Source organism: Nothobranchius furzeri, chromosome 4 (genome assembly GCF_043380555.1).
Source record: "Nothobranchius furzeri strain GRZ-AD chromosome 4, NfurGRZ-RIMD1, whole genome shotgun sequence".
NCBI lineage: Eukaryota > Metazoa > Chordata > Actinopteri > Cyprinodontiformes > Nothobranchiidae > Nothobranchius > Nothobranchius furzeri.
In genome coordinates, this window is record NC_091744.1 from 85478118 (window position 1) to 85539073 (window position 60956).

Below are 60956 nucleotides of genomic sequence, written 5' to 3' on the forward strand. Positions count from 1 at the left end.
TAGTGGGTCTGTTTGTGGAGGCTGGCAAAGTAAAAGCAGGTCAGCTTTGGTAGCTGGAGGTGTGAGAGCTGCAGCAGCCATGCTTGCTGGATTCCTAATTACAAGGTACTGGGATTAAATACAAAATAAAAGGCTGGATTTCCAGTAAAAAAAAATTGAGCTATTTGCTTTTTTTTCCAGACTATTGCTGGTTTGCTTGTTGAGTGATGTCAACTACAAGTCTGTTTTTGCATCAGGTGAGTTTGAATTGATCTTTCTAATCTGAAATCTCTAAATCTGACCTTTAAAAAGATCTACCTGAATCCCATCTTAAAAGTGAATGTTGTGGAAAAGGCTAATTAACATTTCTTAACATTCCCTAACCCTAATCTTGATAATTTTGTTGACAGCTCAACAGGTAGTGCATCCTCGGGTGTGGCAAGGTGCCCAGGCCCCGCATGACTACCTGATTCCTCACCATGTCCACCAGGTGCAGGCTCCTGAAGCTCAGGAGAACCCCTGGTTAAAGCTGGTGGAGAGTCTCGTGAAAGACCATCAGAGCCCAAAATCTCCGAATATAAAAAAGCAGCCAGCTAAATATCCAGCTGGGCTGGTGGCCTCACCAGCACAACCGGGTGTGGAGCCCAAGAAAATCGAACTCGACATAAACATACCTCTGCACTACATCTTCAAAGGATTTTCCCCGTTAAAAGATCTCAAACGGCTTCATGATGTAAAAGATTTTTATTTGTCTCAAAGCAGAGTTCCACATCTGGAAGACATAAGCATTCCCACCAGGTCTGACCAGAGGGGTTTAATCAACCCTTTGAAAAGAAAAAGCACCAGTGAAAACCCGGGTTTTCACATCAAACCGACCGCTCCCATCCAGAACCTTCGAGACAAGGGTTTGAATCTGCACAGACTGGGACAAATGTACCAAGACCAGCTGGAACTAGTCAAACGAGGCTTACCTGAGACTGTGCCCAATTGGCCAATCTTGCATCATGTTGTCAGACCCCATCATGGTAAAGTCCAAAACCTACAGACCCCAGAATCCTCGTGCTGCCACCAAGCCCAGCTTCAGCGTCATTGGACCCTCCTCCGTAATTTTCTCTTTCCTCAGACCCCCCGTGATCCTTCTGCAGGATCCCAGCAGGTCCTCGCAAGACCCAATCTTCCTCGGGTACTCTTCAGTCCTCCAGCTAACCCAAATCCTGCTCCAGCACAACGCTGGACAGAACGGGCTCCACCAGAGCTGCAAGGTTTTCAACAGTCTGCAGGCCTGCAGAGTCTAAACTATCAAAACAAACCGCAGATCGTGGTTCCAGATCGAAACCGGCCGCCTGACAACTCCATGGTGAATCCACAATTCAACCCCCGAGCATCTCTATGCTCTCAAAGGCAGAACAAGCCAATCCAGTGGTTAACGTGCCCGAGGTTCTACGAGAAGTAGTATCCTGCACCTTCAGAGCTCCAGCTGAAAATGGTCCACAGAGTAGACGGAGGAAATCTGGGCAAAGGACAGATGAACTTTTAAACTCATGTTTGCAATAATAAACTTCATCTCTGAATATTTCAAACCTGGCTCATTAATACAAGTTCTCAAGATCGCATCTTAAGTTGTAATAAATGGATTTTGGTTTAGAAGCTGTCTCCTGTACTTCTGTTGGACTGTTGCAACAAATGGTTTCCAAATGAAAGTTTAAGGACTTCAGATGCCAGTTGTAAGGATAAGAACTGGAAAATCAATAAAGTGGCTTGTTTTGGGGACATGGTTGACTGCAGAACGTATGAAATGGATGATTCAGAAGTGTGAACATTCCGCATGACCATGAATGTTTGGTCCTTGATGCATTCGTTGTGTTTCCATTCCTGGAACTACGGGAAACTGACCGGGACGTCTCAGCTGTCTCCATTCAAATTCAGCACTTAGCTCAGACGTTGGCATATGGCGACCACTTTGGCAGTGCCAAAGAGCATCTACTGCAACATTAAGAGCATTTATTCTATGGAAGAAACTCCTTTAATCCAGAGGATGAGAGCTGCTGTGATGTGAAATGTGGCATTGACCAGAACTGCAGTTTTTTTTTTTTACAGCGGTCAGTGAGGCAAAGCCCCATTAAATGGTTGTGGGGGAGTTTCCCTGTGTAAGGGTTTACAATGTGAGATTTGGGGTTTAATTATGATCAGTAAGGTTTGATGTCGTCTTCCTCCGCTTATCCGGGTCCGGGTCGCGACGGCAGCATCCCAACTAGGGAGCTCCATACCGTCCTCTCCCCGGCCAGCTCCTCCGGCAGGACCCCAAGGCGTTCCCGGACCAGATTGGAGATGTAACCTCTCCAACGTGTCCTGGGTCGACCCGGGGGCCTCCTGCCGGCAGGACATGCCCGAAACACCTCCCCAGGGAGGCGTCCAGGAGGCATCCTGACCAGATGCCCAAACCACCTCAACTGACTCCTTTCGATCCGGAGGAGCAGCGGTTCTACTCCGAGTCCCTCCCGAATGTCCGAGCTCCTCACCCTATCTCTAAGGCTGAGCCCGGCCACCCTACGGAGGAAACTCGTTTCGGCCGCTTGTATCCGCGATCTCGTTCTTTCGGTCATCACCCAAAGCTCATGACCATAGGTGAGGATTGGGACGTAGATCGACCGGTAAATCGAGAGCCTGGCTTTCTGGCTCAGCTCCCTCTTCACCACGACAGACCGGCTCAGCGTCCGCATCACTGCAGACGCCGAACCAATCCGCCTGTCGATCTCCCGATCCCTCCTACCCTCACTCGTGAACAAGACCCCGAGATACTTAAACTCCTCCACTTGAGGTAGGACCTCTCCCTCGACCCGGAGGTGGCAATGAGGTTTGATTCTATATAAATATAGGATATCACCCTGATTGATCTTTGTTTAGCCAGAAGAATTTAGGATTCTTTGCTTGTTCAGGGACCATAAACACACTTCGTATTAATTCAGAGTCAATTATATAATTAAAAATAAACTTTATTTTCTAGACTAATTATATACATGACAAGCTATCAACGACTTTCTGTGATGGATGGAATGTGATGTGTGTGATGTTTATCAGAACCTTGTATCTGGAAGAAACTGGTCTGCTATGAACTAGAAGTTGGTTATTAACAAAACGACATCAGACACCAGTATGCAGGTCTACCATATCCTTGTAGGAGTTGTTCCCGGCGGTCCGGAGGTTTGCGGTCAGAGTGGTGAGGTCACCGGACGTCGAGACCACGATCCTCAGAGATTAGTAGCTTCCTCTGAGTTCAAGCTTCCCTGGCCATGGGATACAACCCGGGTCTGCAGATTAGGTGTCCAAGATGGATGTCTGAGCGTTGCTGTGGCTCTGAAAACAGCTGTTGTGTGTAATCACTTGCAGCTTTGTGGCAAGGTTTTGACTGAAGGTCTAAGAGATGTTGTTTCAAAAAGGCTTCTCTCCTTTGGCCGAATGGAGGTGTCAGCTAGAAACTGAATAACTCGGGAAGTCCTCCTAGTTTTATTAATCTAGAGTTTATCATTCTTGCGAGTCAGAATTTGACGTGTTGTAGTCTCCTACCAACATCCCTCAGAAACCACGCCTTCATCACACACAAGAATGTTCTCGTTCTGTGGATAAAGGATCTTTATGTGCTTTAACCTTGTGTCCTGGGCGACGGTGGCACAGGAGTTAAGCACTCGCCCCGTAATCGGAAGGTTGCAGGTTCGAGCCCCGCTCAGTCTGTCGCTGTCGTTGTGTCCTTGGGCAAGACTTAACCCTCCTCCTTGCCTGCTGGTGGTGGTCGGAGGGACCGGTGGCGCCAGTGCTCGGCAGCCTCGCCTCTGTCAGCGCGCCCCAGGGCAGCTGTGGCTACATCGTAGCTCATCCCCACCAGTGTGTGAATGTGTGTGTGAATGGGTGAATAACTGACTGTGTTGTAAAGCGCCTTGGGGGGTTCCAGGACTCTAGAAGGCGCTGTATGAAATACAGACCATTTACCGTATGTGTGGGTGATTAACTTGTTAAATCAAACAGCACTGATCAAAATACGTAATCATTGTCAGAACAATATTCATTTAATCTTCACTGAATTAGGCACAGATTATTCAAACATATAACATCTGGTTCATTCAACCATACGATTATTTAAATTTGAAGTAGTTTTTATGTGAAGAGTGTGGACTCCTGTAGAAGCGATAAGGGGGAAAGCCGAGGCCTTGGAAAGAACAGTTTGTTGACGGTGTGTTATCTTGTGTGCCGAGCACTGTGGAGGTCTGGACTTTAGGAGACAGGAGAGAAAATCCACCCAGTTGGTGGGCTTATACATGCAGATGATGTCGGTCAACATGTAGATGAAATATGACCCTTTCTGGACGTTCCACCTGTGTTTTGGGTGAGATGCTTACTTTTGCTTCCATTCTGCTGCTTCACCAACAACTCTTCTAATCTTACTAATGCCGGTTGTTTTGGACAACCTCTGACGTCCTTCCTACTGGCTACTGACCAATCAGCGTGAGTTAACCAAAGCTTCTGCTCAGCTACTCCACCGGATCGTTTGGAGTACCTGTCCCTGAGCAGGTACTCAGAAGGTTCCTGGAAATGGCCGTTCAGCCAGCCTGGTCCAGTGGAGACACCCACATGTCAGGAGGTTCCTGCTGGTGGTGAAGGGAGAGACCGGTGGCGTCAGCGTGCCCCAGGGCCGCTGTGGTTACACCGTAGTAGCCTGGCCAGCCAGCCCCACCTGGGACCTCTTCTATTCAAATAACCCCACCCACGAGATTTTTTAGCTGAGCCAATCAGCGCCGAGCAGCTTACGTCACACACCGCCACGCTCGGTTTCTCATAAACAACGAAGACGGTGTCTGAAGCGGAGTTCGCGGCGGCTCTTTCCTCTCTTCTAAATGACTTGGACACGTCTTTAAAACAAGAAGCAGCGCTAAAAGCCTTTCTTCTAAAAACAGATGTTTACGCCGTCGCCATTTTTGACTGCAGCGTCTCGCGGTACAGTCAGGATTTCGCCCTTTTTTCTGATTGGTTATTTTTGAGCTGGCTAGTCCCGCCCCTCATGAGCCTCTCTGCCTGTGAGTAACCAGACTAGTTATCTGTGTAGAATTAAACAGAGGACGAGTCTGGAAGGCCAGGCTAACAATGTAGCTCATCACCGCCAGGGTGTGAATGGGTGAATGACTGTGTTGTAAAGCACCTTGGGGGGTTCCAAGATTAAAAGGCCCTATATCAAATACAGGCCATTTACCATTAAAATCTACCCTGAAGTTCTGGTACTGAAACACAGCTTTGTTTGCTCATCTTGGTGTGTTTGATCACCTCACTGAGAAAATATACTTTTCACCACCTGATATGAAGGATACGAGGCCTTCTGTGCTGATTCATGCAAATGTGCCAGATGTCTGAGATGTCTGGTCCAGAGCCGTGTCCAGGACTTTTAAAATGAGGTGGCCCATGTTGGGCACTTGTTTATTCATGGGTGGCACCAATGGTTATGCTTATTTATTTATTTATTTACACAAATCGTTTATTTATGTATTTATTTATTTACTTTCTAGTGAACTTTTGAGTTTCACATTGCACAATCACCATTTTTTTTTCCTCTTCATCTTCTATTCTTGTGGTGGTTAGCAAGTCACTTCTTGTTGCATTACTGCCACCAGCTGGAGTTGTGTGGGACTCTAAATACTATGTATGTGAATATGAAAAAATATTAAATAATACCAAGTGGTGCTCGCTGCAGAACCACAAAGGCGGAGCTGCACCAGAGTCAGCCCCGCCCATTCCAGAGTCAGCCCCGCCCATTCCATCAGAGTCAGTCCAATTCCTTCCAGTTGTCAGACTTGATAGCATTCTGGAACCAAAGAGGGTGTTGTAGCTAAAAAATGCAAGATTGAGGACGGAGTTGAGAAGCTAATGGAACAGTTTTTGTAAAAGTTCCATATAATTAAAAATCTAACTTTTAGAACTTTGTAGTGTTATGAATATGCCATTTCTGCCTTAACAGCTGCCCTTTGACACAGTGACAGTGTGCATGAATGCCAAGGTCGTGCCCTTGCTCTGGTGTTTACATTCCAGCAAAGAAGACAGAAGAAGGACGAAGAACGCTTTTCATTAGTTAATCAAAGAACTTTATTTCTAATAAAGCTAATCAAAACAAATGTTGGTCAATAATAATCAGGTGACTGATCTGTGAAATCGCAATGTTATGATGTATGTGTTTAATGAATAACAAATCTTTGGACTAACTGAGCTAGACATCCTGATCCACATAAGACAAACACATGACACGTTGTTCACTCATCCAATCAGAACTTCCTTTCTGATGCGTGGCAGAGCCCTGTGGTGTTTAGTTAATCTGTCCACTCCGATTGGCTAAGAATCAAAAACAACTAAGTTTAATAAAACAGAACAACGCCATTTTAAGTTAGTCCTCAACGTAGTTCCTACGGAGTTCTAACCGAGTACTCCACCAGCTCTCAAACCCATCTGATGGGTCAGTGCGGAGACACGCAACGTCCTTGCGGGCCTGCTGGAGAGCTCCGCAAGGACGGACGGAGTCGAGCTCTCTTTTCTAAACATCCGTCCGTCGAGACGGACAACGCAAGCTTATGATTGGTCAGGGCGCCGCTGTTGTGTACAGCGCCGCCATTGCGCCCTCAAAAACATAAAGAGAGCCGAGGATTTCAAGCGGCAGACATGGAGCAGCTTGAAGAATACCTCGCAAAAAAACTCTAAAAACATGAACGTTTAATTCCCCCGTGACTGGAGGAGTGAAAAGATACGCAGCAAGCGTTTTATTTGTGGACGGAAATGACAGGAAACGTGGGTTTAGAGGTGGCGAGCGCATGAAGAGGTGGAGGAGGATGATAGATGAATGTGTCCGTGTTAAATAGTCTCTTATATACAAAAAACACAATATAAACACACTATCTTGGACCGATACATGACACGATACCACAGAACAGCGCTACGCCCTCTGCTGTCCTGCCGGGAATTCCAGGAGACGGAGAAGCATGCATAAGGCTTAACTCTGACAAATTTGTCTCTCATTTCTCATTTCTGGAATTTCTAACTGCTTTGTTGTATGATTTTAATAATTCAGTGTATTTTTGTTCATTAATTGTGTTCTTATATTTCCTCCATTTTCTCTCTGCCGCCCTGCAAGATCTTTTCAACATTTTTAAGTTTTCATTGCTGCAAGGGGAGGCCGGTTTTGGCTGTAGCGTTTTAATTTTAGGTGGAGCGAGCAGATCCAGAGTAGATTTAAGTCTACCGTTAAAATCATTGAAGATAAAATCACAGGGGGCAGCAGGAGGGACCTTTTTAAAAGTTTCCAGGAAACTAGCAGCCACTTCAGGGGTTAGATGGCGTTTCATTACCGTTCTCACCGAGGTCGCCTGCTGAATTATGCTGGTGATGTTAAAAAACACACAGAAATGATCCGAGATCGCTAAATCCACCACAGAGGACACACCGGTGGACAGACCATACGTGATGACCAAGTCCAGGGTGTGTCCTCAGTCGTGGGTGGCCTGTGCAACATGTTGTGTAAAATCCATAAAACTCAAAATGTTTAAAAATTCAGTGATAAAAGGGTCTGCAGGGTCATCTATGTGTAAATTAAAATCACCAGCTAAAACAATACTATCAAAAGAGTAGTGCAGAATTGATAAAAACTCGGAAAATTCCTGCATACTGCTGCAGCTCCCTGTGACCCCTGAATACAAATACGTGGGTCAATACTGACGTATTTTCTGCGAACATAGATTATGACTAAAGTTTGCCTAAACCGACCACTAACACAAACCCAAAGGAGGAGATCATTGACCCCCCCCACTGTCTTCATGGGTGACCCCGTGAGGAAAGTTGACCATTTAGCAGGATTGATGGTTTATCCCTTGAGGTCCACGTGGCAGGGGTGAGGGTGAGGAGTGAGCACCACTCACACCCATAAGGGCCCTGTCCACACGTAGCCGGGGATCTGCCAAAACGTAGATATTTTCCTACGTTTTGGCCTGTCATCCACACGAAAACGGAGTTTTTTCACACGAAAACGGATCTTTTTAAAAACTCCGGCCAAAGTGAAGATCTGCGTTTTCTCCGTTTTGGGTGTCTGCGTGTGGACAGACAAAACCGGAGTTTTAAGGTCCGCAACGTCACTTTCCGCGACAAAAAATGCTGACATCACGTGTGCGACCTGTGTTTACACTAGCCGACATCATGGATGCCCTCAGAGCTGCGCTCTGTCACTACCCGATCCATCAATTGTCCAAGCGCTTTCTGCTTGTTTGTTTTTGCAAGCGGAATTACTGCTCCTTGAGGAAGACCACAGACGAAGGACGAGGTTAAGAACGGGGGAAGTGCTGCCGCCTACAGGTCTGGCATGTCCTTAACAACGTACTTATCCGGGTACGTGTGGACAGTTTGTTTTTAAAACACGGTGGTGTGGATGCAAGTTTTTGGAGGGGCGGATATTCGTTTTTAAAAAACCCCGGCTACGTGTGGACTAGGCCTGAGACAGTGGGAGGGTTAAGATAATAAAACAAATAGAAAATGTATTTTAAATTGTCTTTATAAACCTTAATTCATTCAAAAGACTATTGTGTTTTTTGTCCTATCTAGGATGCTTCATATTGACCAGGAATCTGCTGCCAAAGGGTTCTTTATATTAAGTGATTTATCATAAAGAAGACTGATGTTTTCTGAGGAAAAATAAAGAAAGATAAGTTGTTTTTATTCTCACTCTAGTTTGATCACAATAGTTATAAAAATAACAGAATGATAAAAATTTGGGGATCGTTTTAACAACAAATCAAACTGCATGAGCTCTGCTGTTCTGTCGTTTAACTGAGAAAAGTCAGCAGACCAGAACAATAAGCGGCCATCGTGTGTCACGTGTTTTTCTCACCTGTCTCCTGTCCAGAAGGGGAAGTTCAGCTGTGAGTAGAGCTAATTGGGTAATCACATGAAATGGCCTCACCTGTGTGAGGCAGAATTTTCTGGGTTTTTGGACTCATTTGTTATTTATCCACAACGTCTTGACTGGCTCAGCTGCACACTTGTTCTAGGCGGTGGGTGAGCTGGAAGGGAACACGGTTCATTTGGAGCTAAAACTGACAGGGCAGCATCACTTGTAGCTTAGAGTCTTCTGAGGACGTTTGCTGCATGCAGCTGCAACAGTCATGGCTGCTGGAGTCCTCATTTCAAGGTTCGTCTGATTTCAGCTACACAATATTTAATGAAAACGGCACAAAAACGATTTGCTTCCACCTGAGAGTTGACTTTGTGTTTCTAATTATTTTGCAGAATATTGCTGCTTTGCCTAATAAGTGATGTGAACCACTCTTTTGCTTTCCCAAGTGGTAAGTGTGACTTAGTCTTGCTAGCTGATACAACCTATACAGTAACAGAAATAACTAAAACTGGCTTCTACTTTATTTTGAAAGTCAGAATAAGTCTGTTTTCCCTGTTGCAGCTCAAAGATATGCTTCATGTAAAGTTAGGCCCATGAATCGGTTCCCTCGAGCAGTTCTTAAAACTGCTTTTAATGATTTCCTAAATCTGTGCCTTCCTGCTTTTTTGTTTTGCGGCTTTCATTATCAAAAATCACAATCTGTTCTGTTTGCTGCCTTGATTTTAGTAAAACGTTTAAACAGGTTTAATGTTTTCTTAAGTGCTCCTGATTTTATTGGACTCTCACCTGCTGTAGATGGCATCGTTTGGGAGTATAAATACTAAGACTTACTTAAATAGTTCTTAACTTTTGAAACTGGGTTTGAACCAGGTGTGAACAAATGAACGTTTTTAGATTTTTCTTTTTGGAACAACTTCTGTTTAGATAATTTGAGATCAGAACTAACTAGATATTCTAGATTAGGGATTTAGGGGCAGTTTTCTGAAGTACATTTCTGTCTCAGCAGTTGGTTTAAAGGTGTTCTACGGTTTGAACCTGGACTCTGCTGTAAATTTTACATCTAATTTGTTAAATTACTAGAATAACCCTGCAGGTTACAGCAGAGTACACATTTGACTTATAAAATTTTGATTATTTTTAAATGCAACAGGACTTTTTTTTTTTTTTTTTTACATGTGCTCAGCCTGAGCATTCTGATTTTATAAACTTATTTACAGGTAAGATTTTGACCCAGTTTTGTTTTTATTACTTGAGTCTGTCTGCATGAGCACCGCAGAACACGTTGTCATGATGCTTGCTCGACACTAACATTCCTGATCCCTGAGATGTTGGGTGTAGAGATGAACTTTGACCTTGTTTTAACAAGTTGCCATGTTTAAGCTCCATCTGCCGGTAGATGCTAAACAGTTCAAAACCACTCTGCTTGATTTTGTTGGCTAAATAAAGCTCGGCAATTGAGTCTTGAGACATCTTGTTATGGAAAAATGTTTAACTTTAAGGTTTCTGAAACTTGAATCATCTGCAGGTTTGTAAGAAATTATTTGATGACTCAAACTGAACTAAATTTGTTCCAAATGTATTTATAGATCTACCTTTCATCACTTCATAAGTTTATGGGATGTCTAACAGACGCAAAGCATAGCAGCTGGCATTATCTCATGAAGTTGAACTGTAACAAATGGATTTTACCATCTATTGGCAACGCGACTCGCTGTATGCATAAAAATGTAAATTTCTACATGTTTTGTAGCTTTATTCTGCAGTGATAGACGGTTCTTAGAATGACCCGAGTTTAAAGAAATGTTCTGACCAGATTAAGCAGGATTAACAAAATACACCACATCATTGTTGTGGCACTAAGGATTGAAATTGGCATCTCTATAAATCCATAGTATTTATGAAGTCTGTTCATTAATATCCACTATCCCATTCAAAGAAATAAACCAAATAAAATCTTTAAAGCTGTCATAGACTTACAAATGCTAAGAAATCTCTCGCTGTAGGTGTTGTGGGTAAGCTTTTCATACACTCTGACTGATTTTAATAAATTAAAAAAATAATAATAATAATAAAAAAACTGTCGGATGATGTCAGTTGCCACTTTAATGCCTGGACTGGGTCAACAAATTTCAGCTGGGTTTTAAAATATCCTGTAAATCTGCATCTATGTTGGCCAAATTAAAATACTTTGTTTGTAGCTATGTTCATCTGAAGTCAAATTAACTATTTAAAACATTTTTACTGAATGTTGACTTGTCATTTTGTGACTACTACAGGTGGGCACAAGAAAGGAAGGAAACAAATACTGAATTATGGGAACCGTCGCCCTCTAGACTATATCCGTCATCTGAGGCAGCCCAGTGTAAATCTGCACTCTTATGGTCTGGTCAGAACAAGGCAACCCTCCAAAAATCTGTTGAGGGATCTGAGCCCTCCAAGCCTTCCGTTGATGAAAACTCGGTTCCAGAGGCCCCATGGACCAAAGGTAATGTTCCCATTTCAACCTGGACCACTGAGAAACCATCCTTCGGCCCAGCCAAGAAGCCTTCAGATCAATGTAGATATTCCTTTTCTCAACCTCGGTAAACAAAATGAAAATGATTATATCCCTGGCTTTGACACAGAACCCGTACACAGTACTGATCAGATGCAAAGTGGCTCCAGCACTCCTAAATATGCCCCTGAAAAAACTGTTTATGTGAAGGACCCATACCAAAAGAAGACTAGTGAAGTCTCTAAATCAACAATCCTGTTCAACTTATCTATTCCATTGTCTACATCTTTGAAGCCTCTGAAAAGCCACATTCCTGTTGAGAAATCTCAAACTCTATTAAGTATGTATGTACCAAACCAGTATGCAGAGCCGGCAAAACAAGACCACAGTACAACACAGACTGGATCCACATGGTCCACTTTCAATCAGGCAACACGGGAGCCAATGCAGACCGGATCCAAAAGGCCAACCTACAATAAGGTGACACAGGAACAATTTCAGACTGGGTCTGAAAGGCCTATTGCCTATCTAGAGACACTGCAACCATCACAGACCGGATCCCAATGGCCTGCCTTCAATCAGGCAACACAGGAGCCAGTACAGCCCGGATCCCAATGGCCTGCCTTCAATCAGGCACCACAGGAGCCAGTACAGCCCGGATCCCAATGGCCTGCCTTCAATCAGGCAACACAGGAGCCAGTACAGACCGGATCCCAATGGCCTGCCTTCAATCAGGCAACACAGGAGCCAGTACAGATCGGATCCAAAAAGCTAACCTACAATAAGGCGACACAGGAGCCAGTACAGACCGGATCCCAATGGCCTGCCTTCAATCAGGCAACACAGGAGCCAATGCAGACCGGATCCAAAAAGCCAACCTACAATAAGGCACCACAGGAGCCAGTACAGACCGGATCCCAATGGCCTGCCTACAATCAGGCACCACAGGAGCCAGTACAGACCGGAACCCAATGGCCTGCCTACAATCAGGCACCACAGGAGCCAGTACAGCCCGGATCCCAATGGCCTGCCTTCAATCAGGCACCACAGGAGCCAGTACAGACCGGATCCCAATGGCCTGCCTTCAATCAGGCAACACAGGAGCCAGTGCAGCCCGGATCCCAATGGCCTGCCTTCAATCAGGCAACACAGGAGCCAGTGCAGACCGGATCCCAATGGCCTGCCTTCAATCAGGCACCACAGGAGCCAATGCAGACCGGATCCCAATGGCCTGCCTTCAATCAGGCACCACAGGAGCCAGTACAGACCGGATCCCAATGGCCTGCCTTCAATCAGGCACCACAGGAGCCAGTACAGACCGGATCCCAATGGCCTGCCTTCAATCAGGCGACACAGGAGCCAGTACAGACCGGATCCCAATGGCCTGCCTTCAATCAGGCAACACAAGAGCCAATGCAGACCGGATCCAAAAAGCCAACCTACAATAAGGCGACACAGGAGCCAGTACAGACCGGATCCCAATGGCCTGCCTTCAATCAGGCGACACAGGAGCCAGTACAGACCGGATCCCAATGGCCTGCCTTCAATCAGGCGACACAGGAGCCAGTACAGACCGGATCCCAATGGCCTGCCTTCAATCAGGCAACACAAGAGCCAATGCAGACCGGATCCAAAAAGCCAACCTACAATAAGGCGACACAGGAGCCAGTACAGACCGGATCCCAATGGCCTGCCTTCAATCAGGCGACACAGGAGCCAGTACAGACCGGATCCCAATGGCCTGCCTTCAATCAGGCGACACAGGAGCCAGTACAGACCGGATCCCAATGGCCTGCCTTCAATCAGGCAACACAAGAGCCAATGCAGACCGGATCCAAAAAGCCAACCTACAATAAGGTGACACAGGAGCCAGTACAGACCGGATCCCAATGGCCTGCCTTTAATCAGGCGACACAGGAGCCAGTACAGACTGGATCCCAATGGCCTGCCTTCAATCAGGCAACACAGGAGCCAGTACAGATCGGATCCAAAAAGCTAACCTACAATAAGGCGACACAGGAGCCAGTACAGACCGGATCCCAATGGCCTGCCTTCAATCAGGCAATACAGGAGCCAATGCAGACTGGATCCAAAAAGCCAACCTACAATAAGGCGACACAGGAGCCAGTACAGACCGGATCCCAATGGCCTGCTGTCAATCAGGCAACACAGGAGCCAAAGCAGACCGGATCCCAACGGCCTGCCTACAATCGGGCAACACTGGAACAATCTCAGACCGGATCTGAATGGCCCTCTGTCAATCGGGTGGTGACACAACACCCGTCACAGACCAGATCCAAATGGCCCACCTACAACCAGGAAAAACGGCAACCATCGCAGATTGGATCTCAATGGTCCACTTACAGTAAGACAACACAGGAACAATCACGTCCTAATCCTGTACGTACTTGGCAAACTAAAGAGCATAAAAACACTGGGAATGGTAATCTGGAAAAACCTGCAAGACAGCCTTGGGGACTTCAGATGCAAAGTACTAGAAAACCATCCCTGCCTATTCTAAAATATTTTAAGAATTCAGACATTTATAGACCTCAAACAAGTCTTGGAGAAAAAGATTTTGTCATTAAACCTGACTTATCTAAACTTAAGCTCTCATCCCCAATGCAGTTTGGTTCCAATCCAAGCAATGCTGAGATTCAAGGCGGTTTTGGAAATTCTGGTGCTGATGTTAAAGAGGAGTTAATGGAACAAGAGCAAGAACAAAAATTTTCCAGTCCAACTATTAAACTGGGCTTTACATTCCCAGTTGTGGGCAAACTACAAAACATAACTCAAAGTAATGGTGGATATGTGTTTAACATCAACCCTGAAAATACTGGTTCCTTTTCAGAAGTTGCTAAGTCCCTGCAGACTGGATCAAAATGGCCCATTTTAAGTTTTGAGGCAGTGCAACAAAAACCAAATGAACAAACTGAAAAGAAAAGGCCTCACTTAAATTTTGATACCATTCTTCAACAAAATAAGCAGCCTGAGCCTGTTGGCACACCACCTACTAGTGGCAAACCTTCCTGGAACTCGTACCAGCAGGTTAACCAAGATAACACCCCTTCAGGACCGAGTTGGGGGGTTCAAACATCTGAAATGAACAAACTTCAATCTCCAGTCCTCCCGGTCTCAAAATACCAAGAACTTATTGATCCAGAGCACGCACACAAAGGCCCAACTGTCCAACCTAACCCGTCGCAACCTGAAGCGGTTCAAAGTCAACATCACAACACTTGGGTCAAACTTGGTAGTGATGACAATCAAAGTCAAATTAGACCTTCAGGTAGTCTGACATTTACTATTGAACATGACGGTCTGTTTAAAACACCCATTGAACCTTGGCAGACTGCAGTTGACTTCTCAAAGCTGGATGCTTCCCCTGCCATTTATGAAGCAAAACCACCACACAAGTGGCAGAAACCTCTGTTCCCAAAATTTTATCCTTACAACAGTGGTCAAGAAACATCGCAAAGTCCAACTAAATCACCTGGACAGGACACGGAACGCAACCTGGAGGGAAGTGGCAAATCTGTCAAACTCTCAATCACCGCGGATGGCGCAGCTGATGCCGTTGATGGGCAAACTATTTTTCCATCTCATTCCTCTCATCTTGAATTCCCAAGCAAATGGGATGCAGCAGGAACTGCCTTAAATTTGCCGTCCTCTTCATCCTCCAACAGTGAACAGGATTCATTCAACCTGAACCCACCTTACCAAAGTAAACCCCAGTCCGAAACGATTGATGTTGCTAGGAAACCTCAAAAGTTAGAACAGTCCTACAATTTTCAGGTTAACTATTATCCAAGTTCAGAGAAGACTGTTTCCTTTCCCTCTAATGCTTTCCAGCATGTTTTGTCTGGCGCAGTCCCCCATTCCATTCAGAGTCTCTTTCAAACCAAGCACAATAACGATCAAAGGCAACAGTCGGCAAAATACAACCAACCCCAGAATCATGTTCCTGTGAGGTCTTCATGGTAATTCCCATTCAGATGACGGTTGGGTTTAGCTCATCGACTGCTTTCCTGGAAAACTTGATCTGGCTAACGTGCTGCTTTTTAGACTTTTAGCCAAAATGCTTGCATTTCTTTAAACTGTGGCTTCCTTCTACCAGCTCAGTGTCAGCTGATCAGCTCTCCAGTTGGACCCCTTAATTCAGTGGCCGTAGTCCCTTAAACAGATTCCTGCAAGGCTAATTCACAATTTCATATTTCAAACTTCCCAGTCTTGTTTGGCTGGGGTTTAAACAGCCCTATCAACCATTTTGTTCAGGAATGGTCTTGAAACTTAAAGGATTGTTGAGCCTACCCTTGTGCAAGGCAGTTTTATGATCCAGGATGTTCATTTTTGAGATGGAGATGTTGGATTTTTTTTCTTTTTTCTGCATACTAGCGGCTTTTGCTAGCTTGAAGGCGAAGCGGTAAAACCAGAAGAGGGTAACGGGTGAGCATTTTTTGTTTTTCTTAACTCAAATTTAAACTTTTCACTAACAATCTGAACTTTCTTTCTCGCAGGCTCAACGGTGCAGGAAACCATGAAACTATTCTCCATGTCCAACACATTGATTCTGGGTGCTCACATCTTTCAAAGTTCAATATTTGTTCAAATAAAAATTATATTAAAAGCTATGAATGGTTTCTTGAAATTGTCAAGTCTCGAATCTTAAAGGGTTACAACCAGGTCATGCTTTTAACTGCACTTTTTCTCTATGGAGAAATTAACTGGAGTTGACTTTGAAGTAACCCAAAGGTTTAGAGGTTCAAACTTGGTAAAAATCTGAACCAAACTTAGTTTTTGTTTTTGAAAACTTATTTGTCAACTTTTTACACAAGTCTAACTTTCCTCTTAATTTTTTTTTTTGCTATTTTGCCATCTGTTCCTGCAGAACTGCAATGTGAAAGACATCTCTGTGATTTGATTGGTTTAAAACAGTAAGAAATACTTGGAAAGTATTAGTTCCATTGCTGCTTCTGTGGAAATAAGATGCTTGAAAGATATCTAACTAAACTGCTTCCATATTAAAGATCTGAGTTCTCATATTAAAAGTACAATGGTGCATGTTCCTAGAAGTTGTGATGGTTAAGATGGATCTTAAGAGGTGAAAAGTTATGATTCTTGTAAGTAAATTGCATATTTTAGGTTAAAGGTCAAAACAGCTGTGCCAAGGTTGGTGAACTTTGTACATCAGAGTCCAGCACAAGGTTTATTTGTTTTCCTGCAACTGTAAAACTTGACTTAATCTAAAATTGGAGCAACTAATTCCATTTTTCAGAGCTTTATAACTATAAAACAAGAACAATCTGTCTAAAATCTAAATTGGTTTCCTTCAGAAATCAACTTGCCTAAAAAACGAGAATTAAAAAAAAACCTGTAACTCTTAAAACTGATGTGATATAGAATCCTGAACTGGGTTTTTCTGTTTCCTGCTCTTAAATCCACCTAATTAGGGGTTTTCCGCGACACCTTACAGCTGAGGTATTGCAGCATGTTTACATTTTGAATAGACTTTCTAATAAAGCAACATATCTGAGAGATAACAGCTGACCTTGTTTCTCTTTTCCTTGAACGTGATGTGAAGTCTGTGTAAATGTCTCCATAAAAGGGTTTGTGGGTTTACGGAACGCTTTCATCAGGAAGTTTAATTCTAACAATGAACATGGGTGTGTGGTGAGACATTGTTGTAAAGGACCAAACTGAAGTCTTGCGTAGCATTACAACAGAGCAGAAAACGGCAAACTCGTAATACGAATTCAGTTTGATGCAGTTTCAAACAAAAACGGGAAAGTACACAAGTCATTTTATTTGTGCTTTTAGTCTCAAGTTTGTCCCAAATTTGAAATGAGAGGTTTGACCCAGCTGCAGGAAAACTCGGATTAATCATTCTACAACATGTCAGAACTGGAAATGCAGTTCAGGGGAGCCAGTCCCAACCTTTTACTGGAAACTGGTTTTTATCGTAATGAACAATGCCGTTTATACATGAAATGGATTGGTCCTCTTCAAATTAAACCCATCAAGGGAGTTCACTGGTCTCAAGGTGCCTGGTGTGCACGTAGTATTGCGTTAAGAATAAAAAGCACCTTTCATAATAAGTTTTATGTACTTGTAAGAAGTCAAATCAGACCTCCACATGGCCATAAACGGCTAAAGTCAGCCTCGTAAAAACATCAAAACGTGATATTACAGTGTTGTCTGTGAAAGATGAAGCACTTATTTCTCATTAGAAAGAGAAATTCTGTTGTTTTAACTCCGTTTCAAGAACACAACTTCCGAACTTTAAAGAAAAAGCTTTTTGTTCCACTTCAGTCTTTTAAACTTGTGCACGAACTATAGATGTTTTCAGGGTTAAAAATGTTTCTCTCAGGCTGAAACCAGTTTTTTTTACAAGCATTCTGATACACATTTACAGCAAACCCAAAAGCTAGTACTCAGAACCCGTTTTACAAAGAAATGCTGAAATTTATGACAGTAAAATAAGAAAATAGTCGCCACGAGGGAGTTTCCATTCTTTTGATGTCACGTCTCGGTTCAGATTTGTTGTTATTTGTGAGCAGATCCCGAGTCGTCTGGGATTCTACCCTTCAGTAGGAAGAGATCAGAGGAGATGACCTAAAGCACAATTTGTGCAACAGTCGTTAAAAAAGCTCTTCTGTCAGATCATTCATCAGTTTTATACCCATTTAAACTTTTCAAGGTTTGTGGGGAGCTGGTTCTGATCAGTCGGACAATCTGGACCCATTACTATCTGATACAGAATCCTGAATAAACCTCTAAACGGTAAAATGTGTTTTGATGTAACGCGGTAGTTTCCTGCTCCTCCGCCCTACTGGTTGAAAGTGGATTTACAACAGCCCTGCAGCAGCCTGCTGTAGCTAGCGCTAACAGTGAGCTACCAGATGAGCCGAATGATACTAAAACAAATCCCAAAGTAAAAAGATCCACATTGTTGGAAATAAACATTACGAGTCCGGTAGCAACAAAGCTAAGTCACCATCAGTCTGTGATTTTGTAGCCTCCTTTAGCTCCCTCAAACTAGCATGTTGATGTTCACTCTGGTTTTAGCTCTTTGCTTCATCTCCAAAGAATTTACTCTTACTTTTACTTCCAGGCTCCGCCAAGACGCCACTAGAAAAAGCAAACTTCTTTTTTCTTCTTGTACTTTTCATTGATCAGCAAACTGAAAAGGCTAACTGCTAGCGTAACAGCTGTGAAGCAGGTAAAGAGCTTCCCCTGTTGAACACCTACACCGGGGGTCAGCAACCCGCAGCTCTGGAGCCGCATGCGGCTCTTCCATCCATCTGATGCGGCTCTCTGTGCTTGTAAAATAATGAATGGATATTTAAATAAAATGCTTTATATTTTACTGCATTAATTTTACATCTGTATGCCAATTCTAAATGTAAAGATTGTCTGCGTAAACCTGAACAGTTCCAACCCGGTCTTACTGTGAGACCGGGTTGACGCGTCACGCTTGTGCGTAATCATAGGCGCTTTCTGAGCTGAAGAGGATGTGAGATTCTGGGATTCTCCTCAGACGGCTCCTGGATGTGTCGCCACATTGGAGACAGGAACAAGCGCTATTCAGCCAAAGTTTCATAATCAGGGAACATTTTCTAAGTGACAAGTCTCGCTTCAGTCGGAGGAATCTTCCTGCATGCGCTCTGGTTCTGCGACGTGCTCCAAGCCCCTCTCCACATCTTCAGCTCGCTGTGCACCGTATGTACGCGCTGACAGTGAGCTGCGCTGAGCAATGTCCAGCTCAGATGTTCAGATGGGAATCTTTTCTTGAGTGATTTAGCTACATCTGCGATGTGCGTAGAATAAAATGTCAGTTCGTCTGCATGCATCGGGGTAATTCTTTCTATTCTTTCTCCGTCAAAATAAACGGTCAAATACGGGAACTGTCCGGTCAACACAAGCCCTGCTTTTAACTTTCTGTTTTCTGGTGAAAATTGTTGCAAAGAGATAAAATAAAACTTGATTAACACCAGAGCCAGGCGCACTGCACCGTTATCTCCGTCACTGTAAATGAGGGAAAAACAAATTGATCGGATCCTTTTCTGACCTTCCCCACCTACAAAGTTTAATTACAACAATCAAACGTGACAGAGCCTGGATTTGTGTTCTGAACAGTCTAAACATGTTTTAAAAAGAAACATATGACAAAAGTGGCACCTGCTCAGTAAAACCACCAACAGGGTGAAAAATATCAACATATTGTAGCAGAGACGGGCTACAACTTCTGGATCCACTTTATATAAATCGATTTATTGATTATCGTCTTATGAAAGATAACTTTGACGTACACGAGCGACCGGTACCGGCTGCTGTCACCTGTTGTGATTGGTTAAAGCAGCTCTCTGCTGTCTAAGGGTAGGCCCCGCCCACAACGCCACGGCTGCTGTGGCTCCCAGTGTTTTCTTTACTGTGGGAAACGGGTAATAATGGCTCTTTGATGGGAACAGGTTGCCGACCCCTGACCTACCCGCTCCACAAAACGTAAGTGCAGTATCTGGCCAGTAGAGGGAGGCAGAGTGGTGTCACGTGTGAAACTGGTCAAGTTTCTAACTAAATCACTGAGATCGATGTTAAAGCTCAAGCTTAATGGGGCATTATGGAAGTTTGACAGCCAAAACATGTATAGAAATAATAAATGTCTTCTTCATACATTCTCCTGCAACGCCCTGGTCCTGTAGAATGAGCCCTGGCATTTTTACTGTGATTGCCTGTTTTTCTGTAAAATCACAGAAAAAGAGAGATGCTCGGGTCGAGCAGGCTGCTTCATGCGCGTTCACGCTCAGGCATCGCCCGTAGCATTTGCTATCCGTAGCTTTAGCAGCAGAGAGAGAGGCAGTGCCACTTTGTCGCTGTTCCTAACGCCTAGTGACAAAGCTAGCTACATTTCTGAGGACCCTTAGCTACTTTCTGTAGAACTTTCTTCTAGATATTTCCTGCTAATTAGCAACAAAATAGCCATTTTCACTCCGAACCGTTCTTTGGTTTGACGTTGTTTCAGCTGTCATCAAGGATATAAAAGTTACAGATACGATAGATGTCACTGGTGCTTTAGCTCACCTAGTAAGATGTCTGACTCTCATGTAGGAGACCTGGGTTCCATTCTGGGTGTGAATAAAGTTTGTTATTTGGAGTTTCTTTTTTACAATGATTTTTTTAATGATGATTTTTTTTACAGTAAGACGCCCAAATTTTTATTTGAGACTCGCCGAACGGCATTGAATTCACAGATAAAAAAGATGTGGGTTCAACTTTCATTTTGGAACAATTTTTCAAGCAAGGGAAGGGAATGATCTGAGCATGCAGGAGGACTGACCCATCATAAACCTTTGTCGGCTGTGCTGAAGAGAAAGGTACAGAACCAAATTATTTAATTAATTAGCTGCGCGGTCTCCTGTCCTCTGTCCTCCAGGCCACACACACACACACACACACACACGGGACTGTCTCAGCTGTTATTTTCGTTAAGGAGTGTGCACGTACAGCATGCGCGCCTCGTGCACGAGCCTACTATTGAAGCTGCCGTTACGCTTTTGGCCTGAGGGGGCAATCGCGAGCATAAAAATTCAAAACTCCGTAAAGTCCCTTTAAAGTTTAGAAAACTATTTAGTGCTACTATTTGTGTTTATTGTTTATAGTTGTTGACTTTCATCTTGAAAAAATATCTCATTTTATGGGAACACCATAGAATAGTAAGGACGTTAAAAGGTGTTGCTCTTTCTTAAAGATGGTGGCAGAGGAGTTAAGCGTTGCAGGTTCAAGCCCCATCTATTGCAATCATTGTGTCCTTGGGCAAGACACTTCACCCACCTTACCTGCTGGTGGTGGTCGGAGGGGCTGGTGGCACCTCTGCTGCAGCCTCACCTTTGTCAGTGTGCCCCAAGGCAGCTGTGGCTACACTGTAGCTCATCACCACCATGATGTTAATGTGTGTGTGTGTGTGTGTGTGTGTGAGTGGGTGGGTGGATGACTGTTTGTGTTGTAGAGTGCCTTGGGGGGCTGTATAACCCTACAAGGTGATATATCAAACACAGGCTCTTTATTGTTTAATTCTTAGATTTTTTACCCCGTAGTAAAGGTGACTAATCCGGCTTTCCAATAATAGATTATAATCTCTATAAAAGCAATGTGGCAACAGAAAATCCTCAAACACACATTTGCTTACTTTTGGTGTTGCATTATTGCTGTTTAGGTTGATTTTCAGATGGCAATGAATTTAGTTTTATGAAAAATCATGTTTTGCAGTAAAAGAAAAAAAAATATATATATATATATTTTTTTTTTAAATTATGACTGCCTCAGACTCTCAACATAAAGAAACCAGAACCTCCTTCATGCCGCGCTGATTCTTTTGTTTGGTCTCAGTCAAGGTTATTCTCTGAGTCGGTTCATGCTCTCAGAGTGTAATGATGCTGTTCACATCTTATTCTAACCGAAAACATGCCCACTGGAGATTAATCATTAATAACAGTGGTGATATAACCACAAACTGATGCATTTCAGGTCCATTTAAAGGCTATTTTTCAGATGTTTGACCATTTTGTGTGAAATCAAACCAGAAACCGTTAGAATTTCTTACATGTGGCTCCTTTTCTAAACAGAACAGTGTCATTCCTAGCATAGCTCGGTCCTAAAGAGTTTCCTGACTGACCTCTGCAATGTGAAATTGCCCATTTCTGGCTTAATAATTCCTGTAATGAGTCTTGTTTGAGTGTTCTCTGAACAAGAGAACATCTTATATGGCTCCGGGCTCTTCCTGCATCGTCGAGGTCAAATTTAAACCCAGCCCTCATCATAAAACCTCCCTCGTTCAGCTTAAACTCCAGCTCGGCTCCATCACCTCCACACACTCACTGGCGCCGCGCTGGTGATCAAAGTTAGCTTGGATCATTGTGGTGTTTAAAATGGAGACACCAGTAGCCAGCGACGGCGTTCCCCTGGCTGCCTTTAGGCCGAACCTTCCGACGCCCGTGCCCAATGGGAAGACGCCGTCGTCGGGGTTTGATGAGTCCGGCTATTATCAGTGTTACGGTGATGGCGGCAGCTTGGCGTCGCGTCCGTCTGTGGCCCTGACCGGCTATGAGACCTTGGACGCCCCCCCACACTACGACTTCTACGCCAACACTCAGGCGTGGGGTCGGCGACGACGCTTCAGACCGTCCCTGTACGAGCTGCACGGCAACCCTGAGGTGAGGAATGATGACCTTAGCACCCCCCACCCCCCCACCCCCCATTAAGTTAAACATCAAGTGAAGATTTGCTGTTAAATCTGCTAAATCGTCACCAAACCTCGTTTATGTTCCAGGTTATAATCAGCGGTTCAGAAAGCTTTTTATTAAACTTCGAGTCGTCTTGCAGAGTGTCTCGATGCCGGTGTTTCTGAAACTCGTTTGTTTGTGGCTTTGATTTGATTTTATTTGTGACTGACCTCCAGGATAACACCAGACCTCCCTTGTATGAGGAGATGACAGCAGGGCGGATGGAAGGAGACACCTCTGAGGATGAGGTGGACGAAGAAAAGGAGCCTCCATCTGAGCCCACTCGCTTCGGCTGGATCCAGGGGGTGATGGTAGGGACCGGCGCTATACTCACAAAGGAAAGGTGCTGTCATGATGTTGCTGCTTTGTTAAAGAAAGCCGCACCGTTGAAGGTCATTTGAAGGTGACCGTTGCGTGGTTGTTTTTATGACTCGTAGAAACGATGCAGACTGTAAACTGATTATCAGGGTTTAATTGCGGTTAAAGGTCTCAGTCGCTCTGTTGCCAGTAAAAACGTGGGTTTCTCAGTAACTCCCGTACAAAATGTCTCAAACGTTACATCTAATTTTTGTGTAACTTGTATTTCAGAGCATTTAAACCTCTGCTTTAAAATAACAATATTCACATTTACTACTGATTAAATCTGCATGAAGCTGACGTTGTAATGAATGTAGTTTTTCTTATTTCTTGGTGCTGCATGCTGAGATTCACAAAAACATCTGGGATTTCCTAATCTCAATCCCACCTGCATGCAACTTTGTTTGCTTCTAACTTTTTTTTCTGGCTGTTTCATTTTTATTTTTTTCATGCAAATAAATAAATAAATAAATAAAATAGAAGAGATCAGATCTATTATCTAAAATTTGGCACGAAAGTGAGCCGTATTTTCTTCCAAATCCCACAAATCTGATGAATGGTTGAAATTCCTTCAGTCGTTTTCCAAATAAATGAAATTAAATAAGCGTTTACTGTTTAAAGTATCTCGTTTCTAACTGCTAACATTTCATTCACATCTTTGAAAACCAGAAAACTTACATTGGAAAAATAAAACGTGACATTTTCTGCTACTTTTGTCTCCTGATCACTCAGTTAAACTTTGAATTGGAGCTAAAATATTATTTGTTTTTTTTTTAATTCTCATTAAAAACACAAATTAATGCACGCCCGCTTCTGTAACGTCACATCATTTCGCTGTTTTGAGACATGAAAACCTAAAAGTGACAAGAAGCTGCCATAATTCACTTGAGGATGTTTGAACCCAAGACCCACAAAAAGATTTGGAAACATGACTTTAATCGATAAATCTGATCGCTGGTAAAGCCTGAAACCTAAGTCACCTGACTTTTTTTTAAAGTTAATGCACGATTCAGAAAAAACTGCCAAACTGATTTAATTACAGGTAGAAAATTTCCACTGAGACATTTCTGAAGCTCCGTTAAACTCTGCGCCTTCAGGCGGTCCTAATAAAATCACGGGTGACTGAGCAGACGACACTAAAGGTCTTATAAAGTTACTGATTAGTTCAAATACTTCTGTTTCATCATTGGCGGACTGGCAGTCTAAGCGGCAGCAGCTTATTGACATTGTTGAGTAGAAAACATCTGAAGTTCACCGTTGCATCCATGGACGTCATTTTCGCTTTAGAAGTGGGGGGGACACGGGGAGGGGGGGGGGGGGGCGTTATCTTTACAGTATGTTCTGATGGGAAACAGGCTTCAACACGAACGGTTGATTTCCACTTGGTCCTAGAGCTCAACCAGTGTCAGTTTCATATAGCGTAATATTGTTTTTGGATGGTAAAAAGTGCAGGGGTCAAAACTTGACTTTGGAAAAAGTGGGGGAGACATGTCCCCCCTGTCCACCCCACCCCCATCCCCCCAAAAATTACGTCCATGTTACATCATTGCGTCTTTTCCACCTACGACTTTTGTGTTGCTCGCTAAAAACGAGTTGTTTGTTTCACCTGTGCATCAGAAATGTTGATTTCCTGTCTGCTTGCAGATTCGCTGCATGTTAAACATCTGGGGCGTGATCTTGTACCTGAGGCTGCCTTGGATCACAGCTCAGGCTGGCATCGGTACGTCAGACTCAATCATCCTGCGTTTCTCTGCCACGGTCAGCTTTCGCAAATCTCACTCCAACGTTTTTCCATCTGTCAGGTATGACCTGGGTTATTATTCTGCTGTCTGCTTCCATAACTGGGATCACTGGTCTTTCCACTTCAGCCATAGCCACCAACGGCAAAGTCAAAGGAGGTTTGTTCTCTCCGTTTCCAAAGCAACAACCTGTCTGGTTTGTTTGGTTCTCTGTTCACAACCAGCAGGTCCCAAATCTGATTCTTCATCTCGTACCCTCAGGTGGGACGTACTTCCTGATAAGCCGTAGTCTTGGTCCAGAGCTGGGCGGGTCCATCGGTTTGATCTTTGCCTTTGCGAATGCCGTGGCTGTGGCCATGCACACCGTGGGCTTTGCTGAGACCGTCACAGACCTGATGAGCGTGAGAAAATGCTCATTTCCCTAAAATAGCTTCAGCTGTGATTCTGTGAGTGTCGCTGATGAACGTCTTCCTCAGGAAAACGGAGCTGTCATGGTGGACAAAACCAACGACATCCGCATCATTGGGGTCATCACCGTGACGTGTCTGCTGGGCATCTCGATGGCCGGCATGGCGTGGGAGTCAAAGGTTAACACCTGTTTGTCTGGAACAGCTGGTTGGAACATCTGTACGTCCGTATGCTTACAGTATTCTTTCCACAGGCTCAGGTCATGTTCTTCCTGCTCATCATGGTGTCGTTTGCCAGTTACATTGTCGGAACGATCATGCCGGCTTCGATAGAGAAACAAGCTAAAGGTTTCTTCGGCTACAGAGGTAAACCATCAGGTTTAACCGAGACAATCAGACAAGTTCTCCTGATCAACTCTGACTAAATTTCAGTCAGAGCCGTGTCCAGGACTTTTAAAATGGGGTGGCCCATGTGGGGCACTTGTTTATGCATGGGTGGCACCAATGGTTATGCTTATTTATTTATTTACACAAATTGTATATTTATTTTTTTACTTTCTAGTGAATTTTGGAGTTTCACATTGCACAATCACCATTTTTTTCTATTCATCTTCTAGTTTTGTGGTGGTTAGCAAGTCACTTGTTGTTGCATTACTGCCACCAACTGGAGTTGAGTGGGACTCTAAATACTATTTATGTGAATATGAAAAAATAATAAATAATATTAATACTACAGAAATGTTCTGTAGGCCTGGGCTAGAAGACAATGTTAAAGGTGCATGCTACCACACTATTTTTGGAGTTTTCAACCCAAGCCTTTTGTCGACAATTTAAAGTCAGTTTAAACTGGAAATGGAACAGGTGGCACCTGGGGTGGCCAATCAGATTATAAGGGTGGCATGTGCTACCCCAGGCCACTCCCTGGACACGCCCCTGATTTCAGTCAAAGACTTTTGTTTAAGTTTTGATGAAAGGATGAACCTCGAGTTGCCACAGTTATTGTCTCACCTTTCGCAGCGGATATCTTTGCTACCAATTTCGTGCCAAACTGGCGGGGGCCTGAGGGCAGCTTTTTCGGCATGTTCTCCATTTTCTTCCCATCTGCCACAGGAATCCTGGCAGGAGCCAACATCTCCGGAGATCTGAAGGTATATTTGTTCTTTTCAGCTCTTCGTGTCTTTCTCCAGCCTTGTGCGACAACAGTATTTAGATGTTTGCCCCCTGTCCTCTCCATCCCAGAATCCCACTGTGGCGATTCCTCGAGGGACGCTGATGGCGATCTTCTGGACAACTATCTCCTACATCATTATCTCCGCAACCATCGGTGAAAACCCAGATCACAGTTAAAAAGCAGGATTTTTTTATTTTGCTGAAGCATTGCAACATGAAACAATCAATCAATCAATCAATCAATACTTTATTAATCCCAGAGGGAAATTAGAGTTTCAGTACACACAATTCAGAGCAAGACACATGACAAGAATTGGTGACTGTGGTCATCCGCAACCCGAGTCGCGCTACCTTGATAGAGATAAGAGGGCTACATGAGGATTTGTTCAGGTGGAGGGAAAAAAGGCACTTCAGAGTTACCCGCCACCGGGAGGGCAGCGTTGCTCTGCAAAAAAAAAAAAAAACACCTCAACAGATATGCAACAGACTTCAGACAACACAACATAACATGAGACTCCAATAGGAAGGCGGGGGGGGGGGGAGTCCTGTTTCCCCCAGAGAGAGCAGCCATCGTCAGCGCTCATCTGCTGTACAGTCACAGGTGGGAGGGAGATCTTGGGAGAAGCAAAGAGTACATTGACTCCTACAGTTGATGACCTCGCCAGGCTGAAGTCCACCAATCTGACGGGGGGGGGGGGGGGGGGGGGTCGGGTTCGGGTTGTCACAGCATCTGTCTGCATTCCTTCGTGGGGGTTTTAGTTGCTTGCAGCTCAAGGCTACCAGGGCGTCAGATTCAGATAACAAATCCGCTGAAACAGGAATGCATTTAAACAAAACCAATCAATATTTTTGTTCTTTTGTTTTCACTTTTTTTACTAAAATCTGCTTTAAATTTATTTTAATAAAAAAAACTCACTAAACATAAGTGAAACATTTCTTTTGACTCAATTTGGTTCTGTTTCCATCACTGATCAAATTAAAATGAAAGCTTCAACATATATTTGTACACATAAACTTTGAGTTGCTACAAAAACTACTGAGATTTATGAACTGAGTCATTTTGTGAAGTACGCCTGGTAATGGGTGTAACTTTGTGACGTGTGTGTCTTATTTTTGTCCTCCTGAAGGCTCCTGCGTTGTCAGGGATGCATCTGGCTCCATCAACGACACCCTGGCTGCATCCTCGTCCGCGGACGCCTGCACCGGCATTTCCTGTGACTATGGGTGGGACTTCTCGGAGTGTATCAACAATAATACCTGCGCCTACGGCATCAGTAACTACTATCAGGTCGGCACAAACTCTGAGCATGCACAGACCAAACACTGTAGCTTTTAATGAATGCAGATGTGTTTTTTACATTTTGAACTGTTATTTACAACCATTTGTACGGTCTTAAAGTGAAATGTGCATCGTGCAGACCCTAAACAGGAAACGGACAGATTAGGAATGGGGGAAAAGAGAAGACAAAAACAATAGCTAGCTGCAGGAAATGATGATTTTTCTGAGACATCTACAGCTGGAAAATGCTGCCAGTTTCACCCAGAAGTTCTTCTAGCTGCCACACGGTGAAGCCGAGGCTCAAGCCTGACTTTTCTTTCACTTCTCACAAACAGATTACCAGTGAACATAAATAATCTCAATCTGCAGAAACCGTTTAGCTTTAGCTTCTCTCTCCTCGTGGAGTCTAACGAGTGGAAACGTTCCCCCGACAGTCGCTGAGCATGGTGTCGGCCTTCGCCCCGCTCATCACTGCTGGCATCTTTGGAGCGACTCTGTCTTCTGCTTTGGCCTGCTTGGTGTCGGCTCCTAAAGTCTTCCAGGTACAAACTCACCTGTTTATGTCGAAGCGAGATTTCAAACGGCGTATTTTTCTAACGTGTGTTTTTATTCCTAGTGTCTCTGTCAGGACCATTTGTACCCTCTCATCGGATTCTTCGGCAAAGGTTACGGCAAAAACAACGAGCCGCTCAGAGGCTTCCTGCTGACGTACATCATAGCAGCCTGCTTCATCCTCATTGGTCAGTCTTTGCAAAGCGTCTTTGACCTCTGACCTGCGTGAAAAACTCATAGTTGAACTTATTGGGCATCCATAAATTACACAGTTGATCTTTTTTTTTCATTTTTTTGATGAAATGCTGAACATCCTCATCAGAGATGTAAATAACGAACATTATTTGTTGTTTTTGTCACCTCCTGCCAGCTGAGTTGAACACCATCGCTCCCATCATCTCCAACTTCTACCTCTGCTCCTATTCCTTAATCAACTTCAGCTGTTTCCACGCATCAATCACCAACTCACCAGGTAAATGTGTCAGTGAGCCCCAGGGCAGCTGTGGCTACCTCGTAGCTCATCAGCGTGTGTGAATGGATGAACGGTACACTGTCGTGTAAAGCACTTTGGAGTCTTCTGACCCTGAAAGGTGATGCAGAAGTACGTCACACGTGTTTTTAAGGTCTCATTAAACTGTGAATCCACTGGGAAGTGTGACCTTGCTTCTCGTTAGGTGTGCGCTAGTGGTTGTTTAGAAATAAAATCTGATGTTTTTACTCATCAGACACTAAAAACAGGCACTTTTGTATGAAAATGTATTTTTTTATTTTTTGAGATCCTTAAAAAAGCAAAAAAACAAAAAAATGTAGCTTCATACTTCAGATCGCAAAATAGTTGTAAATATCGATACTTCAATGAACCACCAGGGGGCAGTGAGGATGTTCGCTCATTTGCAAATAACGCTCTGTCCGTTTAGTCTTGCTTTTAGCGCCCCCAGTGTGTGTTAGTAAAGACGAAAGTGAAACTCATCTCCTCGATGTGCGTTCGTCTTTTTAACACCTTGATCTAACAGCCGAAGCGTCTCCTCGGCCTTCAGTCGTGTCTACAGGAGCGATTCACCACTAAATCAATCAAATCAGCTGTGTTCATGCAGGAAACGGGCTGGCATGTCAGCTCCACTTTACTAAGTCGCACAGGGACTTGACTGGCACTCAGAAGTTGCAAGTGCGCTATTCTATCCACAACAGGCGGCGAGGTCTGAGTGACATCACTAACCCTGTAAAGGGTCATTTTAGCACACACTGGCTCAAGAAATGATTTAGAAATGTGAAAAGCTGTACAGTATGGCTTTAAATCAAATCTTTGGAAGTGAAATTGTACTTGTGAAAATTTAAATGTAATTGTTAAATTAGACATATTGAAGTACGTTTGTAATTTCTACTCCTGTTAAGACCGGTGGGAATGAATCAATCAATCAATACTTTGTTAATCCCAGAGGGAAATTAGAGTTTCAGTACACACAATTCAGAGATCAGACATACATGGGCAAGACACATGACAAGAATTGGTGACTGTGGTCATTCGCAACCCTGAGTCGCACTACCTTAATAGAGATCAGAGGGTTACATGAGGATTGGTTCAGGTGGAGGGAAAAAAAGGCACTTCAGAGTTACCCTCCACCAGGAGGGCAGCTTTGCTCTGCAAAAAACACCTCAGACAGATATGCAACAGACTTCAGACAACACAACATAACATGAGACTCCAATAGGAAGGCTGGGGGCGGGGGGTGGGGGGGCTGGGATCCTGTTTCCCCGCAGCGAGAGCAGCCATCTACGGCGCTCATCTGCTGTACAGTCACAGGTGGGAGGGAGATCTCTGGAAAAGCGCATCGCACATTGACTCCTGCAGGTTGATGACCTCGCCAGGCTGAAGTCCACCATTCTGAAGGGGGGGGGGGGGGGAGGAGGATAGATCGGGTGTTCACAGCATCTGTCTGCATTCCTTCGTGGGGGTTTTAGTTGCTTGCAGCTCAAGGCTACCAGGGCGTCAGATTCAGATAACAAATCCGCTGAAACAGGAATGCATTAATCACACTGTGGCTGTAAGATCGATATGCTTTTGCATAAAAGCAGAACTCTCTTGTTGTCGTGGTTACACTCGTTAAATCATCTCGTTTCTTCACGCAAAATGCTGAAAGGGCGGAAATGTGAAAACTTGGAATAAAGTTTTTGACTTCGTGCAGCAGGTAGTGAAATCACGCATAAATTATAATAAGTGTGTGTGTGTGTGTGTGTGTGTGTGTGTGTGTGTGTGTGTGTGTGTGTGTGTGTGTGTGTGTGTGTGTGTGTGTGTGTGTGTGTGTGTGTGTGTAGGCTGGCGTCCTTCCTTCAGGTTCTACAGTAAGTGGCTGTCTCTGCTGATCTCTGTGGTTTGTGTGATCATCATGTTTCTGCTGACTTGGTGGGCGGCGCTCATCGCCATCGGTGTCGTTGCGTTCTTTTTGGGGTACACACTCTACAAAAAGCCAGGTAACCTCACACACACTCCAGTGTGACACAGGTAGTGTCGTGTCGCTGCTTCACTCAGATCCTTTACTGTGTCCAGATGTGAACTGGGGTTCTTCCGTCCAGGCTAACTTGTACAACATGGCCTTGAACCACTGCGTCGGCCTAAACGTTGTGGAGGACCACGTCAAGAACTACAGGTCAGTCGTGAGCAGTGGTGGAACTTTTTTTTTACATAAATCAAAGCTGAGGACTAAGCTTCTGTCTGCTCCTGCACTTTCAGACCCCAGTGTCTGGTGCTGACGGGTTCTCCTGACAGCCGTCCAGCTCTTGTGGATCTGGTCAACTGTTTCACCAAAAATCTCAGCCTGATGATGTGTGGAAATGTGGTCACTGTGTGTGCAGCTTCTAAACAAACGGATCCGTTTTTATTTGAGCAAAAACAAGACGTTTAATTATCTTCTGTGTTTTGCCTGCTTTCCAGGCCGACTCCTCTCCATCCGTGTTGGAGAAAGCCAGCAGCAACAGTCACACCTCCTGGTTGAACAAAAGGAAGGTCAAGTCGTTTTACAGAGGAGTTGTAGCTCCAGATCTACGATCCGGGGTTAACATGCTGCTGCAGGTCAGAGCAACAACCCGGAGAGCCCGTTTCTGCAGCTTTTCCACTGCAGCCTGACCCTGCTCAGGCACGGTTAGCTCCAGTTAGTAGTGAGTTTAATCGCCAGCAAACTAAACCTGGACGTGACCGGGAGGACGAGCTGCGAGGGGAAATAAGAAAAGGAAGAAAAATATTATTAAATGTAAAAAAAAGAGGAAAATAAGCCTTCAGTTGAGCAAGACGGCACCGAGTTATTGTGTCTCTACTTCAGTTTATGTGGGATTAACGTATTTTAAAGCGCTTCAAAGTGCTGTCAGAACTCATCATATCTGAAAACGGCTAAATAATGCCTTTCTTCATTTAAAAAAAGTGCATATTTGACAGTTGAATAACGTGATCTGATCCTAATAAATTCTGTTTCTCTTCTCACTTTTGTGACTTCAGGGTTCCGGTTTGGGCCGGATCAAGCCAAACGTTCTGGTGATGGGCTTCAAGAAAGACTGGCAAAGTGACTCGCCTCAGGCCGCACACAACTACATCGAAATCCTGCAGTGAGTGCAACGAGAACGTGATTACGAGACGCGTTTGGAAAATCCAGAAAAAGTAGCAACAAGCCTGCATGAAAACACGAAGAGCTCAGCTTCCCTCACGTTTGTGTTTCAGTGACGCATTTGACCTCCAGTATGGAGTGTGTGTGCTGAGAATGAAGGAGGGCTTAGACGCCTCTCGTTCGTCTCAATCGCACGGTGAGAGCATTCACTGATTTTAAACAGGACGCACCATCTAAACGAGTTTAGTAGCACCATTAAACTACTGCCCGCTGCATCTCAGATTATTTGGTACCAACTGGTGGAATGGTGGGAAATTCATCATCATTTCAGCAACTGTTTTTATCCCAGTTAATCAAGGTTTTGAAGGAGGACCGGACCGGATAAGCACCATCTCTGCTCCTTCCTGCATTCAAACCAGTGTTTCATGTATGCACAGTTCTGAGTTTTAAAATCACATTCAGGCAGATTTTAAAGTAAATTTGTTCCGTGAACATGCTTTCTGCTGCTTGTTGAATTATTTGCAGCCTCCATCACCGTTGAGCCCGAGACTCAGTCCAGCACCGTGTTTCAGAAGAAACAAGGAAAGAAGACCATCGATGTGTACTGGCTGTATGATGATGGAGGTGTGATGATATCTCCTGTCTATAGTCCACCATCTCCATAAATTAGATTAAAAATTTTCTCATGGATGCCCATTGGTCCTCCAGGTCTGACCCTGCTGCTGCCCTACCTGCTGACCCGTAGGAAACGCTGGGCCCGGTGTAAGGTCCGAGTATTTGTGGGAGGAGAAAAAGACAAAAAGGATGAGCAGAAGGAGGAGTGAGTACATTTATTCAAATACAGAAGCCATTGCTTGAGTCATTCTTGGATGAAAAGCAAAAAAAAACCCAACAACCTTACATATATATAAATAAATAAATAAATATATTTATATATAGTAGCAATATTGAAGTAGGAAGGGGTGAGAGATCATAAGATTTTTTATTCATCTCACTCCTGTTGCATTGTCATGGAAAGTATTATTGCTATGTTAAATTGTTGTGGCATTTTTTTAGATTGCCATATATATATATATATATATATATATATATATATATATATATATATATATATATATATATATATATATATAATGTATTTATACTCTTACAAAGTTTGTCAGACCTCTATCTTTATTAAAAGATCTCCAGGTTACTCAAAACACTGTTGCTTTGACTCAAATGCCGGCATGTTGCCCTCTGGTGGACAATCTGAGTACTTCAGGTCTCAAGAGAAATTTTTAATTTGTTTAATCGGTGTTTTATAATAATTTCAGTACATAATTAAATATAGAGATATTTAATTTGAAATTAACATCTTATAGAAATAAATTTGATTCATGCAGAAAACAATTTTGATTGATATTTATTGTTTATTTTATTTTATTTTATTTTATTTTATTTTATTTTATTTTGAGTTGTCTTAATGTACATCATTGAACATCACTGAAAATTTACTATGGCTTAAATTACCGTTAAGGTTGGGTAACAGGGAATTCAGAACGTATTCGCGTACATAAACCACTTAACTCCCTTAAACTCAACAAATCTATTTTTATTTGTGTTAAACGAGATTAAATCAACAAGCTAAAGCAGCTAGCTATCAGAAGCTAGCTACCACGCTACAAACACGTCAGATCATACACCCTCTGCTGGACAGAGGTCGAAACTACATCTACTCAAGATTTAGAGGGATTTTTTCTGTTTATAAATCAAATTAAGTAATTAAAAGGTAATATCAAATTATTATATTTAGTTACAACATTTTAATCTACATAATTTTGTCACTTCTAATCAAACATGTCGAAAATAAACTATTAGTTATTAGTTCAAGAGTAAAAAAAATACCAGCTACAGCTCGTAAACAGACACAGATTTTCACACAGATGCAATTTTTTTAAAGGAACAATTTTTTGTTTTCAACTAGAGAACATGAATTTACAATGAATAAAAAAACTACTAAAATAAATCAAATAAAATCCCAAAACAACAAAAATAATCAACAACAGAATAGAAACGCTATTTTCGTTTGCTGTTTGTTTTTGTCTAAATACATTTTAATTATTTTAATCTGCCATTTGATTTGACTGATGCCCTTATTCTCCATCCATAAGGAATTTATATATTCATTTTGTTGTTTTTTATTTATTGTTTGTTTGTTTGTTGTTCATGTTTGCTGTCTGTGTTTTCTGTTGGCCCTATTTTGCTTATTGACTGTATCTTGTTCTTTATTTGTTATATGGTAAAAATGAGATGGTTCATCTCAAGTACACAAGTCAATAAAACTTTAAAGTTTGTTTTTCTTTCACAACCTGTCACAAATTAAAACAGTTTTCTTAAATGTGAAATATTAAATGATATAATTATATTTTTAAAAATAAAATGCATCGCTGCATCTTCAAATGTTATAAAAGTATTTATGAGTATCCATCTTTTGTGGTTGTCCTTTTCATTCATTTTCCTAACACAACATTAAAGCATCTAAGTGTTTATTTACAGAACTGCGTGTACCTTTCTCACCCAGGGTTTTGTCACTCATAAAGAAGTTTCGTCTGGGTTTTCATGACGTAGAAGTTCTCCCTGACATCTACGAAAACCCCGAGGCTGTGAAGTAAGACTTCTGAAGTTTGGGTGCTAACTGGTGCTAACTACGTTAAACATTATTGATGCATCACAGTTTTGTTTTAAATGAACTCCAAGAGGTAAAAATGACATTTTTGTCTTTTGAGAATATTAGTTTGGGGCACCAAACATAAAGTAATTTATATGATAATGTTAAGGTTATGTAGGATTTTATAAGGTGATGAAGTTTAACATTCAAACATCCTCATATTTGTTTGTTTGTTTTATTTTTGTCTTGTTTTTGACTAAATTTTCGTTGACCTCTAGTCATAAAGGTTAAACCTCCTTAAATGACTCAGGAGCCTCTCCTCTTCCTGTTGTTCACCAGCATCCATCACTTTGAGAACATGATCAGGCGCTTCAAGCTGGATTCAAACCCCAAACACGAGATGGACTCTGAGCCTCCGAGTCCACAGGATGCTCCCTGGATGATCACTGAGCAGGATCTGGAGAGGAACATGGCCAAGGTGGGACACGAGCTGACCACTCTGGGTCCTGCTTCCTCCCCTCCGCTTTATGTAACACTTTGTTTGGGTGTCAGTCTCTCCGTCAGGTCCGTCTGAACGAGGTTCTGCTGGATTACTCCAGGGACGCAGCTCTTGTTTTGATGTGAGTGCAACATTTCTTCATTTTGCTGCTTCTCTCTTTAAAACATAGACGAGTAAACAAACAAACGTGTCCGCTGACAGCACCGTGCCAGTTGGGAGGAGAGGAGTGTGTCCCAGTTCGCTCTACCTGGCGTGGCTGGACATCTTGTCCAGGAATCTCAGAGCTCCAGTCCTGATGGTTCGAGGGAACCAGGAAAGCGTTCTTACCTTCTACTGCCAGTAAAAAGTCTCCATGTCTCTGTTAGAACCATTAATCATCTTGTATATTGGCTTTTTGCTGTTTAATCCTTTATTTTAATGCTTGGAAAGATATTTTCTGATTACTTTACTCCAATATATTTGCTGTTGTTTGGCCGTTATGGCTTTATTTATTTATCAACTTTGTGTTAATATATTTTAAGAAACGTCCTGCGGCAAAGAGATTATGAATTAAAATCCAGACTTTTTTACTTTGATGGTTAATCTTCATGCTGATTAGGTGCAGCTCTATCGGTTGCTTATTGCATTTCACTCATTGTGTATAAAGTCATCCTGCAAATCTAATCCTGTAACAGCGGAGCAAATTGATTGTTGTTGTAGTAATGAGATCACTTTTTATGCTCAGTTCAATAAAATATTATTTTTAAATTATATCTGTCGTGATTTTGACAAATTGCAAATGTGAAATGTGTCATTAATGAGTAAATCAAAAGGTTCACTTTAGCTAGCTGCTATTTTACTTTGGGTACATGAATTTATTGTGACTTATTTTGTACTTAGGCATGCTTGTCTGAAAATCCCATATTTGCCAGTCAACTTCAGGGTTAATTTCAAGATCCTGGTTCTGGTCTATAGGGCCTTACATGGACAAGCACCATCTTACATTGGTGATCTTCTTAGTCCCTACACCCCCAGCAGGTCCCTGAGGTCCAGTGACCAAAGCCTACTGGTTGTGCAGCACCAGGCTAAAGGTCAAAGGTGACAGATCATTTGCTGCTGTGACCCCCAGACTCTGGACCTCTCTCCCCCTGAGCCTGAGATCAGTGGACTCAGGGTCTCCTTTAAAAAGCAGCTGAAGACTCACTTGTTCAGGCTTTGGTGTGACCTTCATCTTCATCTTCACCCTCTCCTTATTCTGCTCTTTCTACCAACTCCACCTTTCTCTGGATCCACTGGTTTCCCTTTCACTTTCCTAAATTTTTAATCACAATTTTTTTCTCATTTTAACCATATTGTAATGATTTAATTTACATGTTATTTAATGAGCCATAAGACGTAAGATTCCATAGCAAATATGAAATTACCCTCATGGATCTGTGGGTACTTTTAACCAGAAGATTGGAACTTTTTATTGCAAGGATTATGTAACAGCCTCGTATTCACTCAGAGTCAACAGAAGAGAGAGTCAGGTTTAAAAGTTTAAAGATTTATTACTAAACAAATTAAAACTAGACTAACTTTAACACTAAATGTATGGTGTAACTAAGGTGAATGAGACGGAGAATGGTGTGATGTGGAATGTTGTTCAGAACCAGCAAATCCGGAGAAACGATTAGTTCTGGTGGGAAATGAAGGTGATGTCTTCGCGTTAAGCTTTGGTTAGGAGATTCATAAACACATTCAACGTCGTTCTGTCAGTCTACGTACCCTTAGCGGAAGTCCCCGTTAGATCAGGAGGTGTAGAGGTCCAGCTTGACCTTTATGGAGCCGAAGCCTGTAGAAGCGGCCACGGCAGCTAACCACCCGTCTTGAGATACTTCCAGGTCACGACAGTTTTGTTGGCATCTAGCGAGACCCAAACCTGGGTTGTGATGGTTCAGCTTTTATTCTGAAAGGAACCGTTGCAGCAGGTGGAACAGCAACAGGTTTTATCCAGCTTGTCGTTGGTTCTTTCGGCTGAAGAGGAAAGTTACGGATTGGCCACTCCGACAACTTCTCTAGAACGCTTTGAACTGGCGTTAGAGATGACGTGGGCATAGTTTTATACTTCGGATGTTTTGGTTTATGGTCGAATGAAAAGATGACAGATTTACCAAGCACCACCAAAACCACGCCTCCGTCAGATCTGGCAGATTCTGATTGGATCAGTAAAGCAATGTGTCGTCTTTTAACGCTACGTGAGATCAGTCCTAGTGGAAACATTTAAAGTCATATTACTTATTATATTCTAGAGGATTATAATAAAGTAATTAATATTTGGATTTCACAGATTGGTCACATCTTATTATTGACTAACACTTTGTTTGATTAGCTAATAGCTTTATTAAAATAGAGTTCTTTGATTTATTAAAAGGAGAGAGTCCGTTCTTCATTCTTCTCTTGAGCTGGAAAGAAGCAGTTTATAGCAAATGCATGAGACCTTGAGGCCGTATCTCATGCAGACTAGTTCTGTGTCAGAGGAGAGGGGGAAATGACTTTTGGTGGAAAACAGTCATTTCATTCCGTTACGATATTTTTTTTATCTTTTTTTCAATAAGTTTTAAATTATATTTTCTTGTGAAGCGCTTTGTCATTTTTATCTTGTGAGGCACAATATAAAAGATTTTATTTCTTTGTTTTAATTCACATATTTTCAAAATGTAAAACAGTGCAAATGTCAGCAGCCTTTCCTTATTTACAACAATTTTAATTTGATATCAAACAGAAAGTCATGGTGATGCATCTTTCAGGTTCTGTATTTGCGACTTTTCTATTTTGAATGTTTGTCTTTTTCATGCTGGAGATTATTAGGCTGACAAATCTTTTATCCTCCACTTTCCTGTGTTTTAAGCATGTTGGCCTTCAGCACAACATGCTATTGAGCTCAAATTAGTCACAAAGGTACCAAAATCCCAAATATCCAAGGTTTACAAAATTATTTTTACTTCAAGCATAAAGTTGTTAATGGTAAACATTACTGCACAGACCCAGTTGTATCTTAACCGCCTCGTGATTTTTATCTTGAGGTGCTATATAAATGATCGTTTTCTTTCTTTTACCTAATTTGGTCATAATAAAATGTAAAAACCTGAATGAAAATACCTCAATTTCAAAAACTTTAATTTGTCTTTAGCAGTCAATGGCTTGACTTGCTGATGCAACATTTGTTATGTAATTTCACTGAAATGATCTTTTCTGATCAGGGAGTAAAAAAAAGAAAGATGTCTTACTCTCTTTCCAAGCAACAAAACTGGTAATTGTATGTCTCGTAGAAAAACAGTTAAAAATTATAACTTAATGTATATAACAAAAAATGTATTTAATTTACCTAATTTATCCATCTTTCTTTTAGATTTTATTGTGTCTTTTGGTTGTTTTTATTATTATTATTCAGAATATTTCATTAAATTTAAATCCGAGTGTACATCTCAGACAAAAATTAACGATCTATGAAACTACTTTCTTTTGCGCATGCTCACAGGGGCTGATTTTTCCACCAGACTCCACGTCAGAGCGCGAGCAGCCTGTAACCAATCAGAAGCGGCCACCGTGTGTTTGGAAACACGACCTTCCTCTTCTAAAGTCCCGTATGACGAGCTGCAGAGACATTTCTAGAATAAACACTGACCGAACTTTCACTGTTTGTTAGTGGTTTAGCGCTGATTTTATTCCCGTCTTTCCACACGTTGTTTCAGTCAGAACAGTTTTATTCGTTTCTGAAGAACATTATTGTGAATAGCATCAGCTTTAGCCCGAGTCTACATCGAGTGAGAAGAAGAGTGGAAATGGACGTGGGAGATTCGCAACAAAAGACGACCAGTCTGCTCATCAAAACGCCCAACGAGGCTCAGGAGGACCAGATAATAGAAGGGGTCCACTTGAGGTGGACCGTGAAGGACCTGAAGACGTATTTGTCGACTGTCTACAAAACCAAACCGGTGAGTTTAAAGTTAGCCGACAACTGTTAGCGGAACTTGGCTAAAGGGTGTGTTGTGGAATGTTTGGACCCCAGACCAGCTGCGAATTTAACAGCTGTCAGCCATTCCTCTGTCTTTATGGGCCAGTAGATGTTTGTTTTTATTTAATTTCCTCAGAAATGATCTGTTCAGGGATCTCACTTAGGTTAAATTTAGCTCAACATGTATTTTTAGAGATTCACGGCAGCAAAATTAGGTTTCTATTTTTTACTAATTAAGCTCTTATAGCACAAGGTATGGTATGAAAAATAATCTTCCATCCATTTATCCATTTTCATCCGCTAATCCGGAGTCGGGTCGCGGAGGCAGTAGCCTAAGTCGAGAGGCCCAGACTTCCCTCTCCCCAGCCACTTGGGCCAGCTCCTCCGGGGGAATCCCAAGGTGTTCCCTGGCCAGGTGAGAGACATAGTCCCTCCAGCGTGTCCTGGGTCTTCCTTTAGGTCTCCTCCTGGTTGGACGTGCCCACAAAACCTCACCAGGGAGGCTTCCAGGAGATATCCTGACCAGATACCCGAGCCACCTCAACTGGCTCCTCTCGACGTGGAGGAGCAGCGAGTCTACTCCGAGCCCCTCCCGAATGGCCGAGCTTCTCTCCCTATCTCTAATGGGCCATTCCCATCTGTACCGGGTCGGCCCGGGCCGGGTAGCCCCAGTCGGCCCCAGCCTGGCCCAGTTGATTCCACACATCCTTGCCTTAAGCCCATGTGGGCTGATTCTACCCACCAATCAGAGGCTTGCTCTAATGGAAGGTGTGAATTTGCTGTCAGCAGTGGGTGTGTTGGCCCTGGTCGGCCTGAAGCAGACCCCCTCGAGAAGAGGGCTGAGAATGAGCCTTGGTTGGCCCGGAAAAGTACCAGGCCACCCAGATATGTAAACAACCTACGCTACCCGGCCCGGGCCGACCCGGTACAGATGGGAATGGCCCATATGAGAGAGCCCAGCCACTCTTCATAGAAGACTTATTTTGGCCGCTTGTATCCGCGATCTTGTCCTTTCGGTCACTACCATGACCGCTCATGACCATAGGTGAGGGTAGGAACGTAGATCGACCGGTAAATCGAGAGCTTCTCCTTCTGACTCAGCTCTCTACCCTCTCATTCACTGGGGTAAACCCCAACGTACAGGCACCAAGATGGGGGGCAACTAGTATGCCCACCCCTGCTCGGCGCCTCTCAGTGGGAGCAACTCCAGACTGGTAGAAAGTCCAACCCCTCTCAAGGAAACTGGTTCTAGAGCCAGAGCCATGCGTTGAGGAGAGTCTGACTATATCTAGTCGGAACCTCTCAGCCTCACACACCAACTCAGGCTCCTTCCCCACCAGAGAGGTGACACTCCATGTGCCAAGAGCCAGCTTCTGTAGCCGAGGATCAGACCACCAAGGTCCCCGCCCTCGACTACCACCCGACACACACTGCACCCGACCCCTTTGGCCCCTCCCACGAGTGGTGAGCCCATGGGAAGAATATTCTTATTGGTTTATTGAGCCTCTGTTGTTAATCTGTTGTTTTTGTATTGTAAGTAGCAAATTCACAAGGTGTGATGTTCCTTCAGACTCCCAGAAGATGAAGGGATGATCAGAGAGATGAAAGGGTGCAGTTAGCTGATAAGACCTGTCCAACCATCAGGTGCTGTGAGATAAATGCTTAGTTTCCATGTAAAGTTAATGATTACTGATCAAGACCGTGTAACCTCTGGGTAATTCGCCATGTGTGTTTATATTTGTGAGCTGGCTCGGGCTGTGTTAAAGAACATGAACCTCATAAACTAACTTGTTTGTGTTTTTTAAAGGCCGTGTGCGATCAGAGGCTGATCTTCGCTGGCAAACTGCTCCCAGATCATCTACTCATCAAAGAGCTCTTCAGACAGGTCTGTATTCAGATTTTATTTTATTATTATTTTTTTTTTTATCCAAGTTCGTCTAGATCAGTGGGGTTCAATTCTGGTCCTGGTGCGCTGCATGTTGCAGCCATCCCCCATCTCCAGCACACCTGAATTACCTGTTCTGTTTGTTAATCACGCATGTAAATCAAACCAGGTGTGTTGGTGAAGCTAAACATAGAAAACAAACAGGTAGTAGCCCTCAGGGACCAGAACTGAAAAGCCCTTGTCTAGATTCATCTTAACACCCACCTGAATATCAGGTTGAACATATTTACATCAAACCGTTCACCATCACAAATGAACAGTTTTCAAACATTGCAATTATTTAATGTCTCTAGAATACGTTTATAAATCAACCTCTTCTGATAAACAGCCTCTAATTCCCAAATCCTCAGATTCCCGTTAGTTTAATAAATGTGGGACAGGATAATATTTCATGGATTGATTGTTATGGAGGTTTTCCGGGTCAGACTCTACTGTTCCATTTGGATCGGCTGTAAAACGACACCAGCGAGCTGACGAAAATGGGACAAATGGGTTCCTCTCATGTCTTTGGGTCAGCTACAGAGACCAACCACGTTTTTAGCACCGAGTAGTTAAGCAGATGAACCCGGGTTTACATTCGCAGGCTAAACCAGCGCCTGTTAAAGCTGTAGCCCAGCTTAGAGGAGACAACACGGACACTCGGCATCAGCAGAAGCCGCCAAACTACATACAAATAGAAGTAAACGCCTGAAAGCCGGCGTGGTGGTTTAATGAAATTCTCCATTTGGTTTGTAAATTTTCTTTCAGGAAACGAAACGAGCGCCTGTGCTGAGGTTGTTTGTGTTGTTGTTTCCTGCAGTAATCCGATAGATCCGGTATTTGTTAAATAATTCATAATATATCTGAACGAAACAATATTTGTTTGTTTTTAACAACCGAAGCAGCAAAAATGCAGACTTTAGGTTTTGCTATAACTTTTTTTATTGGGAAAAAAATAGATTTGGTGTCATGTACTGCGATTTTTCAACTAGGTTTTATTTTAAGGTGACCCTGTCCTGACTGTTGGACTCATGTGACCCGTAGCCAACATGGCTGACGGTCAAACTGTGTGTTGTGTTTACACTGTTCTGTCCTGTAGCTGCGGTTCAGCTGAACCTCTGTTAGCTCAACTGAACCTTTTCTGTTCATCTTGATGTTTAGCAGACTGGCGTCATTCACACGCTGCACCTGGTGTGTGCGATGAGGAACCCACCTGAAGGAGCGCTGAGAGCTGGCGCCAAGGTGAGCCTTGAAAAGCCCGAGTGGAGTTTTTTATTTTTTAAGTGATGCGGCTGAGTTTGGTGACGGATCACCATGTTTCTTAAAACTCAGAAGTTTAATGAACCTTCCGCCGCTTCTTTATGACACATTAAAGAGCAAGTCACCCCCTACCAGAGTATTACTCCGCTCCCACTTCCTGTTTGAAAAATGCAACAAATGCTGTTGCCTAGCAGACCGAGAGGGCGGAGCCGCTAACAAACACACACAGGCTCACAATGACATTGTGACATCATGTGTGTAATGATTTAATTTACATGTTATTTAATGAGCCATAAGACACAAGATTCCATAGCAAATATGAAATCAACCTCATGGATCTGTGGGTGCTGTTTAACCAGAAGATTGGAACTTTTTATTGCAGGGATTATGTAACAGCCTCGTATTAATTCAGAGACAACAGAAGAGAGAGTCAAGTTTAAAAGTTTAAAGATTTATTACTAAACAAATTAAACTAGACTAATTTTAACACTAAATGTATGGTGTAACTAAGGTGAATGAGACGGAGCATGGTGTAATGTGGAATGTTGCTCAGAACCAGCAAATCCAAAGAAACGATTAGTTCTGATGGGAACTGAAGGTGATGTCTTCACGTTAAGCTTTGGTTAGGAGATTCATAAACACATTCAACGCCGTTCTGTCGGTCTACATACCCTTAGCGGAAGTCCCCGTTAGATCAGGAGGTGTAGAGGTCCAGCTTGACCTTTATGGAGCCGAAGCCTGTAGAAACAGCTGCGGCAGCTAACCACCAGTCTTTAGATACTTCCAGGTCACGACAATTTGTTGGCATCTAGCGAGACCCAAACCTGGGTCGTGATGGTTCAGCTTTTATTCTGAAAGGAACCGTTGCAGCAGGTGGAACAGCAACAGATTTTATCCAGCTTGTCGTTGGTTCTTTCGGCTGAAGAGGAAAGTTACGGATTGGCCACTCCGACAACTTCTCTAGAACGCTTTGAACTGGTGTTAAAGATGACGTGGGCATAGTTTTATACTTCGGATGTTTTGGTTTATGGTCGAATGAAAAGATGACAGATTTACCAAACACCACCAAAACCACGCCTCCAGCAGATCTGGCAGATTCTGATTGGATCAGTAAAGTAATGTGTCATGTCTTAACGCTACGTGAGATCAGTCCTAGTGGAAACATTTAAAGTCATATTACTTATTATATTCTATAGGATTATAATAAAGTAATTAATATTTTCATGTCACAGATTGGTTCACATTTTATTATTGACTAACACTTTGTTTGATTAGCTTATTAAAAATAGAGTTATTTGATTTATTAAAAGGAGAGAGTCCTTTCTTCATTCTTCTCTTGAGCTGGAAAGAAGCAGTTTATAACAAATGCATGAGACCTTGAGGCCGTATCTCATGCAGACTAGTTCTGTGTCAGAGGAGAGGGGGAAATGACTTTTGGTGGAAAACAGTCATTTCATACCGTTACATATGGTACCAGCTAACATTCTAGGGTACCTCTTAGCCAATAGCGATGGCAGATTTAAATTCAACTGCAGTGCAGAGTTTTTACCTGACAACGGCACAACACTGACAGTTTTAGGCAGAAAATTAAAATTTTAACTAAAATGCACTAAAGTGCAAAACTATTGACGACACGTGTCTGCAGCACGATTAGACACACATTTATATAGTTTATCAGAAAAAAGTTGATTTGGGGGGTGACTTGCTCTTTAAGCAAATTGGCAGTTTCAGTCTGTTCTGGTTTTTTCAACCTGAACGTCTTTATTTTAATACAAATACTAACTTGAAGTAAAAGCTCACGTTTATGAATCTATTGTGAGTAAAATGTTGTGCAAACGTGAACTGTGAAGTTTTTATCCATTTTTTAAAATCTTAATATGATTTTATTAGCTTTAGGATAGGGTTTTAAAAACAACGTCTGTTTTTTTGTCAGAATCAAAACGGAAACTATTTAATAAGCAAATGTAGGACATGTGAGAGCAGCAGATGTTCTTCCTCACCGCGTCCTTCATCACCAACCTGCTGTGAAGCACAACGGTTTCAAGATCAGTCACTAAAGATAAATAAATTAGTGTCACTCTGCTCAGTTTTAATACTTTAAGTCTTTTTGTTTGTCCTGATAAAATAAGTCTTTACATATTTGTCTCGCAGTTCTGGTTTTCTGGTGTCGTTCTTTAAATTCTGATTTCCTCTGCAGACCAAAGAGGCAGATCAAGCACGTCCTTCTGGTCTGAGGTCTTCTGCAGCTCCGCTGGTTCAGAACCCGAGCACGCCAGAGCTGAGGCAGAGGAGGCAAACTTCGTCGTCGTCGTCTGCTTCTCCAACCCCAGCATCTCCACAGGAAAGTCCTGCACGGCCCACTCCGACCACGTAAGTGATGTGAATAACAGACAGCAGGAAGAAGCTGCATGAAGGGTGAATGTTCAGCTGCTTTAGCAAAATGCATCAATGTGCAGCTTCTTACTAACGCTTTAGGAGGAGTTTGCTCACCGATTTTGTAGTTGATGATAGAAACGAGCTTTTCCTGGTCAAAAGTTCAGGTTTTGTCTCTCTGCAGGCCTGGAGCATCACAGCTGACACACCCAGCCTTTCCCCACTTCTCCCTGTACAGCCCTCAGCAGCTGCTGTGGCTCCAACACGTCTACGCCAGACAGTATTACATGCAGTAGTGAGTGTTCACACACACACACACACGCACGCACTAAAGTAGTCCATGGTATTCTCTAAATCCGATTTTCCGTCCACAGCCACGCAGCTCTGGCAGCAGCGGGGTCTGCTCCATCAACACCTGCAGCAACCTTTGGTCCGTACCCACATGTCCCCGCCCACCAAGTACCCGTCCCAGCTCCCATAGCCAATCAGAACCCCATCGACAACCTGCCGGCGAATCAGAACCCCGTGCAGGACGCCGCCTTCATCAATCCTGGGGAGGCCAACCAGAACATGCGTATGAACGCGCAGGGTGGGCCGGTGATGGAGGACGAGGAGGACGTGGAACGCGATTGGCTGGACTGGCTGTACTCGGCAGCGAGATTCGGCGTTCTGCTCATGATCGTGTATTTCAACTCCAGTCTGAGTCGCTTCCTGCTGGTGATGAGCACGCTCTTCTTCATGTACCTGTGAGTTCAGCCAGCTCCACCCAACAGAGGGTTGGTTGGTTGTATAAAGTTAAAAACAGACATTAAAATGCAAAGTATGTAGTTACGAACATGCATTTCTCACTGAATATTTGATTCAGCTGAAGAGAAAAATCTTGGCTCAACAATCATAAAATCCATCAAAGCCATAAACCCAGATAAGGTTTTTTCTTTAACTTGCTGACGTTTCGTTTGCGGCTGCGAACTTCCTGAGCTGGCGCTGGTGGTGGCGTCACTTTCTTCTCCGTTTATCCGCGTTGTAAAAGAGATTACAGTAGAAGACAACGACATACTCATCTCACATGACGTCACATCTCTGTTCACAAAAACACCAACCCAAAAAACCAAAGACGTAGTAGTTAACAGAATCAGACAGGACAAGACTTTACATAAAGGAACAACCCTCACAGCAGACGACATAGCACAACTGATAGGACTGGTAGCTAACTCCACTTACTTCACATACGACGACACAATATACAAACAACTGGAAGGCTTCGCCATGGGTAACCCGTTATCAGCCACCCTGTGCCAGTTTTTCGTGGAAGACCTGGAGCAAAAAGCCATAGCCACTGCCCCCCCCCCAAACTGCTAAATGAAACTATGGAAACACTGCGTAGATGACATACTGGAAATCATACCAAAAGGACAAACGGAAACACTAACACAACCAGGGCTGCAACTAACGATTATTTTCATAATCGATTAATCTGTCGATTATTTTTTCGATTAATTGGTTTGTTATTGTTTAGCTATTTAACCTATTCAAGTGATGGATACATTTCAGTTAAGAAAAAGAAAAGCATAAGAGAATTGTGCAGTTGACTGCAATCGATTTTATTGCACATGAACACAGTCAGCGGTGTAAAATGAGCTAAACGGTGCAAAATATCAGTCCAGAAAAATTTTTTGGCATCAAAATTTAACTTGTAACTGCTTTTAATGATTGAGTGTTTTTATCATTGTCCTTAAGTTGTAACAGTTTTTATTTTTTGCTGCCTCTTGGCCAGGACACCCTTGTAAAAGAGGTTCTTAACCTCAATGGGTCTCTATCCTGGTTAAATAAAGGTTAAATAAATAAAAAAAAATATATATATAAGAGGTAAATTCCATAAAAAATAATGTAGAATCTAGAATAGAGTTTGTAAGTGTATGCATTGCTGGGGGGTGAGTGTCTTGTTCCCCATGTAGTTGTCCATCGTTGCTTGTTTTTTTTTTTCTGCATAAAAAACACAAATAAACTGAAATAAGTACACATATAAAATAAAACAGCACACACACTACAACACTAAATCAATATTATATTATTTGAATTAATTAACAATATACAGTGATCATTTATTTTGATAAAAATGTGTTGTGAGGCGTTTTACAGCGTTAGATAGTAAAACAGCCTTTTAATAGTAAAAAAAATGACTTTCTGAATTTCTCCTGTATTTACTCTTCTGTTGTTGCCTTTTTCCTTCAGACACACCGTTGGCTGGTTTCGCTTCAGAAGGCCAGCAGCTGTCCCCGGGCCCAACCTTCAGCAGCCTCCCGAGGTCCAGCACAACCAGCAGAACGAGGACAGGAACCAAGCCCTAAATCCAGTAAGAAACCGGGGTTTTACTCTTGTGAGGAACAAGGTGATCTTTAAATTCTAAATATCAGCTGTGGCTAAAATAAACTTCTCTTCAGGCTGATGAGGTGGAAGAACCTGCAGCAGAAGGATCAGAGGAACCAATGGCAGCCGTCTTAGTTCCTCCTCACAGAGTATCGCTGATGTGGACGGCCTGGGTGTTCTTTAAAACCTTCTTCTCCTCTCTGATACCTGAAGCTCCTCAGGGTCTGGCCCACTGAGCAGCTTTCCTGTAGTAAAGCTTGCTGACGTGTTACCAGCTGCTGTGATTCTGTTGTTAGAGGAAAACCACATTACCGCCTTAAAAAAGCAGCGGTTTAGTCACCAACAAGGACCTAAACCTGGTCACCAGTCCAGGCGGGTAACAAACGCTGCTCTGGGGCGTTTCTGCTTCATCACACAGCCTTACAGGAAACAGGAAGTGACTAAATGTGCACCTGTTGGGTTTCAACCACTTCCTGTGAGGTTTATGCACACACTTGTGTTCTGGTTTCTTTAGATTAGAGGCCTGTTTTCCAACCGTCTCACGCTGGTGGCTTCCTGAGAGAAACGTGGCAGCATCTGTTAGAGTAGGGCACGTGTTGTTTATCCCTGATGGTTCAAAGAAAACATTTTAACAAGGATAAATATCAGAAAAGCTAAACTTTGCTGTCTGTTTAGCGCTTTAATAAAACGGCTGATTAGGCAGAACAAGGAAACCGGAGCTGGAAGCGATTCAGTTTGATTCTTAGTTTTGTGAGTTAATTTGTGACCAAATGTTCTTCCAGGTCAGATTTTAAAAGCAGAGTTTTGTAAATAAATGTGTGCACAAGGCACTTTACAGCAGTTATTTTACAGAGTGGAGAGGTGACGTAAGAGAATGCCTTTGGAGGGTAAATATTCAGTAAAACTTGCAGGTCGGGACACATTTTATTTCCAAACAGAAGGTCTTTTGTGGATGCTCCGGGCAGTTTGGTCTCATCAGGATTTTTTCTGGTTACATATTTCATTAACATTCCAGAATGAAGCTAAATGATGAAACGGCTCAGACTTCCTTCGTCCTGCCATGTTTGTTCCTCGGTGTGATGCATGAGATCCGTAACTGACTGTAATCTGTCACCTGGCTTAAACAACTGCATGGATTTAGTTCTGTACATGTAAATACCTGGGTTTTGATTCCCAGATTATTAAAGCTGTAATCTCTCATTCCCTTTGGAGGAAGGGCAATAAATTGTGACGTTGGTCACTGTGTATATAAAAATGTATTTTTAACGTCCATCTGTGAACCTTTTTAACTGTACAACCATCTCTTGAGGATTTGCAGTAATGGAAACAATAAATGTTCTTAAATGATCACTTCCTGTTTAATTTTGTTTGTTTCTGCTTGTGAGGAAACTGTTTTTGGACCCTGCTGAAGTTAGTCCAGAGCTCCTATCCTTCCTAAATTAGAGTTTCAGTACACACAATTCAGAGATCAGACATACATGGGCAAGACACACGACAAGAATTGGTGACTGTGGTCGTTCGCAACCCGAGTCGCGCTACCTTAATAGAGATGAGGGTTACATGAGGATTGGTTCAGGTGGAGGGAAAAAAAAAGGCACTTCCAAGTTACCCTCCACTGGGAGCGTAGCTTTGTTGTGCAAAAAACACCTCAGACAGATATGCAACAGACTTCAGACAACGCAACATAACATGAGACTCCAATAGGAAGGCTGGGGGGGGGGGGCTGGGATCCTGTTTCCCCCAGCGAGAGCAGCCATCTGGCGCTCAGCCACTGTAGCCACAGGTGGGAGGGAGATCTCTGGAAAAGCGCAGAGCACATTGACTCCTGCAGGTTGATGGCCTCGCCAGGCGGAAGTCCACCAATCTGAAGGGGGGGGGGGGGGGGGGTCACAGCATCTGTGCATTCCTTCGTGGGGGGTTTAGTTGCTTGCAGCTCAAGGCTACCAGGGCGTCAGATTCGGATAACAAGACTTTGTTTGGGTCAGGCTGAGATAATTTTCCTCTCTGCCTTCAGTTTTTAAACTGATCATTCCGGTCCTTCAATTTTGGGTTTTTAACCTGTCCATACCGTCCGGTGACTCTCCGAGATGACATGGATTTTGCGCACTAATAGCGGTATCGCAGCTAGAACATTGTCCAGCTTACGAGTCACCTCGAGTAACGTCCCAGTCTGAGAAGTCTCCACACGGACGGTGCTTTCCGTGGGTGCGGGTCGCCCTCCAATCGCTCCCGTCTTCCCAAATTTCCAGAAAACTAGTTATCCTCCCACTCCAATCAGGAGAAATCCAGTGATCATCAGGTTGAATATCAGCGCCAATCTGGCGTGTTGGAGCAGAGAAACAACTAAAACACACTGATAGGAACTGTCTAGGACCAGACTTGACCAGCCTTGCTGCAATAGTTCACATTTTCACTAACTCAGCAGCTTCGGGGGCCTCCTTAAATAAAGATCAGTGGTTAGAGCTGATGGAGTTCTGCTCTGGAGACAAAAGCAGTGAAAACCTGGTTGCGTTTGAACAGGAACGTGGCTGCATGCATCCACGTGCTGCTGTAACCCATCAGTACCACATATTTTAGTTCCGTTGAAAATATTTCACCATATACCTGGATTAATGGAGATGTGAGTCACCTGATCTCATGTTTCTCAAACCTGTTGAAGCTTCACGTCCATCTGGGCCGTCTCCAGTTTTAAATCCAGAGCTTTGGTCTGTAAACCTGAGCATCCTTTTGTGTCATCAGTTTAGTCAGATAAGATGCTAAAAGTCAAACACGCACACACACACACCAGTGACCTATTGCTTCACCACTGGTTTATTTGCTATTTAGACAACCGCCTTCAACATAAAGGGAACCTACAAGATCTGCAGCTGAGGAAATTGTAGGATGGGACAACAAACCTCAGATATTTGAAAAAGAAATCCTCTTTCATGCGATTTAGCATCGATGATGTTGGAGAGTTGATTAAATCAGAAGCTAAACCACCCAGATTTGTTGCTTCTGTTGGAGCTCTGATTCACCTGAGAGCTCAGGGGAACTAGCGACCTTCACTCAGCAGCTCCTGGATCTGGTTTCACTGGGAACCTGTTAAACCTTCTTTGTTGGGACCGAGCTGGAATTGTGGGACTTCTCACCGGGGAAGAGCAGAGAAACTGCAACGCATTTTCTTCTTTTTTCATTTATTTTACTGAGTTTGTTTCAAACGTTTCTCTCTGAGGTACGTGCACTTCTCAAAGTGACAGAAGTTTTTTATAAATCAGAAATGGAAAAGAATGATTTCGTCAGTTTGAGCCCTTCAGTTTGCTTTTCTAGCAGAGGTTCTGAGTTGTACTTTGACCTGTTTTTTTACCTAAGCCTGAGTCATTTGTCCGTTCTTTCAGGGAGAGGATCAGACTAGCTGTTTGTCTCTGATCAGGGTTGTAGTGGAAGTGAAGCATCATAAGAACGATGCGGCATGATGTTTTCCCACCTCTGCTCCGGCTCCTGCTCCTGTCCATGTTTGGAGCGGCCCACTGCTGCCTGCAGGATCCGGCTTCAGCCTACAAACTCACTGGGATCGTGTGCAGGCTCACCCACCCTGCTGCTGCCGTGTGTGAGTACTGACCTCCTACTAACCCCTCTTACTCCCAATCAAAGCTTAAATCTAAACAAAACTTTTTTTGGGGGTCCTTTTAGCTTCTCAAAGGCAAATTATCTCACAGATACCAGAAATCAGGCAGAAAAAGTAGTGATTTTGTCAAAGTGAGGGTGAGAAAACATCTGTACGAGTGCAGCAGTGGTCCATAGTTTGGTAACTTGTTCACATTTTCCAAATCAAGCATGTGAATCATCAAAACAGACTAAATGACTTCTTAGAAAGTTTAACAACAAAACCTGTTCTGGAGGTTTCAGTGTCGGTGTGACAGATTTATCCCATTGCTTTAGAATAGAATAGAATAGAATAGAATAGAATAGAATAGAATAGAATATTCAATTTTATTTATAAAGCGCCAAATCACTACAAGAGTCGTCTCAAGGCACTTCACATAATAAACATTCCAATTCAGGTCAGTTCATTAAGCCAATCAGAAAAAAAGTTTCCTATATAAGGAACCCAGCAAACTGCATCAAGTCACTGACTAGTGTCAGTGTATTTACAGCAATCCTCATACTAAGCAAGCATGTAGCGACAGTGGAGAGGAAAACTCCCTTTTAACAGGAAGAAACCTCCAGAGAATCCTGGCTTAGTATAAGCAGCCATCCTCCACGACTCACTGGGGATGGAGAAGACAGAGCGCGCGCGCACGCACACACACACACACACACACACACACACACACACACACACACACACACACACACACACACACACAAACACCAAGCAATGTGTCTATAGTTCTTTTGTGATTTCTTAGTACATATTCTATTTGGTGAGAGATAAACTTTATTGTATTTATCCTAGTGGATCTATAATTAAACGGCACATTCAATGTCAAGTTATTATCAGGTGAGGGAGTCCTCTCCTGAGGGTGGGTGGGATGGGATTTCCAAGATGGAGGTCAGCTTCACCACCATCCATTTGATGGACATTACAGGCAAAGTTCCTGTTTTGGAACACATCTGTTTTCCAGCAAAACTGTATTTTTAAAGTATTTTTATTTTCCTTTTGTTTATCAAAGAAATAAAATCAAGACTCTTTGTGAATCTTTGAAAACTACCATTCAGATCTCCTCATTCTGAATAAAGTTTTGCAACATTTGTTTAAAAAAATGTTCAAATTAAAATTCTGAACACATTTCTCACATCAGTCTTGCTACCTGTAGTCTTCTAGGCACCGAACCAAACTGGACGAAGTCGCTTTAATACATGCACTAAACCTCTGAAAGCATTAGCATTTCTCCTATAATACAGGAAGCCTGCTTTTTCCAATTATCACGTCATCTAGCATCTTTTAAATGATTTTTCCAGAAAACCCTCTGCAGCATATTCCTATTTTCTTTCATATTTAATATGCAGGCCAAAGGTTAATGATCTGCACGTTGCTGATGAAACGGATTCTTTCAGAACCAAAAGGAGATGTTTCTCTTCTGTTTCAGTGAACGAAAAAACCACCAAAGTGATCGAAGCAGCGTTTGAACACGCTCGATTCCCAAGCATGCACGGAGAGAAGTCCGCTCTTCTCTTAGGCCGACTCCTGTATGGCCTGGACAAGTAAGCAAACATAAATAAATAAATAAATACATACATACATACATACATACATACATACATACATACATACATACATACATACATACATACATACATACATACATACATACATACATATATACATACATACATACATACATACATACATACATACATACATACATACATACATACATACATACATACATATATATACATACATACATACATACATATATATATACATACATACATACATACATACATACATACATACATATATACATACATACATACATACATACATACATACATACATACATACATACATACATACATACATACATACATACATACATACATACATATATACATACATACATACATACATACATACATACATACATACATATATATACATACATACATACATACATATATATATACATACATACATACATACATACATACATACATACATACATACATACATACATACATACATACATACATACATACATACATACATACATACATAAATAAACAAACAAACTTCATGGAATCAGCTCATTATGTCTTTATTTTGACCACATCAGTTTGGAGGTTCGCAACCTGTCGATTGGCCGGAGTGAGTTTGAGCTCCGTGCCGGGGAAGGCATCGGACTGAAGATCAGCAACGTGTCTGCGGTGTTTGGGGGGACCATCCAGTATGGCTACGGCAGCTGGTTGTGAGTCAGAGTGTGTGACCAAGGAGAGCCAAAAACACATTTAATCACCGCCACTATGGGTTTAAAAAGCGGTGATGCTAAAAACGGATGTGTAGCGCTTGATGATGGAGACGACTTTTTGATTTTTACCCAAATTTTCCAGATCCTGAAATCCAAGCTTTTTTTTTTATAGAAAACTTTTTTCACAATAAAAGAAAACAAGATTTATATATGTAATGTGTTTAATTTTTATTAAAACAAATAGCTGAAAGTTTCGTAAATTTTAAGCGTATAATTTAGAATCAAGTCCCTCTAAATCAGAGGTGTCCAAACTTTTCAAGACGAAGACCAAATTTTTTTTTAGATGCTCAAGAAAAACCTCAAAATATAAAAATAAACGTGTTAAAATAAGTTTGGGGGCCACACAAAGACACTCTGGGGGCAACAAATGACCCTCCCAGAGGACGCTTACATGGATGCTAGTCATGTTTGTTGTTTTTCCTTTTTTCAGAGTCAACGTTAAACAAACTCTTGATTTTGAGATTGAGACTCGGATTGATCTGGAAATCAACCCAAAACTCTGTGAGTGATTCCTTTTTCACCTGAGAAATCCAAATCAGTCCTCGGATGCCATCATGCATCTGAACTGTTTTCGCCTTAACTCAAGAGTTCATTAAAGGGACATTATGGAAGTGTGACAGCCAAAACATGTATAGAAATAATAAATGTCTTCTTCATACATTCTCCTGCAATGCCCTGGTCCTGTAGAATGAGCCCTGGCATTTTTACTGTGATTGCCTGTTTTTCTGTAAAATCACAGAAAAAGAGAGATGCTCGGGTCGAGCAGGCTGCTTCATGCGCGTTCACGCTCAGGCATCGCCCGTAGCATTTGCTATCCGTAGCTTTAGCAGCAGAGAGAGAGGCAGTGCCACTTTGTCGCTGTTCCTAACGCCTAGTGACAAAGCTAGCTACATTTCTGAGGACCCTTAGCTACTTTCTGTAGAACTTTCTTCTAGATATTTCCTGCTAATTAGCAACAAAATAGCCATTTTCACTCCGAACCGTTCTTTGGTTTGACGTTGTTTCACCTGTCATCAAGGATATAAATGTTACAGATACAAAGAACCTCACTGGCGCTCTAGCTCACCTAGTAAGATGTCTGACTCTCATGCAAAAGACCTGGGTTTGATTCTGGATTGAACATAGTTCATTTAGAGTTTATTTTTTACATTAATGGTATATTTTTTTTACAGTAAGATGCCCAAATTTTTATTTGAGATTCGCCGAACGGCATTGAATTCACAGATAAAAAAGATGTGGGTTCAACTTTCATTTTGGAACAATTTTTCAAGCAAGGGAAGGGAATGATCTGAGCATGCAGGAGGACTGACCCATCATAAACCTTTGTCGGCTGTGCTGAAGAGAAAGGTACAGAACCACATTATTTAATTAATTAGCTGCACGTTCTCCTGTCCTCTGTCCTCTGGGCCACACACACACACACACACACGGGACTGTCTCAGCTGTTATTTTCATTAAGGAGTGTGCACGTACAGCATGCGCGCCTCGTGCACGAGCCTACTATTGAAGCTGCCGTTACACTTTTGGCCTGAGGGGGCGATCGCGAGCATAAAAAAATTCAAAAGTCCGTAAAGTCCCTTTAATACTACTTTAGTATTGTTTTAGTATTCCTCCTTTAGCTGTTCTTTTATCTTCTCCTCAGATTGTGAGAAAGCAAGGGTGGCAGCAGACACGTCGGATTGCTACCTGAAGTTTCACAAGTTTCATCTTTACCTGCAGGGAGACAAAGAGTAGGAGACAGAAACAGTCCCAGAGCAGATCGTCTAACGGGGTTTGAGCTCATTCACTCGTGTTGTTTTGTTGTTGATCAGGCCGAACTGGCTCAAGAGGATCTTCACTGACTTCATCACCTTCACAGTGAATCTGTTCATCAAATTACAGGTGAGGTCAAAGGTCGCAGACTGGTATGGTCGTATGATCAGACTAAAACAACAAATGTCGCACACAGGTCTGCAAGGAGATCAATAATGTGGCAGACATACTGGCCGACTTCATACAAGACACAGCAGGTGGGAGACTATCTTCCACATCCGGATGGCGTCTTAGCTCGTTGATGCTTACGTGCATGTTGTAAAAGTTCAGCAGCTGAATCTGACACCGCTCTGAGTGTTTACCTTGTGCTCGTGCACAAATAAATGTCTGCTTCCATCGTCTTTGTGCAGGAGCTAGCTGCAGGTAGAAGTTCTGTTGTAGCATGCAGCTAGCCTGGCCTGCCAGACTTGTCCTTCCTACACAGAGATCTAGAAGCATGAGGATGGCCGGCCAGGCTAGCGTGCATCACCTTTGTCTGGATCTTGATCATATTTGTGTCGTATTAACTGTATTTCGGTAGTCTTAAAGGCACCTTAGAGATCTTTAGTAGAAGGAAACCAAAAAGGCAGTGGAAAAACAAAGTCACCTTTTCCCAGTCCGTGCAGTTACTGTTGCTAGTAATAACATCCATCGGTAACGCTTCTTTTTACAGTCCCCTAATTAATAAGTACTTACATGGTAATTACATAGTAAGTTAAAGTGTATTAGTGTGTAATTAAAGCGTATAATTGTAATAAAGTGTAATTATTGTTTAAAGCAGTGTTTATTGGGAATGATTAATAAAAATAAAAACTAGAATTGAACCTGAGTTTCATGGTAATAACTGTTTAAGAACTAGAAACAATAATACAAATTAATTTACTATGTAATTACCATGTAAGTACTTAGTAATTAGGGGACTGTAAAAGGAAGCGTTACCCATCCATCCGTCCATTCTCCTCCGCTTATCCGGGGTCGGGTCACGGGAGCAGCAGCCTAAGGCCCAGACTTCCCTCTCTTCGTCCACTTGGTCCACCTCTTTCGGGGAATCCTAAGGTGTTCCCTGGCCAGATGAGAGACGTATTCCCTCCAGCATTCCCTGGGTCTTCCTTTAGGTCTTTTCTTGGAAGAGGTGTCAAGGAGGCACCAGATGCCTGAACCGCCCCACCAAACTCCTCCTGATGTGGAGGGGCAGCGGGTCTACTCCGAGCCCCTCCCGGATGACAGAGCTTCTAACCCTATCTCTAAGGGAGAGCCCAGCCACTCTGCGGAGAAAACTCATTTCGGCCGCTTGTATCGGCGATCTCGTTCTTTTGGTCACGACCCAAAGCTCATGACCATAGGTGAGGGTAGGATCGTAGATCGACCGGTAAATCGAGAGCCTGGCCTTCCGCCTCAGCTCTCTCCTTACCACGACAGACCGGTACAACGTATATTCGATTAGCGATAACAGATATCCTCTAAGGCTTTTACACCCACAGTTATAATCAAATCAGTATCGGCAGGTCAGGACTGTATAGGGAAATCGGTATTGGCTTTCAAAACCTGAATCAGTCCATTTCCAATATTTTAGGCTTTTTTCATATAAAATTCTTCTTTCATTTAATTCACGATGCCACAAGAAAACAAAACATTTGCTGTAGAGTTTTTGCCGTTAGCAGAAATCTTGTTGTAGAAGACAAAGCCGATTCTTGGTTGTTGATGCAGTTTTAACTGAGATTAAATTAAGATTTTTTGGGTTCGGATGCTTTAATTTTGACTCCAGAAGTCCCCGTTAACCTCGACTTTTGAGGGCCTGAGTGTTTTTGGTTATTTCCAGCTGATTTCCTGCGTGATGGAGGCATCAGCGTGAACATCGGTGTGACTTCTGTTCCTGTCATCACAGCCAACTACATAGAATCATACCACAAGGTAAACAGCTATTGTCTCGATTATTTGTGGGTTTAAAGAACGATTTATCCTAAAGGTGATCCTTTCAGGGGCTGACTAACTACAACAACACATCTTCAGAGATCAGCGATTCTGTGTTCCATCCCAGCCAGCTGACTGAAAACAGGATGCTTTACTTCTGGTTCTCAGGTGAGCAGCTCTTATTATGATGTGTTTAAAATCAGAAATCGATCTTCATCAGGAAGATTGTTGACTTGATGAGATTTATTTTTCTGATAAAGTCTTTAAATGTGTCCTTATGACTCCAGATGAGGTCTTCAAGCCTTTGATTGCTGCTGCGCATCGAGACGGTCGTTTCCAACTCAGCCTCTCATCAGAAGAGCTCACTGTGGGTATCAGTTAAAAAGCAAATTGAGGTTAAAATTACTTGCAAATTTTGTAAATAAATGATAAAATCACAGACGCACTCACTAGACTCTGTGCTTGTGGCAACGATACTTTAGGGTCTTTTCCGGACGAGTCTCTCCAGCATCATGCCTCTAAATCTGGAAAAGGTGAGAATGAGAATGTGTGCAGTTCCCTGAAGCAATCACCTTTATTTGTGTTTTTGTTTGTTTGTTTGTTTTTAGTGTCTGACTGAATCGGCATCTTCAGAGCTCCGGGTTTGGAGTTCATCCGTTCCTTTTCTTAGCTCCTCCACCTCGGGAACGACGGTCTGGGCCCAGGCGTCTGGAGAACTCTACTGCGAGGGTCGAGACACGGCGACACTCCTCTTTCAAACGGTAAAATCAGATAAGACACAAATATCTGTCGTGGTGTTTTAATCAGGATCAACTAAAGGAAAACACAAGTTATTGATACGGATTAATTATAATTAAATAGTTTTAATGAAAATGATGGGATTTAAATAGGAATGTAAACGATTGTGAGCTTGGGGAGGTTGCTTTTTCTTTTATTGGATGCATTTAATATTTCTAATTTGAAACTATAAGTAGAGGTAATTAGCGTTTAAATTATTACTAATTCTGAGAAAATCTGAAACATCAACTTGCTTGAAGATGAACAAATGCTGTTCTTCACCAGGAAAAAACTAAATCTTTATTAAAGTTTTTTATTTGACACGAGGATTTTATTATGCTTTGGTGCAAATTGTTGTTCTGTCTCTGAAAATTCAAGTTCATTAAAATGTAGGTAATTAATATTGTGTAAATGTTCCTGCTCTTTAGGATGTTTCTGTAAATGTCACAGCTTCCTATGCTGACAAGAAACTCTTCCTGCACGGTCAGCCGCTGCAGTAAGAACAGTTTTTATTTATTTTTGTGTTTTTACTAGGGGGTGGAACTCAATTAAAAAATAATCTATCTAATCAGAGGCTTTGGTATTAATTAATCTTGATTAATCAAATTTTAATCAGTCAAGAATATTTACCCCCAAGTTATTTGTTTTATCAAAAATGATGTTAGTGAGGTACAGAAGACAGACCCACACTTTAATGAGTAACAAGGTCCATTTGATTACTTTGGTCTTGTTGTGAAGGTAACTACTGTGATATTTGTTGGCATTTGTAAATATTAGTATTTGTGTGATTGATGAAGTATAATTGGGCATGGAGCATTATAGATGTTGTGTACTGAACTGAACACTAGGTGGCAGCAGAGCACTGCTAATATAAATAGAGGCGTAGTGTAGAGTTCTGGGGAAGTTCTGCTGAGAGTTACAAAATAAAAGCTGCTCGTGTGCTTGGCCTTCCTGCTGTAATAAGGTTCATATGGATGAAGTTACTGCCTGTGAGTAAAACAGTTTTTTTCCGTTATTCGTGAAGAGCGATTGGTAATCATTCATTTTAATTTAGTTGTGTTTGGAGTACGTATAAAATATGATATGGTCTTGTGGCCCAGGTTCTGCAGTTGTTTTAGAGGTGCAGCTTGATGATATTTATTGATCTATAGGGCATAAATTATGATGCTAAACTTTTTTGACTCCTAATTGTGGAGGCGCTTTAGCTCAAGCATTAATTTCTTTTTAGCATTCGTTTTTTTCTAATTAATTATTCATAAATAGTGCATAAAATTAACCACTTGATGATTGTGATTTTTTTAAAATATTCATAGGATTACTGTACGTCGAGCTGAACTTCCCTCACAAAATCAGCAGGTAAGAGTTTATATTAAAGTTTGTTGATCATCTTTTTACTGTTGAACTTTCTGTTATTTGCCTTTAGCAGATGGGCGGAGCCGGATCAACATTTATCTTTAATTAATCATCATATATATATATATATATATATTGAGAAAGCATGGCATTGCCTTCCACTTGTATGCTGACGACTGTCAGATCTATGTCCCTCTAAAGAAAAAAGGCAGAAACCTCATACAGCCATTACTACAGTGTCTTGACGACATAAAGGCTTGGATGTCTGTGAATTTTTTAAAATTCAATGATAAAAAGACTGAGGTGATGATTTTTGGTAGTCCTACTGAGACACCCAATGTGTTTGTAGATTCCTTGGCCCAGTTTGTTAAACCAACTGTCACCAACTTGGGGGTCAAAGTGGACTGTGATCTGAAGTTTGAACATCAGATTAAGGCGGTGGTAAAATCTGGCTTCTTTCACCTCAGGCAGCTGGCAAAAATAAAGCCAATTCTTTCACGGCAGCACTTTGAGACAGTGATCCACGCCTTTGTAACCACTCGGCTGGATTACTGTAACGCACTGTACATTGGGGTCAGTGCATCATGTATTAGTCAGCTACAGAGAGTGCAAAATGCCGCAGCTCGTCTTTTAACTGGCACTCGAAAGTTTGAGCACATTTCCCCTGTTTTAGCTTCACTTCACTGGCTGCCCATTTCTTTTAGGATTCATTTTAAAATTATTTTATTTGCTTTTAAAGGTCTTCATGGCCTTGCCCCCTCTTATCTCTCTGATCTGATACAGCCTTACACTCCCTCCCGCTCTCTCAGGTCTGCTGATCAGCTGCTCCTGATTGTACCCAGGACTGAGCGTAAATTTAGAGGAGATCGCGCTTTTGCTGTTGCAGCCCCAAAACTGTGGAACGAACTTCCTTTAGAGATAAGACAGGCCAGTTCCTTATCTGCTTTTAAGGCACTCCTGAAAACACACCTCTTTACCCTGGCTTTTAATACCTTGTGAGATGTTGGTTTCTATTTTTTATTTTATTTTAGCTGTTTTAGGTGATTCAAATGCGGTTTTATCAAGTTTTATCAAGTTTTTATTTTTAATATAGGGCTAGTTTAATTTTATGTATCATGTGTTTTATTTATCTTTGCTGTTTTCTTTCTAGTCAATTGTTTTAATGTACTTTCTGTACAGCACTTTGTTCCTGTGCTGGGTCTTTTAAAGTGCTTTATAAATAAACTGGATTGGATTGGATTGGATCATTATCAGTGTGATAAAATACCACCACATTCCAAAATATCTCCTCCTGTTTCCAGACTTCTGATGAGGCCCAACTAGAGTTCATAAGAGAGGCTGTGGGGAAAATAGGCGTTCCTAAAGTTCTGTCTGGTACCAAACACACTCGCTCAAAACAAACCACAACTTCCTGACACTAACGGATACGTTTAGGTCAGTGTTGGTTAACTGATGCCATGTTCTGGTTTTCTGTGTTTCAGTTCTTCAGGTGCAGCTGACCAGACTGTTGGATAAACAGGGCGCTAACCTGTTTGACATCATTGACCCTGAGGTGCTTCATCGAGATGTAAGCGTCGCTCTTTATTTTGTTTTTCCATCTGAATCTCTGCAGTCAGTCGTCACTCGCTTTTGTTCTGCAGGGTTTCATTTTGACTCAGATGGACTTTGGCTTTCCTCATCATCTCCTCGTGGACTTCCTGAAGAAGACGCTGCAGTAGCTCGGCTAATTCTGAAGTCCTGTTAAAAAGAAAATATAAAACAAAAATAACTCTATGTGACGTTTTTAGATTTTAAATATAACTTGAGCTCATTTTCAACTCATTTCTCTTCATTCTGTTATTTTCATGAACTCATCTTTAAAAGTTATTTGTTTCAAATCTGTGAGAAAAACAAATAAAAAGCTAAAAAAACAGTTTTATTCTTAAAGGTGTGTGTGTGTGTGTGTGTGTGTGTGTGTGTATGCGCGTGTGTGTGTGCGTGCGTGTGCATGTGCGAGTATGTGTGTGTGTGTGTGTGTGTGTGTGTGTGTGTGTGTGTGTGTGTGTGTTTGTGTGTTTGGGGGAGGGTACATTGGAACTTTGTCCCCCCCAGTTTGGAAATCCTAGCTGCGCCCCTGCCCCAGGTGCCAACACACTAATTTACCTTTAAATTGTCTCACAATTTAAAGGTAAATTGACATTTTTTTAACTATAATAACTTTGTTGTCATTTGCATTTATTTTGGTTATAATAATAATAATAATAATAATGCATTGAACTTATATAGCGCTTTTCTAGACACCCAAAGACGCTTTCCACACACTCTCACATTCACACACTGCTAGTGATGGTAAGCTACTTGTAGCCACAGCCGCCCTGGGGAGGTCTG

At 42.5% G+C, this 60956-nt stretch overlaps 5 protein-coding genes and 1 long non-coding RNA gene across 8 annotated transcripts in view; all 6 read left to right on the forward strand.

The window, feature by feature from the left end:
• The window catches only part of LOC107388568 (uncharacterized), a 1764-nt gene extending 177 nt beyond the window's left edge, over positions 1–1587 (forward strand). For both annotated transcript variants that reach the window (XM_015964123.3, XM_015964124.3), the window contains exons 2-4: positions 1–105; positions 181–236; positions 390–1587. The exon at positions 1–105 is cut by the window's left edge. In XM_015964123.3, coding sequence (XP_015819609.3) covers positions 80–105; positions 181–236; positions 390–1432 — 1125 coding nt within the window. In that variant the 5' untranslated portion in view covers positions 1–79 and the 3' untranslated portion in view covers positions 1433–1587. The remainder of the gene's footprint in view (positions 106–180; positions 237–389) is intronic.
• A 7424-nt stretch (positions 1588–9011) lies between these two features.
• LOC139069796 (uncharacterized) lies at positions 9012–12156 on the forward strand. The gene is made up of 4 exons (XM_070550757.1): positions 9012–9181; positions 9280–9335; positions 11164–11861; positions 11914–12156. The coding sequence occupies exons 1-4, from the start codon at positions 9156–9158 to the stop codon at positions 12154–12156; spliced, it is 1023 nt and encodes a 340-aa protein (XP_070406858.1). The 5' UTR covers positions 9012–9155.
• Positions 12157–15202: 3046 nt separating this feature from the next.
• Positions 15203–16012, forward strand: LOC107389242 (uncharacterized). Its single transcript, XR_001573411.3, has 2 exons — positions 15203–15827; positions 15899–16012. It is a non-coding gene; the product is annotated as an uncharacterized lncRNA (long non-coding RNA).
• Positions 16013–21779: 5767 nt separating this feature from the next.
• On the forward strand, positions 21780–35653 carry slc12a3 (solute carrier family 12 member 3). The gene is made up of 26 exons (XM_015965288.3): positions 21780–22588; positions 22834–22968; positions 24659–24734; positions 24817–24912; positions 25015–25154; positions 25230–25340; positions 25415–25526; positions 26178–26308; positions 26400–26484; positions 27458–27618; positions 28044–28151; positions 28226–28349; positions 28532–28633; positions 30475–30630; positions 30707–30806; positions 30890–31001; positions 31091–31228; positions 31649–31755; positions 31868–31950; positions 32104–32181; positions 32280–32378; positions 32463–32574; positions 34318–34404; positions 34744–34882; positions 34957–35024; positions 35105–35653. Exons 1-26 carry the CDS (start codon positions 22304–22306, stop codon positions 35244–35246), a joined length of 3087 nt encoding a protein of 1028 aa, XP_015820774.3. The 5' UTR covers positions 21780–22303; the 3' UTR covers positions 35247–35653.
• A 2812-nt stretch (positions 35654–38465) lies between these two features.
• Positions 38466–48153, forward strand: herpud1 (homocysteine-inducible, endoplasmic reticulum stress-inducible, ubiquitin-like domain member 1). Of its 2 annotated transcripts, none has more exons than XM_070550561.1 (8): positions 38466–38859; positions 40687–40764; positions 41965–42045; positions 44261–44433; positions 44621–44731; positions 44811–45182; positions 46669–46789; positions 46878–48153. In XM_070550561.1, exons 1-8 carry the CDS (start codon positions 38707–38709, stop codon positions 47037–47039), a joined length of 1251 nt encoding a protein of 416 aa, XP_070406662.1. In that variant the 5' UTR covers positions 38466–38706; the 3' UTR covers positions 47040–48153. The 2 variants fall into 2 exon arrangements, with proteins under 2 accessions (XP_070406662.1, XP_054589407.2); XM_054733432.2 differs by having other exon boundaries at positions 41968–42045.
• A 1728-nt stretch (positions 48154–49881) lies between these two features.
• On the forward strand, positions 49882–60501 carry cetp (cholesteryl ester transfer protein, plasma). Its single transcript, XM_054733433.2, has 18 exons — positions 49882–50017; positions 50181–50392; positions 51876–51990; positions 52566–52697; positions 53188–53258; positions 54400–54487; positions 54569–54638; positions 54706–54766; positions 56368–56459; positions 56528–56627; positions 56747–56826; positions 56942–56992; positions 57068–57220; positions 57665–57732; positions 58550–58592; positions 59891–59963; positions 60071–60156; positions 60230–60501. The coding sequence occupies exons 2-18, from the start codon at positions 50248–50250 to the stop codon at positions 60305–60307; spliced, it is 1506 nt and encodes a 501-aa protein (XP_054589408.2). The 5' UTR covers positions 49882–50017; positions 50181–50247; the 3' UTR covers positions 60308–60501.
• Positions 60502–60956: the final 455 nt, after the last annotated feature.

Bases quoted from the DNA above. Each gene is read 5' to 3' on its own strand.
- slc12a3 (XM_015965288.3), top strand. From the start codon at position 22,304: ATGGAGACACCAGTAGCCAGCGACGGCGTTCCCCTGGCTGCCTTTAGG. The intron at 24,735-24,816 runs GTACGTCAGACT...TCCATCTGTCAG, and splicing joins CACAGCTCAGGCTGGCATCG to GTATGACCTGGGTTATTATT. The intron at 30,631-30,706 runs GTAACCTCACAC...TACTGTGTCCAG, and splicing joins CACACTCTACAAAAAGCCAG to ATGTGAACTGGGGTTCTTCC.
- LOC139069796 (XM_070550757.1), top strand. From the start codon at position 9,156: ATGGCTGCTGGAGTCCTCATTTCAAG. The intron at 9,182-9,279 runs GTTCGTCTGATT...ATTATTTTGCAG, and splicing joins GCTGGAGTCCTCATTTCAAG to AATATTGCTGCTTTGCCTAA. The intron at 11,862-11,913 runs GTGACACAGGAA...TTGCCTATCTAG, and splicing joins AAAGGCCAACCTACAATAAG to AGACACTGCAACCATCACAG.
- herpud1 (XM_070550561.1), top strand. From the start codon at position 38,707: ATGGACGTGGGAGATTCGCAACAAAAGACGACCAGTCTGCTCATCAAA. The intron at 42,046-44,260 runs GTGAGCCTTGAA...TTTCCTCTGCAG, and splicing joins CGCTGAGAGCTGGCGCCAAG to ACCAAAGAGGCAGATCAAGC. The intron at 46,790-46,877 runs GTAAGAAACCGG...ACTTCTCTTCAG, and splicing joins GGAACCAAGCCCTAAATCCA to GCTGATGAGGTGGAAGAACC.
- cetp (XM_054733433.2), top strand. From the start codon at position 50,248: ATGCGGCATGATGTTTTCCCACCTCTGCTCCGGCTCCTGCTCCTGTCC. The intron at 52,698-53,187 runs GTGAGTCAGAGT...TCCTTTTTTCAG, and splicing joins TATGGCTACGGCAGCTGGTT to AGTCAACGTTAAACAAACTC. The intron at 57,733-58,549 runs GTAAGAACAGTT...AAATATTCATAG, and splicing joins CTGCACGGTCAGCCGCTGCA to GATTACTGTACGTCGAGCTG.